Source organism: Ambystoma mexicanum, chromosome 2q (genome assembly GCF_040938575.1).
Source record: "Ambystoma mexicanum isolate Mex_15411 chromosome 2q, UKY_AmexF1_1, whole genome shotgun sequence".
In the NCBI taxonomy this organism is placed as follows: domain Eukaryota; kingdom Metazoa; phylum Chordata; class Amphibia; order Caudata; family Ambystomatidae; genus Ambystoma; species Ambystoma mexicanum.
In genome coordinates, this window is record NC_090924.1 from 97786528 (window position 1) to 97858616 (window position 72089).

Genomic DNA, 72089 nt, shown 5'->3' on the forward strand with positions numbered 1-72089 from the left:
CATTAGAAAATGAAAAAATCTTTCCAGTCCTCCTTGACATTCACCAGTTGTCCCCCTCCTCTTTTCTTGTTCCCCCCCACTGCCTTAACTTGCCCTTTACCTCCCTGGCCCTCTCTCATTACCCCTTTTTACTCCCCGGTTCACATGATGCATTTTCTTTTCCTAGTGTGCCTTGCAATATTACTGTGGGAATCTTGTGAGATTTCTGCGGGATTCCCCGATAAGTCAGACATTTTCTCCCCGATCAGGAGCCCCACACCACCCCAAATGTACTCACTACACATGTTGTCCTCTTGCCCCTCCACACCTATAGTTTGATATGAAAGCCCCCCTTTGCCTCCTCCAAATATCATTTTGAGCACTTTTCGTCTTCCCTCTGTATTACCGTGGGAATCACTCAGATTGATGAAAAATGAAAGCACTGATTTTCATTTCTGAAAAGTCTCTCTTGCTCAAAGCACCAGGGGAGATATACAATCTTTTTGAAGGCAGAGGCACCCCCTTTTCTGTCACATATTTTAAAAACTACTGGCACCTTTAGCCCAAACCATCAAAAGGCACATCTGTAATGCTTTATACCGAAGCTGTTTCTTATTCGGTGCAAATCTGTCCATCGGTTTTTGCTCCATGGGTGTTCAATCAAAAGACATTTTCTCTATAATAAAATAAATGTGACAAGGCCGAAAATATTAAGATTTTATTTTCTTAATAACTTATTAACCTTTTAACAGCTTGTCCACAAAATGTCCAGTTTGGTGGGACCCAAGACACACTTTTTCTTTGGACAATTTCCTCCAAATACGTCCAATGAATCAATAGTTATAAGCCTTAGAACTTTGGGGAAAGTCTATATAAACAGGTTTTACCTTAACTACAGAGCATACACATGCCTCCGGGCCACCAGCCAGGCACCCGAAGAAGCGCGAGAAAGGCTAGTCAGCGCATGTGCGTGAAGATTTCAACATTAAATATTCTTTTAGAAGAGCCTGCATTTCAAATTCCTTTTTAAACTCTTGAAGTATCTTGCTGTTTTTACAGGGGAAGGGGTAATGTTCCACAGTTTAGGGTTTTGCATTACCTGGGATCGCCGTCTGTGTGTCATTGTGTTGAACCTGGGTAGTGGTAAGCTCTTGATGATCGTAACATCATATTTGCTGCATATTCGTTTATGTACGAGTTCAGGTACTTCAGAGGGTTGTTTTTGAGGATTCAGAAAGTGATGCCTTTGAGTATATGTCTGATTTGTTTGATAACGGATAATGTATTTAGGACTTTCAGAGCTGGTGAGATATCCCAGGGTTTGAGTCACAGAATAAGTCTTGCTGCTTAGTTTTGAATATGTTTAAGTTGACTTATTTTAAATTTATTTAGCCCTAGACTGAGGCTGTTACAATAACATAGGCATGGGATTATGGGCACTCTGGTGACGTTGGTTTTTGTGGCCTTCCCAAGCAGAGGCTAATTCTTGTAAATATGTTGGAGCTGGAAATGTGATTTTTGGGACAATGAGTACATGTTGATCTGACAGGATATGAGCTGTGCCCATACAGACATGCAATCCTAGCGGCAGAGTTGCAGGGGAAATGTTCTCAAAAAAGATCATCTCTGTGTTAGAGATGTTAAGGAATAAGTCAATGGTCAAATGCCAGATTTCCTGGAGGAGTTCATTGGCGTGAGAGTAGTTGTTATCAGGTACCACTCTGAATAGTACTGGTGAGTCATCAGCATACATTTGGTATGCTGTCGAGAAATGCTCAATGATATCTGATAGGGGCTTGCTTAATATAAATATTATAAAGACATGGGGACAAAATGGAGCCTTGGGGAAAACCACTCTTCAGGTGGAAGTTGGATGAGATTAAGTCCCGCACTTTGAACCTCACGGTGTGATCGTAGTTAATTCCTACTTTTGATTTTCTTTAGTATGTGATTTTTTTGTCTGACGATAACAACCAACACATTTATATGGTATTTATACACATTGTTTTATGGGCATTGTTGGCAAATGTCACCAAAGTGGTTGTATACGTTTTTTGCAGCTTTTTATTTTTACCTTCCCATCTGGATTTTCTACATGTTGAACTATCAATACCATAATATATGTAGTATGTAAATTGGTGTTTTGGGAGGCAGATGTCACAAGCGCCATCCTCACTATTTTGTTATTCCTGTTTTTATTCGCTCAGTGGCTGTCCTAGTTTGCCCTGTCACTATGTTTTTTTTTTCTTTTTGGAATGCTTTCTTAAGTTGAAGGTGGTTGGTTTGTTAGATTTTACTTGTGGAAATGGGTATTTTAGGGAATGTGTGTGTCTAGTGTTTGTGTCCGTAAAGTAGTTGTTTGGTTAGTTGTATGTTGTACATGCAATGGTGCTTCTAATTCTATATGGTGTGTTTTGCATGTGGTGGATGTTGTGTGTTTATGACGGCTGAAATGGAGATTGTAGTAGTCATTTGCTCAGGGAATTTCCCTTTTTGGTGGTCTTGAGGCTGATGTTACACCTTGCAGCTATAGCTGCATGGGTGAGACATTAAAATAGTCACACCCCCTTGAACATGTGTTGGCTAATTGATCTATCCTCCTGGGTGTGTGCCGTGTGCTTGTGAGAGGTTGCCATTTGTTGGGATATAGTGACAGTAGGGTTGTGTTTATTGGAAAAAGAGTAAAAGGGCCATGTCTGTCCCAATTATTGTGGATCATGGTACTGTATGAAGTTTCTTTTGGACCTCCTTACAAGTATGGTTAGGCAGTAAAATAGTGGTGTTGATTCAACAACAGTAAATTGTTTGATGTAATGGAATTACTGCTGTTTTACCGCACCACCAAATTCTGAGTTTGCAAGGAAATAGAGGTAAAACCTTCACTTTTCCACCAAAAATTGGCAGATTTATAGTGGGAGAAATATTGCTTGTGGTAAATCCACTAAAATCCCATGGAGTCCTATGGATCCAGAAAGCAGGAATTACAGCACCATCCCAACTCGTAATCCTGTGGTAAGCCCACAGGACCTAGTGGCGGTAACAGTAAATGGTTTTGGTGGTTGTTCGGCAGATTTACTGCTTAATTACAGCTAAACTCATAATGAGGCAGTTTGACTTGTGAATCTGTGAGATAGGCCCAAATGTACCATTAAAAGAAAAAACTCAAATACGGAATAACTCAAAGTCCACTAGAAAACCCAGCTTTATTCCAATACAACCAGCCGCTGGGAGAGTGTACAAGAGACAATCTCAAAATGGCATTAAGAACAACAGGTTTTGGAACAAATAATTATTATAACTGATGTCATAGTTTGTTTAATCATTAAAAAAAAACTCTACTCTCGCACTTGATTTGTTGGTAGTGTATAAAACATATAGTTATCTATAAGTGAACCTTTTAATATTGGTTCTTCTACTAACTCCTCCTAGGTCCAACCAACTAAAAATTATACATTTCAATCTAACGTGCTGATGGTTGGCATTCACCTACACTGGATGATAAAGACAGGGTTTGATTGGCCAGTTATTTATTTATTTAATATACATAAAGCCACAGTGGCTTTGTATATACAACATTTCACAACAATACGAATCCATCAAATACGTATGTCTTAAAGCGAATATTCCAGTACAGTGTACAAGGTAAAAGAATTAAATCACAATTAAGTCAACAGCAATTTAAAAACAATTAATTTAAAAACTTTCATAAGATTAGTTCTGACACAAATCTTCTAAAATGTTAATATTTTTGATATACAATTTCACCATAAAATAAATAAAATTACTATCATGTCCGTCCATCCATCTTTTCCAGATGGTACCTATATCTGCCTCATCAATAGCATTGTTATAGGATTTAATATATCTGTATCTAATCATATGGAGACTCTGACAATGTAACAGAATGTGCGCCACAGATTGAATTACATCATTGCCATACAATCATCACAACTGGTCAATTCTATCCACACCGATTTTAGCACTATTCATTTCCAATACCTGACTTACATTAAACTTCAATAGCAGGTATTCTCTTATAATTAATCCATCAGAATATGCAAACACATAGCCCGGGATAGACGTATGCATCATACGATGCTCAATATATGGACCACTATTTACATTGGTGGATACTTTCACCAAATTTGTCTCAAAGCTATAGTTTTGTAGCTTACATTTTAGACAGTATTTGAGTGAGGTCAATGAAGTTCTATTGACTTGTTCAGTAAGCTCTTTAAACCATGCTTTATGGATAGTATACATCCACCCAAGGCCACCCATTTGTTCAAATTGGTCAAGCTTCATATACTCATGTGTGTAATCAGGTATGATTGTGCCATTCGGTAGATACAACATCTTCTCATATATAATCACAACTTTACGGATAAAGATCGCAGATGTGCCATTTAAATTAAATTCAAGTCTCAGAAACTCAACTGACAATGACTTAGGCATACGAAGCAACATCCTGAGGATTTTTGCCTTAAATTTAATTAGTTCATAGGACAATTTGTGTCCCCATACTTCAACTCCATATAGCAATACTGGTTCCATTTTTGCGGTATAGAGCAGCAGTATGGTTTTCAGAGAGCAACCTCCATTTCTGCCAATGAATACACTAATTGTATGCATAATAAACATGCATTTCTTTTTAGTGTCTTCCCAATGATCCTTCCAGTTATGTTTATCGTCCACTGTGACTCCCAGGTATTTATAGGCAGTAGCACGTTCTACTACAGTGTTATTAATCTTCCACTTATATCTCATCTCATTCCGTTTGTTCTTATTGGTAAATGTCATGATCTTTGTTTTAGTGACATTAACACGTAGTCTATTAAGTTCGGCATAAGCAGTAAGCACCTCGAGCATGATTTGTAAACCCTTTGGAGTATGATCTAGTAGTAAAAGATCATCAGCATATCCAAGCCAATTGATCATTTCCTTTCCTACTTTAATTGGAAGGACATTGAGATTGTCGAACACAGAAGCCAAGTCAGAAAGATAAAAGTTAAATAGGGTTGCAGTGACTATGCAGCCTTACTTAACACCTCTACCTGTCGGAAAGGTGTTGGACAACGTGCCCTTACCATCAAGACGCACACTTACGCTAGTTCCTTTATGCAATACATCAACATAGATAGAAGACCACGTGGGATATCCCATTCTATGAGTTTGAGCCACAATCTATTCCTCATCACAGTATCGAATGCAGAATTAAAGTCGATAAATGCAACATATACTGCCACCATGTGTCTCTTCCGCGCATATTCGATTGCCGTTGTGAGGAGAAGAATATTGTGGGTTGTTTCCACATTTTTTCTGAATCCAATTTGCTTTGGTGACAATACACCTTTCTCTGCTATCCATTCATTCAATTCAACAAGGAGGACTTTAGCAAAGAATTTGGCTGGTATGTCCACCATAGCCAGCATACAATAGTGGGCAGGATTAGTCCAGTAACCTTTCTTATGCAGCGGGAGAATTTGACTCTCTGTCCAAGTCTTAGGCATTACTCCACACTGCCCAATATGAGTAAACAGGAGGTGCAGCGCTTGTGCCCACAGCTTTGGAGACAATTTTATCAAGTTGTTGCAGGTGCCATCTGGGCTAGCCACACAGGAGTTGCGCAGCTGCTCAATTATCGTTGTAAGGTTGGCAACAGATGTGTTACATATCCATATGACAGTAGGAAGGGTTACTTTGGGGTCCACAGGAAGGGCAGACCCCAAGGTAGCCCCAATGTGTGTTGCCCAGTCCACTTCCCATACACTTTTAATTGGCAGACTCTTTGCTGTAGCTCCCTTGATCACCTTCCATATCCCTTTTATTACCATTTTGTGCATAGCTAGCAATTTGGTTCAATTTTTCCTGCTCACACTACCTCTTGTGTTGTCTTACCCATCAACGATGGATCTCTATTTCTTCTTTAATTGCCTCCGAGGTCTCTGTCCCAATATACTGGCCAGGTGGAGACTGGAGTATCCGAGTAATACTAGCTCACAGTAATTCTTTGGCATCATTAATTCTTTTGGTGTAGTCCGGCTTTTTTTTTCTTGGTCTCCCTATTCCATCATTCATCAAAATTACAGCAGTTTCTCTGTTTTTGGACTGCCTCCTTAATATTAATTGTTAGCGATAGAAAATCTGCAATCATAGTCATTTTTACCTGTTCAGGATAATTGGCATGTTTACTAATAAATATTGGAAATGAGCTAGCAGCGATATGCTTTGCTTTTTTCAATATTAGTTACATTCCATAAAATACGGTTCTGTTGCTCATTCAAATAGATATCCCCTTTAAGATCATAAGAGTCGACAGTGCCTCTACTCGTTACAGTATTTAATAGAACACACAATGGAAGATGATCACTCTCATCACGTTCTAAGATGGCCATATCATTGACCAATTCTAGAGCTGCTGAGTTGGCAAAAACAAAATTAATTGTAGAGGCACTGCGGCCACTCACGTGAGTGAATGCCTTATGTGACTCAACTGAACAATGCCCATTCAATACAATCAACTGATGAGATTGTAGCAATAGACCCCAATCACGGCCCTGTGTGGTACGTGCTACATGCTTCACTGGGGCAGATGAATACAGGTTAAACAGATCTTCGTCTCCTATTTCAATTTGGGAATTAAAATCACCCGCAATCCACAAGGGTAGGTCAGCGTCAAGAGATGTAAAAAAGGATGCCTCTGTCCCTATATTTTGTTTGGTTGCTACCGTGTTTAGGGGATCATATATATTGATAAGAAACATGGTTTTATCTACAGTCTTCATTTTAACTTCTTGGACCATTTGGGTTGACCCGGACCGGTTACAGCCAGGGATGGCGCACTGTCACAAGAAGGCCACTCTTAGGGCGTCCAATCAGACCCTTAGTGGCAGCTACCTGTGTAGTGCTTCTGTTGTCGAATTCACAATTGTCAATCATCCAGGTTTCTTGTAATACTATGATAGTAAACATGTCTATGTACTCAATTAGGCCATCTTCTGCCGATAGGTTTGAGAATCCTCCAGTGTTCCAGGAGAGAATAATATCTGGTCAGTGATTATATGTGACAAAGTGGTTTTTAAAGAATTTCAACAACCACTGCCAGTAATCATCACCTGTATCAATTGGGGCTTGGTTAATTTGCGGCCTACTGCTGTCATCTTGCAGATATTGTGATTGGGCAACAGTATGCTTTTTCAGCAAGGGCATGTTGCATACATTGGAGGAAACAATTAGAGCCTTAGTAGATTTTTGCATATTTGGTGTTAGAGGGTATTTATGGGGTGCCATCTTGGCAAGGTTACGTGAATAGCCCAATCTTAGAAGCCAGTTATGTGATCAATTGGCCTCATCACTTTTATGTGGTGCCAAGTTACATGGTGAGGACGGAAAGATGAGTGAACCGCTATGATCCAGTTTAGAAAAAGCTGCTCCCCTCTCTTCCCATGCGTGAGGCCTTACCTGCCAGCTTGCTCGTGGCTTTCGTGTCTCGTCTCTATGTCTCGATGTACTAAGAAAAAAGCAGGTGTACTAACTAATTGGGCCTGGAATAAATTACCATTGTTCTTGTCACGTGGTAGGGGACCACTGTTCAGAGCTCAATTTAATCTATTTATTTAATTTTCTGCTATCCTGACATGTGTGTGCTTTCCTTTGGCAGCCACTCGCGGCGCTATGCATTCATACATTATGGGATCAGTTGTCAGTTAGCATCTTGCACTCAGCATTCAAGCATATATCTATTTCTCACTGCTACCAATTGCAAGTAATTAACTTAAATAATTGTATACTGTATGCCCTGAGAAACATTATCTGGTGTGGTTTCAGCCTGCTGAGTAGAACTGCCCTCAGTGCACTGACCTTGGTGTTTGGGGCTTGTCTGAGCATCATCAGGCCTGGAATCTTGTTTTAAGCAATTTTATGTCAGACTGCAGTATTTCAGAATTGATGCCTAGCAGTGCTTTTTCTGTTTGCTCTGAGTAATGGTGATACGTCTGTTAATTCTCCACCATGTTAGTGTTCATTGTGGCTTGCATGATGCCACCATTCACTGTTCCCTGCCTATGTATGCTGCAACCTGCACCCTCCCCTACTTACTAATGTGTATCCTACTTGTGTAACCATGCCTGAGTATTCTGCTAACTCCTACTTATGTGATTGCAAACTACTTTGCGTCCTACTTGTGTCGCACAACCTATTCTACTCTTAATAGTGGCTGCCACTAGTGTTTTGCTAACAGTTTACTGAACCTTTCACAGCTTATACTTTTGCTCATTATTGGGAACAGGTTGGGCCTTAGCCATGACTTGTGCAGCTCTCATCTCCATTATAACACTCCCCCCTCTGGTCAATTTATTGACCACACCTTCATTTTCCTTCATCCTGTCATATCCATATTTGGGTATCCATATGTTAACGCCCCCACTTCATGCTGCCTCCTCTTTCTACATACTCATCTGGCCCACATGTCATGAAGCAGCACTCCCCATCACCTTCACAATCGATCCAGTGCTCGGTATAATTTTCTGGATTAAAAGGGGCCTCAAACATAGAGCTTGGGGGTCCTATCGGTCTTTCAATGCCATGCATTTAAGGGGGTTCATCTGTATGTGTGGTGTTGCACCACATTATCTTTATTGCGCCTTGAAACACTTGTGTATAGGTGCGTTATAAATGCTATATCATATCATATCCAATATTACTGTCATTATGTACTGTTCTACAACCTTTTTCCCAATTTTCCTGCACTATGCTAATATTATTTGCAGGATGCAGAGACCACCTGTTAGTACAAATACCAGGACTGCTGTTAGTATTTTTAATGCATTAGCTAACCGGTTAGGCACCCATGAGAACAGAGAGTAAACCAGTCCTCATCTTCAGCTTCAATAGTTTCCTGGACCATTTTTGTGTGCAAATCTTGCAAGAAAGATATTGCTTCCATCATGCTCCCATTCTGCTGATCATGTGCAGGTTTCAATGTTCAACAACCAATTTGTGTACAAACACCTCCCTCCATAGCAGTGAGGCAGTCGAGGACATAACTGTTCCTGCGAGTCATCAATCTGATAGCTCTCAGATCCTCCTTAATTGCATTGAGCCCTTTTTCGGTGTCATTTATGACCTGCTGTAACTCCCATCTTGTTATCTGCAACCATTTGGCATCTACTGCCTTTAGAAAGCCAGGGGCAAGGAGAGACGCAAAGAACATCAATGCCTTGCTAAAAAGCCTGTGTTCAGATGGGATAATGTCCAGTGCATCACTTTATTTCTTTGATAAATAGTTGTCTAGTTTAGTGCTTTTGTGACCTTTGATATCCTTTCTCTTTCTGGGCACTTTTTACCATAGGGTGGTGTACTATTTGCAACACATCGCTTTAGTGGACCACCAGTGCCGGTGCATGTAACACTGCTAGTGAGCAGAAGCCACCCAATTTGGTGGGAGCTTCATATAAACCAGTGACCACATGCCCAATAGTGGTCCATTAGTACCGCTGTGCCTACTTTTGTGCCTGGCAGATCCATGATGCATTTTCATCCGACATTGTTCCCTACTAGCACTGTCCCATTATTTCTGATACACAGCGATGGATTTTCGAACCTTGTTATGTGTACTGGCCCTTCTTTATCCTCCACCCATCTCAACAGTCTGGCATATTGTTTTCATTCTTCTATGCATTTTGTGTTAGTATTTTCTACAGGATGCCATGAGAATCCTGTATGCGCCTCTGATCTACATCCATTATCCCTTCTACTCAATCCCGAGGGGTAAACACCTCTCCAACTATGTGTAACTGTGGTCTGTCCCAGCAAAACAGTATCTCATTTGCTTGATGGTCAGTATGTTTCAATAGTGGATGTTCACTTACTGTTACTTCACCCCTATGTGGCCCTAACAGTGTATATTTATTCACTTTATTCATTATTTTCTTTTCTTTGATAAAGTTATCTTCGTAAAAAGAATCTGCTTTTGTCACCCATTTTAAGGAAGCCGAACTTCCTTGGAATTGTCCGCTTGTTTTGTATAATGCGAACAATGTGGCCTGTTTACTGATATTTCCTTGGCCACAAACAATCTGGAGACACTCAAGGCGTGCAGAATGAGTGAGCACAGAAAGCAATTTTCATCTGATTTCTCCCTTCCCACCTTAGTCATATCCCTGTACCAAGGTAGAACTTTGGAAATTGTGTCTTAAAAGATATTCGTCATTATCCACTGCTTGCCTAACTTGTGTCATTCCTTCACTCATGTTGGCAGCTATGTTGGTGGCATTACCACTAAAAAATGTTACTTGTCTTCTGTAAGCAAACCAAAAACAACAAAAGTAAAAGTAAAGAGTGCCAATCATGATAGTATTGGAGTTCATCTCCTCCAAATATCTCTTCCTTTTCACATTTTGAGATAGGAAAGCGACAAAGTCTTTTGCTCTTGAGAAACACATCCTCAGTAGTGCAGCGTCACATGTAATGTTGCTGCTCAGCTCTCACTCTTGCCGTCGTCTGGAATCTGTTCACCTCTTCTTTTCCTTATGACTCCTCTTTGTCTGACAGGGGGGTCGTACCTACACATCTTTTGACATCACCTATATGCAACCATGCTTTCTTGACGCACACATTTACTACAGTGGGGGTTGCATACTGGACAGTAAATGGGCCTTTAAAACATGCCGCTTGTGGATACAGTTTCTCACATAGATCAGATCTCCTGGAAACAAAGACAAAGGGGGTAAACCAGCATTCACATCTACAATTCCCTTTCTGTTGTTGTTGGTTGCTTCTTGGCCCCTCTGCCACACCTTTATCTGTTGAGAAATACATTTCAAACACTTAGTCATGGCAGTTAAATAATCATGCATCTCATCACTTAGTACATTAGCAGAACTCTCTGGATCCAATCGAGCATGCATGGGAGGAGCAATGGGGATGTGCATCCTTCTGCCTGTCACTATTTCATGTGATGTGAGGTGGTGGTCTGAGCCTGGCTGATTTTGTAGTGCAAAAAGGACCGGGGGAAGGCAGCGCTACACGTATCTTTCAATTTTGCAATGTGTTCCTTTAGCAGGCCATTTAGGTTTTCCACAACACCTTCGGCCTGTGGGTGGTGACAAGAACAAAGTGTATGCTTGATACAAAGCATGGCTGAAAGTTCATAAAATAGCTATTGTATAAATTGTGGTCCGTTATCTGACCGCAGCACTTTGCCCACTCCCCATTCGGGAAACACCTCAAGTACAAGGAATTTAACTTTAACAGCTAATTTGGGGTCTGCGTGGATACATGGTCCTGCTTCTAACCAGCGTGACAAGGGACATACCACCATGATCATATATTGGTATCCATTACATCTTTGGAGCATATAAACATAGTGGATGTGAAAATGGCAAAATGGGCCGTAGGGTGAGGTATTGCTCCTCTCACTGTTCTCTGGGTATGTCCAGCAGTATATTGCTGACACGTGGCAGAATTGACACTAACATTCAGAATGTTTTCATGCAGGTTTGGGACAAACCAGTGTTCTGAAACATCTGTTGCTACATACGATCTTGTGGTGTGTGCTGGTTAGTGCAGCTGTTCTAACACTACTGTAAGTAACTGTCATGATCACATGGAACATACAGAACAGGAACACAGTGGAAGGCTGGACCACCTTGGTGAATGACTGGCGTAGGCGTACCACAGAGGCATGGGACCAGCCATCTCCAAGAAGCACCGACTCCAAGATGCACCATGGAAGCCACCTCTAAGATTGCCACCAGTGATGGACACAAGTCGGAAACCAACATGGCTGCAGGATTCCCACTCATTCATCAACCTAAGGAGTCTATACACATCAGGAGTGGCCCAATGCAATATATTATATCAAGTATTAAGGTAGATAGACTCTGACAGTTCAAAGATCCAGTCAATCTTTAGACAAAATACATTATTTCTTTAATATCATTAAACATAGTAAAAACACAATAAAACTGTCATAAGTATAGTTAATAATACTATATATAAAAGACTATTATTTCAGTAGTGTGACCAATAAATAGTATATGGTAATCTCTTGACAATAGAGTTTGTTAGTTGAGGGATTGAAATATATTTCTAATTCCTTTGTAGGTTTAAGCCCATAGCTACTACCCTTCCTATATAATTGTAGGGAGTACATTCTCAATATGTTTCTGTTCAGACTTTTATTAGGGAAAATTCATCAGGAGATGTCAGTATTGTAGTCACTTCTCTGTTGCGGGTTACAATAGATCCTCCCCGTTTTAATCTATGGTACGGCTGGTATTCTTTGAGCTGCCAATTAAAAACAAATATCAGTATTAGCTTAATATGCTAATATTCTGAATAGGTCAATATAGACCAATGACCTGTAACTCTTGATTAAATTACCTGAGTCGGTCTGTGAGGCTGTGTCTTTTCTTTGGTGTCGACTTCTAGATAATCAATTTCTCCATATGCATCTATATAAAAGCAAAATAAATGTGCTTTAGCCACTATGCCACTGTGTGTCTCCATTTTCTCTCACATTAAGATATGAATTTTGTAATGATAGTAAATTAGCAGTACGTATTTACTGTTAATCCACTTGTATTTGCAGATTCTGTAGCCAAAATATGGACTTTTCTGTTTGATATTCTTTATTTCCTAGGCCTCTGAGATAAGTGCGCCAAGCATCTGTGTGTAAGGTGTATCTTGAGTTTGTATATTCCCCGAGGATGCCTGCCGATACACAGATACAAAAGGACTCCATGATGTAATTGTAAAGGAGCTTTCTATTTAACATTGTTCATTTTCATTGGCTTTTGATTTTCTAGTAAGGGCTGTAATTTGTCAGAATTACCAACATTAAGTACTCTGGTATTATTACTAACACTTGCAGAGGATGTGCATAGTGTTATCACTTCCTTCTCATTTTGACTCGAGTGCATTAAATCAAAAAGCGTTTTGATCTATGGCTTTAGTAACTCCTCAATTTACCTTTATTTTTAGCTGTGGTGCTATCTAAATCTGTTGGAGTAACCTCCCGTGGTTCACAGTTCGAGCCTTACACTTTTGACTGTCAATCTACAAATGAGAAATGAAAAGTACTCCATGAGTCATCTGTTTAGGAGCTTTCCATTTGTCATAGCTCTTCATTTTGGAAATTCTATTTACTTTATGATGACTATGATTTCTAGAAAGCATTCATAATAGATACTACCTATTTGTTTTCATACCACAAACTAAAGAGGTGATTCACATCTTAGTATAGCTCAAATGCATGATATAAAGCTAGCCTAGTGAGGGCTAATGGTAACTACTTTTTTTACCTTTGTTTTCGGCAGTAGCGCTGTCTGAATCCTGTTGTTTTTGCTTTGAGATATTCGTCAGGCTTAATCATCCCGTTAAACTCTGCACGCCATCCGTGTATGGTTATATTGGAAATAGGCGCGCAAGTGCATTCTACAATATCTAAGGTGGCCCTGGAGGGACCGTTTGCATTTTTACAGTGATGCTCATTCCACGGAGCGCGCCATGTTGGAATGGTTTTATACTGTTCAGAACAGTCATTTATCTACCTATACATGACGCATCCTATTGAATGCAAAAAGCTGCATAGCTGGTCCCTTTCCATTGGTTGAGACTAATATGCCACCTATTGTCTATTAAGCCTTAGTTGGGAAATTGAGACATGAGTTATGTTACTCCAAATATTAATAATACATTTCTCGGTCTAGTTTAAAATTACTACTCATCTTTTTTCTTTTTTCTTTTATGGGAGACCTTGCACCATGATATAAGTGGTATATCTATGGTCTCTCTCTTAGGCATGATTAGTTTGCCACTACTTGTTTTGGAGTGTCTTCCTAAAGGTGAATATAGATTAGATGGCTATATAGTCATGCTTTGGATTTAGAATCCCTTTCCTTCTTATTACTTGTCTGTGATTGCCATATGCAATTCACCCTCAGATCTTACTAGTCATCTATACTGTGGATTACTTTATCATATAGACATTATTAGTACCAGTATTTCCCAGAATGACCGCTCTACACATTATGATGTAGTCAGAAGTGTGTAGTTAGTCAGGGCTAGAGAGGTGTAATGTTCCAATTGTACAAATCCTCTTGTTTCTCCCTCATCTGTGATCTAGAAGGCCGTTTAGTTTAGAGTGTGTCATTTTTTCCTTTGGTTGTTATGGACATTGAGCTGATGTAGGTGCTATAATTTCGGTAGGATGTTACCCTAACCTTTAATTGTATGCCATTCAATTGCTTCATTAAGCCCTAGTGTGTCACTTTGTGTCTGGTATATAAGTTCCTGTTCTCTTTTGAACAGTTTTTCATCTCTTGCTTGTTGGTTTTTCCCTTTTACTACTTATAATACCGTCCACTGAAATTCTTCATATCCATGGTTCTTAATCATGAAGTGTTTCACCATTGGGGCTTGTTGTATCTGTTTTTTCAAACAACTTCTGTGTTCTATAATTCGTGTTTTTATTTCTCTGTTAGTTTTACTGATATATTGTAGTTGGCATGGGCATCTGATCAGATATACAACATGGTTAGTGATACAATTTAAAAAACTGTTTTGTTGCCACCTTTTGGTTGTACCTATATCAATTTCTTTGGTTTTGCTTGTCAATTTGCAGACACCACATTTACCACATGGGTAATGTCCTGTCATGGGGACCATCCCCCATAATGATGTAATACTTTCCATCTGGGGGTTCATGATCTTCAATTTGCTTTTACTTACTCAGTTGCCTATAGAGGTGCTCTTATTGTAGGCAAAAATAGGTGGTGGGAAGTTGGATTTGGATGAGGTAATTATTTTCCAGTGTTTTTGTATAATGGTACGTATAGTTGAAATATGATTAGTGAATGTGTTTACACATGCAATTCTGTCATCTTTTTGTTTTGGGGTTTTCTCTTCTAACAGGGCTTCCATGCTGCCATTGAAAGCTCTTTTAGCTGCTCTTTTTCTAATTCTTTGGGGTATCCCCTCTTTCTGAGTTTAACCATGAGATTGGATGCTTCTTCCTCATATGCTACGTTTTTTCTGTTGTTTCTTTTGAGCCATAAAAGGGTAAATTGTCCTTTACATGTTTAATGTGATGACTTTTGTAGTCTAGTAAAGAGTTTCGATCAGTGATCTTATGGTATGGTTTTACCAATAGTTTGCCATTCTCATGAAATATAGTGAGTTCTAGAAAGTTTGTTGATTCATTATTTATGGTCATAGTAAATTTCAAATGACAATTTTGATTATGAAGCCAATTGAAAAATTAATTGGCTTTTTCTGATGTACCTTGCCAGATGATTAGTATGTCGTCTATAAATCTAAACCATATCTTAATGTGTTTCCTGTATGGGTTACTAGAGGTGTATATAGTGCTTTTTTCGAACATCTCAACATAGAGATTAGCTGGACTGGGGGCCATAATTGCCCCCATGGCAGTCCCTTCTATGTGGTGATAGCACTTCCCTTGGAATTCAAAGTAATACACACCACATAATGACAGATGTTGGGACATGGTCATTATCAGTCCTGTTAAGAAGAATGACTTCCACAGTCAATAGAGAAGCCTGTTGTGGAATGTTTGTGCATAGGGATATAATATCCAAACCAATTAGATAGTTTGTTTCAGGGTTGAATTGTTGGTGCTCAAACTTTTTGATAGCATGTGTGGTCTCTTTTAAATAGGATGTCAGTGTTTTCACAAGTCCTCTTAGGTCGTGATTGGCACATTTTGAGAAGGGTTCTCACACTGAGTTTATACCAGCCACGATAGGTCTTTCTGGTGGTCTATCTAGAGTATTAAGTATTTTAGGTAAACAATAAACTGTGGGTATATTAGAATTAGCATTAATTCAATATTGGTCTTCTTGTTTACATATCCAGCCTCTATGTTCAGCTTTGGTTTCTTTAGATTCTATATGTTTAAGTAGGTCTTGTGTAGGATCCTCTGGTAATGTTTTGTAACCCACTGTGTTTTGGTGCTGACTTAGACATTCATTTATATAGTCCATCCTATTCAGTAAGACTATCCCTCCTCCTTTATCCGCTCTTTTGATTAATATCTTTTCATTATTTACCAGTGTTTTTAAGGGCTCTTTTTCCAATTTGCTAATACTTACTTAATTTGCTGTGTCTTTCTTTTCTAATTTTTCCAGATCTTTAAGTATTCTTTGTTCAAAAACTAAAGATTATGGAGAGTAAATATTAGCTGGTGTATAGAAGGTAGAGGGTGTCCTTAAGCCAGTACAGTTTATAGGTATAGTAGCCATAGTGCCTTCTTCATTTTTGAAGAATTCTTTAATGTGGACTTTCCTCATTAGCTTATGGAATTCCGTTTGGAATTCAAAAGGGTCATTTTTTTGTTAGTACAAATCCTAGACCTTTATTTAATACTTGTTGTTCAGTTTCAGAAGGTGTATATTCTGAAAGATTTACTATGAGCGATTCCCGCTTCTCGTTTGTCTCGGCTCGTCGTCCCGCTCGTAATGTGAGAGAAAATGGAGACACACAATGTCATAGTGGATAAAGCACATTCTTTTGCTTTTATATAGATGCATATGGAGAAATTGACTATCTAGAAGTTGACACCAAGTCATAGACACCGCCCCACATACTGACTCAGGTAATCTAACGAAGAGTTACAGGTCATTGTTCGATATTGAACTATTCAGAACATTGGCATATTAAGCTAATACTGATATTTGTTTTTAATTGACAGCTCAAAGAAAACCAGCCATACCATAGATTAAAACCGGGATGATCTATTGTAACCCCACAATAGAGAAGTGACTACAATCCTGACATCTCCTGATGAATGTTCGCTAGTCTGAACAGAAACATGTTGACAAAGTAACCTCTATAATTATATATGAAGGGTAGTAGCTATAGGCTTACACCTAGAAAGGAATTAGGAATAGATTTTGATCCCTCAACTCACATACTCTAATGTCAAGAGATTACCATATAGGATTTATTGGTCACACTTCTGAAAGAATAGTCTTTTATATATAGTATTATGAACTGTTCCTATAGCTATTTTTTATTGTATTTTGACTATGGTAAATGATATTAAAGAAGTAATGTATTTTGTATAAAGATTGATTGGATCTTTGAAATGACAGAGTCTATCTACCTTAATACTTGATATAATACGTTCTAACCCTGTAAAAGGTAGGGACAGCACAAACTTACAGCTAGTGTAATCTGGGATTCCCCCTTGTAGTCAAAGTTATCCACCACGACTATATATTCCACGCTCTGGGTCACACCCTTTGCTTCGCATTACTTCTGCTGGCAAGAGCTGCTTATTACTTAGTGAGCCTGTCTTCAAAGCCTCAACTCATCTGTCACCACCGCAGCAGCACTTACCTGACTCCTGGACTGCAGACCTTCTGTTTTCCGCTCAGCTCCTGCGAAAAGCAAGAGAAAGACAAAGTTTAAGAAACCGTCACGCAAGCAATAAACGCTGCGCCAAGAAATTCTGCACTCGGCCTTGTAAGGAACTCATGGTGGCAACAGTAAAGACAGACACAAGTGATCACAGTTGAGGGTGTTTATTAAACTGAATATGCAGGTTGGAAAAAAGCCTAATCTAAACCTAAAGCTAAGATAGGAGCAAACTACGACCATCAAATGAAAATTAAGGCAGTCCTATTGTCATCTTGTCAAATAAAAAGGGCCTATACTGAAAAACCTATTGCCAATCCTTACAATTAAATACCAAAAAGAGTGTGAGATAGGATTCACAAGCAAGAAAGAAGTGTTCACAAATGATAAGTCAGGATGCGGTAGTCAGGTTCTCCCTTCCCCACATTTTGAACATGGGACAAGGTGGGACTCCGAAGCACAGCACACTCTCAAGCTTTCCCAGCACGAGACTACAGTACCGCTCGCAGGTATCAGGACCTTTGGTGGTTAATTCTCTTTTGTACAAAAAGTCTCTTGCCCCTGAGGATCTGATGTGTCAAAAATAATAAACAAAAGTTCCTTTCTGCTTGCACGTTGGGTGTTGCCTTTTCACTCTTGGATCCTCCTCTTCCAGGCGCAGATTCCTTTTGATCATCAGCCTGCCTCCGTCGGGTTCACTATGGCTTTTCTTGTATTCACGAGCCTTAATATCTTTTTAAACAGTTTATTGTGGACCTACCCCTGCCGGGTTCACCTTTGTCAACACAATGTTCACCCAGACTTTAGACTTCACCCCTTCATTGGCTTCCCTCCATTGGGTTTACTCTTGCCAACTTTTGATAATCACACATTTTCTTCAAATTTATTATGATGTGGGATTCACTCCCTTTAACGTTACAATCTTCTGCCGGTCCAAGACTTTCGACTGTACAGAGGATTTTACTAAACCCGTGTATAACCACTTTGACCCCTTTCTTGTCCCGTGGTGCCAGACTCTTCTGCAGTTGGTTTTCCCCTCTCGTATTAACAGTTCTTTGAACTTTTCTTCTATTAGCTGTTTGCTACTTTTGTTCAAACACAGTTTGGTTTCTTATCAGCTCTCCCCTCGACTCACCGGCTTTGATGAACCGATTGGCTTTTATTGTCTCTGGAGTCAAAGCTGGTACTAGGGTGGCAAGCATATCCCTTCGGCTTGGTTATCAGCAGATGAGGTCCCCGTGCAGCATTTACATCTGCTGAAACACGTGCTGGCTACTGTTTGCGGTCTTACAATTCCTTCTGTGGAGGTTTCAAGGGCCTGGCTTGGAAAAGGCAAGGTCACTTCTCTCCTACTCACCCGCTTGGTTCACTCAATCTTTCTCCTCCTCTTGAACTGACGTGCTGGGTTCGTTCTCTCATCATGGGGTCTACTTTGCTAGTGTTCTGCACTTGTGCTCCACCTTTTATCCCTGTGGGGAAAGGAAAGTGCAGTCAGGTGTATGTGATTCTGGTCAATTGCCTTACTTTGCCTGGACCTTGGGTTGGGATGTCAGGTAAACCATTTTGCATTAGTCTGTTGTCTTCCATAGTGTAAGAAAGTGTTTGTATCATAAAGGGAGGGAGTTAGCATTTGGTAGGGTTATGAAATAGACAGGGGGGATTGTGGGAACAGTAGTGTTTTGTCAATGCAGATCGGGAGTTCAGGAAATAATAACCAGATGGACATGGAAAAGAATGACTGGGAATAGTCGGGTCATTCCCAACAGAAAAAACAGCATTTTGAGAGAGGTTGTTTCCTACTGTAACAGGGTTTGGGCTCTTAATAGGTTTAAAATAGGTGTAGGGGTGGTTAGAGTCTGGTAAGGGAGACTCATTGGGCGGAAGGGAGATTGAGTTGGTACAGCCTATCAAAGTCTCAAGGGCTTGGTTCTCTTTTTGTTCTTTCCCGGTATAATACCGTGTCTCGCCTGGGAGACTCCCCTGAGTGTGACCACGGGCTCCCCAATCCAGGTGATCCTGCCTCACTCATCCACCTCCAGGGTTGGGATCTGAGAGCACCAGCCCTTCCCTGGCCACTTGAATTAGTGATTCTCGAGGTCTACTCTGGAGAATATGCTCAGGTTTCTCACATACCCTTCACCTATGCTGGTTGGACTGTGGTATTTCATGTGAAAATTTCGTCATGGAACACCTAGAATGTTGGTCCAAGCCTTCCAGCATATTATCAGGATTGTTTCAGCTGGGAATTTTAACCCTTTCCAGGCTGATCGAGGTTTGCAAATGAGAGGATTTCAAAAGTTCTTTCCTCTCTCTTTCTCTATTTTCCTCCCCTTTCTTGAGTTTCCATTAATTCCTCCTCTATATTTTCAGGGCAAACCTCTGTGCTATGGCCCTACTCTCCACACAATAGGTACTGATATATTTGGGATGTCTCTGACTCATCTAGAGATACTAGCAATGCTGATCTTCTCCTATCCTTATTTAGGCGGCTTTAAAAAAAATTCAGGGCATCATTACTTACTAAGTCTTGTTCCTCTCGATCAGTATAGGACTCTCCTGACATCCTCCTGCTCGAGCTTCTCATCTCTTCTCCCATTTGTTTGCCTCTGATTATTACCTCTGAATAGTAAGAATGGTGTCCTCAGACTTTGTTTTCTGAAAAATAGGCTTTTAGACATCCTCCTGATGTTTCATGAGATTACATTTGCCCCAAGGTCCGATATATGAAGTTCTCTCTGGATAGCTCCCTCATATTTACTTCTAGCTTGGGTTCCCTAGTTGTTTTGTGTTCTAGACTTCCCAGATTGTTATCTTCCTCTGCCCTTAAAGTGTTGGAACCTGGTGTATCTTTTACACATATTATTTTCCTCCAGAATTAATTTGCAAGTAGTTTTTCTAGCAACAGGGTTTTGTGCTTCCCATTCCAAGGAAGATGGGAGGTTAGTAGGGCTTGCAATTCTGGTGTTGCAGGATTTAGGCCTTTAAGGGGAAGGAAGGGATGGTCTATCTGAGGTTTACTCAAACCGCTCAGGTTTTTAGTGGTTCCCTTAGAGGGGAACTTCTACATGTTCTCATATATAAGGGTTCCCAGTATGTTCCCTCAGTGAATACCTCTTGGAGTGAAAGAGAAATTGAGCAAAGCAAATTTTGGGTCATAACCACAAGATATAAGGGGAAAGATCTCTACACCCTGCTTTTTATGCGTTACCACATAGATGGCTGAGGTAGCAGAATAATCCACCTGTCAGTCTAGAGGGATCACAATCTTATCTCTGCCTGGAATTAGATAGTCACTTGGGCATCAGAGGTAATAGCTATTGCCATCTACTGGTATTCGTTCCGGGGGGATTGCCTGGGGCCTTAAAGGATGAAAGGTAACCCCCATTCTAAAGTTGGTGTCTCCTTCAAGTTTCTGGTCTTCATTGTGGTAGGGTTACCAATTATTTTCAATTGAGTCAAATCGCACTTCTGACACCATATGTACAGAACTCATGGTGGCAACAGTAAAGACAGACACAAGTGATCACAGTTCAAGGGTGTTTATTAAACAGAATATGCAGGCTGGAAAAACACCTAATCTAAACCTAAACCTAAAGCTAAGATGGGAGCAAGCTACGACCATCAAATGAAAATAAAGGCAGTCTCAGTGGCGTCTTGTCAAATAAAGAGGGCCTATACTAAAAAACCTATTGCCAATCCTTACAATTAAATACCAAAGAGAGTGTGGGATAGGATTCTAAAGAAAGAAAGAAGTGTTCACAAATGATAAGTCCGTATGCAGTAGTCAGGGTCTCCTTTCCGCATGTTTTGAGCACGGGATAAGGTGGGACTCCGGAGCACAGCACACACTCAAGCTTTCCCAGCATGAGACCACAGTTCCGCTCTCAGGTATGAGGACTTTTGGTGGGTAAGTCTCCTTTCTACATAAAGTCTCTTGCCTCCAAAGATCTGATGTGTTAAAAAATAATAAACTAAAGTTCCTTTCTGCTTGCACGTTGGGGAATGCCTTTTCACCCCTGGATCCCCCTCTTCCGGGCGCAGATCCCTTTTGATCATCAGCCTATGGCATTTCTTGTATTCATGAATCTTAATGTCTTTTTAAACAGTTTACTGTGGACATCCCTCTGCTTGGTTCACCTTTGTCAACACACTGTTCATCGCAACTTCAGACTTGGCACTTTCGTTGGTGTCCCTCTGTTGGGTTTACTCTTTCCAACTTTTGCTAAACACACATTTTCCTTATGATGCGGGATTCAATTCCCTTAACTTTACAATCTTCTGTCGGCCCAAGACTTTCGACTGTACAGAGGATTTTACTAGACCACTGTATGATCACTTTGACCCCTTTCTCGCCCTGTTCCCAAGGCCTTCCAGTAACGGAAGTTTCAACAATAGAGTAATCGCCCAGAGTTTCTTTATTGAGCACCCACGTGGTGCCGGACTCTTCTGCAGTTGGCTTTCCCCTCTTGTGTTAACAGTTCTTTGTACTTTTCTTCAATTAGCTGTTTGCAACTTTTGTTCAAACACAGTTTGGTTTCTTATCGGCTCCCCCATCGACTCACCGGCTGTGATGAATCGCTTGGCCTTTCTTGTCTATGGAGTCAAAGCTGGTACTATCGTTGCAAGTGTCTCCCCTCGTCTTGGTTATCAGCGGAGGGGGGCCCTGTGTACCTTTTACATATGCAGACAGCACATGCTGGCTACTGTTCACTGTCTTACAATTCCTTCTGTCGAGATTTCATGAGCCTGGCTTGGAAAGGGCAAGGTCACTTCTCTCCTTGTCACCCTTTCGGTTTGTGCTGTCTTTCTCCTCCTCTTGAACTGCTGTGCTGAGTTTACTCTCTCGTTGGGCGGTTTGCCTTGCTCTTGTTATGCTCTTGTGCTCCACCTTTTATCCCTGTGGGGAAAGGAAAGGGCCATCAGGTGTGTGTGATTCTGGTCAATTGCCTGACTTTGCATGACACTTGGGTTGGGACATGTCAGGTAAACAGTTTTTGCATTAGTCCATTGTCTTTCATTGTGTCAGAAAGTGTTCATATCAGAAAGAGAGGGTTTTACAAATTGGTAGAGTGGTAGGGGTTATGAAATATACTGCAGGGTTTGTGAGAACAGTTATGTTTTGTCAGTGTGGATTGGGAGTTCGGGAAATAATAACAAGATGGACATGTAAAAGAGTGACCGGGAGTATTTGGGTAGGCAACAGAAAAACCGTGATTCTGAGAGAGGTTGTTTACTACTTTAACAGGGTTTGGACTCTTAATAGGTTTAACAGAGGTGTAGGGGTGGTTAGATTCTGGCATGGGAGACTCATTGGGCGGATGAGAGATTGAGTTGGTACAGCCTATGAAAGCCTCAAGGACTTTGTTCTCCTTTTGCTCTTTCCTGGTATAATACTGCATCTCGCCTGGGAAACTCCCCCAAGCGTGACCCCGGGCTCCCCCATCCAGGTGATCCTCCCTTGCTCGCCACCCCAGGGTTGGGATCTGAGAGCACCAGCCCTTCCCTGACTACCTGAATAAGGGATTCTCAAGGTCTACTTGGGAGAATACCCTCAGGTTTCTCACAACCTGAAAAGCCTGTTCAGCCCACGCGCACACCTGCATATCTGCTTTTGGGCCATTTCGATCTTTTGTTGCATATTGCACCGCCACATCGCCGGACCACCATTCTGCAAAGAAATAATGAAAAAGAGTAAATATACATTTCATATCGCCGCGCTGGAGTGAATTTAAAGAAGATATAGACATTCCATATTGCAACGCTGGAGCGTAATAAAAGTCACACAAACTAGAGACTAAAAGGACACCTTTGCCCCAGCACTTGGCGAGTCGCAGCTTGTCTGGACCGTGCACACAGGTGAAGGAACTGGTCCTAGGTGCACTTCTCATTTGCACATGTGTGCCCACTACTAGAACCACAAAGTGAGTACAACCTTCTCTCAGGTCCAGTGGGAGTTAGGGGGAATAGTGGAGGATGAGCTAGAACCATGTGGTGATATGTCCCTTTGCCTATAGGTACTTCTATTCATCCCATCCATCCTTGGGAAACCAGAGTATCCTTGGGGACCAGAAAACCAATAGAACAACATTCCAGCCCCTCCTGCCACACATCACACAGAGTTTGTTTATACCGCAATATGCTGCTTTGGGGAAGGAGTTGCGTGGGAAGGGCAGACGCTTCCGCTGAGTACCAGGTAAGCATTTCAGAGAGCATTACAGGCATCCCTGTGCTATCCTGTCACCACATCAGGTCACTGGGGGATAACGAGCATCCCTGCTTTAGCCAATGATCTTGATCTGTCTGTGGTGAGTGCTTCTGCAGCTCTACTATTTGTGTCAATGATAATGCATTATAGCTCATCTTTACTTCCATGTGAAGCATCATTTTGTGTGGGGCAATTGCTAAGTCTACTATTTGTGGAAACAGGCTTCTCTCTTTGCTTCTGCATCAGCTGCTTCATTGCCAGGGGAAACTAAGTATATGACCCTTATATGGGCTGCACACTTCACCATGGCAGCCCCTGTGGGATATGCCAGTGTTTCTAACAGTCTTGCGGTACTGGTATGCCATCTGCACGCTGGAAGTCCCTCCTTTAACAAAGTGACAGTCCTGAGTGTACTATAGACATCACATAGGCGGAGTCAGAATATATTGTCACCACCTGGTCATCATGCTCTTTGAATTCTAGTATCATCGCTACTAGCTCAGCTGCCTGCATAGAAAAATGTGCTGGTAATCTGATACTTGCCACAATCTCATCATCATCACCCTTACTCCTCATTGCTGCTGCTTCTGAATGCCTGAATACCATGCTCTGATCTATCTTCGATGAACAATTAACAAAGACCACCTCTCCCCCCTCTAACTTAGTTTATTTTATTCAGGGTACATTGTCATGTATGTCTGTGTAGGTAGAACTGTCATGAATCCATTTTCCTCCCTCTACTGGTTCAGCAATAAATCTCACAGGATTCACTGTGCGACATCTAACAATGTTTTTTGATGGATTCGACAGTATAACCTTGTATCCAGATGCTCGCTGTGTAGTGAGCGTGAACTTTGGTTTTTATAAGAGTGGCAAACACAGCATGTTCCACATATAGTGTTACTGCACAGCCCATCAATATTGCAGATGATTTCTCTATTGAGAAGGCTACTGCAGCCAGTGCTTGTTCACATGGAAAATGTCCTCTTATCAATGGATCTAAGATCCCACTGTAATATGCCATGGGTTTGTGCCCCATTGGAGTTTTTTTGCGTGAGGACAGCCATCATCAAATATTCATTTGAATGTGAGGAAAAATTAAATTCTTCCTTGTAATCTGGTATTCCCAAAATGGAGGCTGTACTTATTGCTTCTTTCAGGGCCTAAAATACCTTGATCATCTTGTCTGTCCACATCAGGGGGATGTTCTCTTTTTGTGCTTCCTTCAGTCCTTCTAAAATTGGCTGAATGCATGTGCTGCAGTTAAAGATGCACACACAGCAGTAATTACATAGCTCCAGGAATTGCTCTAAGTCTTTCACTGTCACTGGAGAGGGTGATTTGCAATTGCTTCTGCTCTGTCAGGTGCCACCCTTCTCCCTTCCTTTGATATTATCTATCCCGAATATAATATGTCTTCCTGGCAATACTGCAGTTTTTCTTTGTCCACCTTGTAACCCTTCTCAGCCAATAGTGTTAATAATGTTACTGAGTTCGTCATGCACTCTTCCATTGTGGAGCTGCACAATAACACAACATCAAAATACTGTATAACTGGACCGGCTGTCTGTACGCTTCCCAAGTTCATCTGTAGCACATGGTTGAAAACACTGGGGGACTCACAGTACCCCGGTGGGGGTCTTGTGTGTTGGAGTCAGAACCCACGATAAGTAAATGCTGTGAGATATTGAGAATCTAAAAGCAATGGAATGAAAAAGAAAGAGTTGTTTTAGGTCAATCACTGTAAAATGGGTAACGGTAGGTGGTATGTTACACAAAATTGTAGCTGAGTTGAGCACAACAGTAAACTCAGCCTCCACAATGTTTTTTAAGGGGTGTAACTATTGCATGAATCTGCAAGACCCTCCATTCACTTTTTTCACTGGGTACACTGTCGTTTTGTATGGGTATTCGGATAGCACAATGATACCTTGTCACATCAAGGTGGCATTTGTTTCATAAATGCCTTTATCTGCCTCTCTTGACATGGGATACTGTTTAACACGGGGTAAAATTGCTCCCAACTTCATTTTATTCATACTGCTCCAATCCCTTTCAACAGGCCTACATCGTAAAGGCCACTAGTCCGTAGTATACTCAGTACATTTGCCAAATCTTGTTGCAGGAAAGATGGTACCTTTTTAGCCAGCAATATTATCTGAGGTATTTCCCTTTACTGTATTTGCAATTGGTATGGAATGGACATTTCCCAAATCACTTCATCATCTGTGTCGTCATCTTCAAATAACTCATCATTTGTTATGTTGCTCAACCACTGTGTTGAGTCCAGTCCTATGGCTGTGCACCAGTTGACACCTTCCTTGTCTGATCCATGCAGCACTACTCTGTCCTCTCGCACCACTGCTGCTTCTAAATGTATCATTATGATCTCCCCTTCTGCTACATCTGTGGGTACTTCTGCTATGAACAAACACTATGCAGGTAATCATCACAATTGAACCTGTATTCGCGGGAGCCATCCGAGCAACACCTGTACCCCATAATGAATAAATCTGAATTCAGCGGTATCCCCCACAATGCTTTCCACCTGTGAAATACTTGTAATACATGGCTGGTGTTGAAAGTATTATTCCTTCCTCAGTAAATAAAGTTGTCATGTTTAGTTTGCTTATCAGGTCTCTTCCTAATATGTTAACTGGTGTCTTTCAGGAAACCAGCAATGGTGCAACTGTTGTAGCTTGTCCCAATATTATACATAGCTCTTCTGTGAATGTAACCTTTGTCATAACCCCAGAGAACCTTTGTGCATCCATCGTTATTTGTGACAGTGGAAATCCTCCTTCCCTGACACAAGATCTCCTTGCCAGTGTCGAGCAAAAAAGAAAATGTCCTATCCCCTATTGTCACCCCCACCCGGGGTTCCTCTTCTGCGTCAGGAGATACTGATAGCACTGGACACATCAAGCTTCTCTGTGGGCTGCCTATTGTGGATAAATGTTCTTCCCTGTTTCTGTGAAGGGGATCCCTCCCACTACTGTCACACCCTCTTTTGTGAGTACTGGAGTTTGTGGTAATATATTCCTGTCCCACTGCCCGGACTGTTGTGTTTGCATTTGTGATGGATTCAGTGCTGACTGCGGCTGCTGTAACTGCAGTATCTCTGGCGTGTGCTGCTGTGGTCTCTGGTATACCTGTGACTGCATCTGTGGCTGCACTTGTGGTTTCATGTCATGTTGTGTGAATGGTTGCTGTTACATGTATTGCAATGTGCCCTGATCTTGCTGTGTCTGTGCAGAATATTGTGTGGGAACAACCGACCCCCCTCTTGGACCAGATTTCTGCCATCCTCCATTCATTTCCCTCCACTCCTACACAACACTGTGCTCCAAACCCTCCATATCTTGGTCCCATCTCATCAAAGCATCCTCTACATCCACCTCCAAAACCATACAGGTGTGGTATGGTGTGTACCCTTTTCCCCTGGGGTAATAGTTACTTTATCCTTTTCCTCCCATATATTCGACTGCTCCCTGTTGTTGATATTCCTGCTCATAATTTTCTCACCAATGTTTGTTATCATTGCCTCATCTACCATTATCTTTGACAATTTCTTTTGCACTAATTTCATATCCTCTCTTTGCCTTTCTTCTACTTTGTTCCTCTCCTTCTCTTGTTTCATTTGACAATAATGAACAATGTTCCACTGTATCTTGGGCCATGGTTTCATCTCAATCCCTACACATTTCTTTAGCTGTTTCTGCACTTTGTCAGGAAGACCCTGGCATAAAATGCAATAAAATATGAGTATATTTGAGTCCCAACCTTCTCTTGTTTCTTAACATTCTCCTCTTGTATTTCTTGTATATATACTGCTGGATCCTAGTCTAGTCTCATTTTGCGTGTCATAATCACACTTTTGTCTGATGTTTTTGGATATTACACCCTTAATGCCCTCCAAATGTATGCTCTGCAATTGTTAAACAGGGAACCGCCATGTGCATTATTTTTCACCGTCGCATTGGGATAGCCTGCTCTTTTCCATACATCATCTGATTGTTCTCCCACTGTCGAATCAAGTAAACACTTCATGTCCCCTACCTCTAATGTCATTCATGCCGTCCTTTTCTCTAGCTCATGAATCCACTTTCCTGCCCCTGCTGTCAACAATGGTAAGTTAGCCATCATATTTTTCTTTATCTGTTTGTGGTGATGGTATATACTGAGTCATTGCTCTGCCCTTTTGAAGCAATGGTAACTGCATCACCCTTATCTTGCATGCGGACGCAGCAACACCATTCGTCCCTTTAGATGTTAATGCCATGCAATTTGCTCTACGGCTTGACAAATTTCTTAACCTGTTCAACTATGGTGTTTTCATTCCTGAATTTATTGGAAGAAGCTCAGGGAGTGATGGAAATCCACTCCCTATTAGCTCATCATCCTGCAAATCTATTAGTGGATACTCTGGTGTTTCTGGTGCTCCTGTTTGAGGGGCTTGTGTTGCCTCTTCTTCTACCTCCTCTTCATCTTCCCACTCATCTTCTTGTCGCTCTACCTCTTCCAATATTTTATTGCTGATACTTCCCAAACCTTGCCTCACCTACACTCCTCTTTATTTCTCATCTATTATGTTTCTTCTGACACTGTCAGCGACTCCCCTTATATTCCCATTTCCTTCTCTGTCCTCCATGACCCTTCTACAGATGGAGGCATTCACCCCTGTAATGGTGCATATAAATGTGCCAGCACCAACTTCTGCCCCCTCCTCATCCTTGTCACTCTGAAGGTGGGAGAGTGTTCAAAAAAGACCCTACCACTGCATGAGCCTAGGGGTGAGCAACGATAAAAGCTGAGGCAGAGTTTATAAACCAGTCAAACCATTAATGTGCATACATCTGTCATGATATGATATGATATGGCATTTATAACATGCCTATACACAAGTCTTTCTAGGCGCAACGCGGCAAGGGAGGGGGAACAGAGAGAAGACAGAGACAGCGATCCTACTAGGCTGAGTGTCATTCAGTTCACGCAAGTGCAGGGGAAGGTGGAAGGGGGAAGAGGAAAAGTGTGGAGTGGTAGGGGGTGTGGACAGTGCAGTACAAAGGATAATAGAATAAATAAACAATAAGAGAAGTGGGGCCAGTTGTTGGCAAGTGAAAGGGTAAGTGCAGACATCAGGTGTCAAGTGCTGGTGGGGGACTGTAGGGATACAGAACAAAATTCCCAAGTGTGGGGGCTGCCAGGGAGTCAGTGCAGGTGTGTAACTGGTGGGGGAGGGGACCTGGGCCTGAGGTCAGAGGGTCGCCAGTTAACCAGTAGAGTTTCAGCCAGAAACTCAGCAAGGGAGAGGAGGAGAGAAAGCAGAAGCAAAGAGGAAGGTATTGAGGTGCTTCCAGAACCGGAGATGGTTCTCCTCAAGTTTCAGGGAGGCAGGGAGGCTGTTCCAGAGGGAGGCCCCAGCCGAGGAAAGAGATCTACCACCAACTCGTTGCTTGGAGAAGCGACTGACCTTGAGGGAGTTGGAGGCAGATGAGCAAAGAGCTTGAGAAGGAAGATATTTAGGAAGAGAGTTGAAGGTATTGAGGACCCAGAAGTACTTGTGGACAATGCAGAGGGTTTTGATATTAATACTTGCAGCCAGTGCAGAGATTTCAGTCCTGGAGAGATACAATCCCTGGGCTTGAGGCCAAGGACAAGTATCGCAGTCCTGTTCTGGATGAGTTGCAAAAGGTGGAGAGTAGAAGCAGGCAGATTTAGAAAGAGGCGGATGCAATAGTCCAGCCTAGAGAGAACCAGAACTCTGGAGACAGGGAGCTTCTGGGGGAATGAGAAGGAAAGGAAGAATACCTCTGAGGGGGTGCAGCTGGTAGTGATACTTTTTAGAGACGTCAGAGATGTGAAGAGAGAAGAAGAGTGTGGAGTTGGAGATGACCCTGAGGTTTTTAGCCTCGCAGGTGGGAGCAGGAAGAATTAGTTAGGTTGAGCGACACTAGGAGGGATTGACAGTAGGATGTAGAATGTACAAGTTGTGTGCTGTCAATAGCATAGAAGCAAGGCAGGTTCCAGCATACCAAGAAAGGAACTCACTACACTGACAGGGCATCAGAAATTATAGGTAGACAAAGATGCAGAATACGCAGACAGGGAAACCAACATATGGCAGATGTACAAAACAAATGTAATACAAACAAACACAAATATAAGTCACTAACATAGAGGCAAGAGTGAAGTAAGTACAGCCATTATTTTAACATGGATGATGCAGCAGGCCCAAGAATGAACAAAACATTAGAATCTAAGATGATTAATTCACAAAAACACAACTATTTTAGAAGCTTTTGAAGCTGCATAGACAGTAGTTGACAATGAGTGCCAAAGTCAGGATGCTAGGAAGTGAGTAGTATGTGCAGAACCCAGAGCAAATATAACAATTCCCAGGATGTGAAGCAGTAGCCTCCCAAGTTAATTCAATGAATGAGAACACAGCTATTGATTGCCAGGTGCATGATATCTGCATGCCAAAGACTGCTTAGAGAATTGATGGAGGGGGTCTCAGGTGCTCACAAACAATGCAACGTGCACGTTAGAATTAGATAAATGTTAAATAAATAGGAAGAAATTAGTTCTCATAAGCAGTCCCCAAGCACGTGATCAAGATGCTGAGAACACTGGCTATTCATTTTGAGCCAAACACAGATAAGACACCAACTGAACTCCATAGTACACAGACAGACAGTAGATGATATAAAAGGGCAAGTACAAAGGAAAAGATAGGCCTCATTTTTAATTGGAATGATTCCAAACCATGGACTTCGCTCCCCACCATATGTTTCACTCCTATCTTGACGCCACGTCAAAGTGTCCAAGGTTGGTGAACAAATGCCAACCAATAGAAATACCTTGTATCAAACCACCTATAATGCACAGCGCCAACCAATTAGGTCTCAATGTGATGATATATTGAAAATATTATCTAAATTAGGATAGGCCCAGGAGGAACCCTCAGATGTGCTTAACCCAATCATAGAGCTAACACCTACATACTCTACATGTAGTTTACGATGCTAACCAATCAAATATATTCATACGTTTTGTAATTGATACTGTACTATGATGACATGGCTGATGTATCTCTTGCTTAAAAACTGCTCATATCTGTTGTAATGTTGAGAGCTGCTTGTGTGCTGTCCCGGACGAGTGACAATGCTTTGAATAAAGCTGGGTTTTACTGTGCACACTGAGTACTCCATTATCGAGTATTGTTTTTACTAGTGTGGCAAATTGGGCCCTTCTCTACATTTGGCAGCAGAGGATGGTGCCCTAGGAGTTTTGCAGATTTTGGAAGATTCCTCTCTGCTTTCCCCCTTGGACGGTGAGGGTGGCCTGTGTAGAGGGCAATAACAAGCGCCTGCGAATGGAAGGTCGGCAGTGGCCTACATTGATGCAAAGCCCTGCCCAGTTTTTTAGGCCACCCGCTGTGTGCAGATGGTGGAGTAGCCAGATAGAGGAGGCCTGGTGCCGAACACCCTTAGGGTATCCTTGGATGTGAGTATGAACTGTGCACAGCAAAAACTGGGGTTTTGGTGATCTGTGTACTATTAATTTGTAGGATATTTGTGATATTGAGAGATTGAACACTTTTAAATTTGTCTACACGAGGGCTAAAACAATTAAGTACTATGAATACTGTGCAGCAATATATTTTATGAAGCCATTGATTATATGACAATGTTTTTGCTTTGCGTTTTCCCGCTTCATCAAATGCCTCTTTCGCATGGCAATTAATCTGGGATATGTAATCTGTTTTCTGACATATTTTGTTTTTATATATTATTTACTTGAAAAAATATTTTTCCGGTACTTTATCTTATGTGCAACATTATTCCACACTGTATTGAATATGTAACATGTTAAATCTTTTGTTGATGATTTGATGTTTATTTGACAAACAGCTATGACGACGACCTAGTGTGGGTCGAAACACGTGTCGGCTGTGACTGACCATACTACATGGAATCATTAAAACTCCTTTGAATAGTTGTGCAATCATTTTCTACACTCAATGGAATTTTGCATCTAATTTATCGGAATTATGAAATTGTGCTTAAACTATAACAGGGCAGAGCGCTGAAACCTCAGGAGCCAATAACTATTTTGTTTTCTTTACAAAGCTAATAGAAGCAGAGGAAGATGGCCAAAGAGTGAGAGGTATACAGGATGAAAGGGAAGAGACAGCAATTCTGTCAGATAAATGGCTAGGAGGACAAATAATACACAAAACCTGATGGCACGGTTACGGATGATCCTAAAGAGAAGACCTTAGAAGATGGAAACAGAAAAGAAGCAGAGAAGGCGAAAAGGTTGGAGGAAGAGAGAAAAGAAGAAACAAACAGAGAAGAAGAGAGATAAAGTGGCAGGAAATGAGAGGATGATAGAGAGGGATGGATGCTGAAAGGAAGTTGATGACATAGTTAGCAGAAACACATTGACTGACAGGGAAAGGGAACATGTTACAGGAAGGAACAGCAACAGCTTAAATAGGAGCAGAAGAGAGAGAATAAGTAGAGAGTCTGAGTAGAGAGAGTGGGGAAAGTCTACGCAAAGTATGGGTAGGCTTGTATTAGAGGAGATAGTGAGTGGGACATTTGTGAGAGAGCCCCTCAGAAAACTAGAGTTTGAGGACATGAATGAGGATGGAGACGAGGAGAAAAGACAGAATGGGTAGATGACGATGAGAACAGGGAAGTGGATGCCTCACAAGTGCCTTCTACTGATGCAGCGCAGGGAGAGAGATGGATTTGATAGACTTGGAAGGAAGAGCCCATTAGATACTCATTACTCCCAGAGAGAAGTCCAATGAGTCTAAAAAGGAATACACCATATATGAATAGATTAAGAGATCTAACAGTTCATAATAAGGTTTGCATGACAGCATTGTCAAAGAGAACAAAGGGTGAGGCTGTACCCGCATGCAGAAGTGGACTGACGCAAATCTCTTTATTACCGAAAGGTAGAGGACTAGCACAACATATGCTTTGGTCACAGATAGACAAAAATAATGTAATATATAAATTGTTGTCACTTACAGCAGGCACAGGGAAGTGGATCTATGAGTTGGAAAGAGAAGGTTGGGGCAAAGATATACCCATTTTTGATCATATCCTATGTCAGGTACTCTCAGAAGAGGAGACACCAAGAGCCTGTTTGCTGCCATACTGAGGGAGTAATTAGAGGACATTTGTAAATGATCAGTGTACCCTGCAGTGACAGCACAAAACACCAGACATGATGGTGCACCTTTTATTAATTGTCAAGCAGAGGTTTGGAAGGTACTCAGAATATCATTCCCTGATAGATGAGATATGAGTGTGATAATGACACGACAAATGGAGTCAGATGAGGACCCAGCTGCTTACATACAAGAACTTAAAGAGAGATGGTGGTTAGAAATGGGGAAGGTTGGGACAAAAATATACCCATTTATTTTTAATCATATCCTATGTCAGGTACTCCCAGAAGAGGTACAAAGACAATTGAGGTAAATTGTGGAGATTGAGGTAAAACCATGCCCTAAGATCCATTTGAATATTGTCCATCCTTGTCAATTAAAACAAAAGACAGATAAAAAGTAAGTTGAGGAAAGAAAGGTGGAGGAAGCAAAATTGGTACAGAACCAATTGTCAGAATTGGCAGTACAGGGAGTTATAATAAAAAGTGATGGGGAAGACAATAGTGCACAGGAATAACAGCAAATACAGCAAGGGTCTAACAGAAATTTTATGGGGAGAGGTGAAAACAATTATTAGCCCCAAAGGAGAGGGTTTGTCCCAAGAGGAAGAGGTTTTGGATTCCAAGCACCAGAGGCAGTGGGGTGTAATGGAGGGCAACCACAATTTGGGTGACCTGGACCACAGTGTTGTACTTCTGGAAAACCCAGACACATTTCACAGGTTTGCAGAAGTATGGGAGGAATACAACAAAACTGGCAGCAATTTGGCCCAAGAAGGGGATTTAGGTATCCAACGCCACAGAGTGACTATAATGCCCAAGATAACACACAGTATCAACCAGCCCAGACCCCAGCACCACAAAATACAGTGGCTCAATGGGGCACAAACATATTGCCGCAGGCACCAGCACCTAGAATTGGGGGTGTGGCAGAAGTGGGAGGGAATCCATACACTGTAACAGAACAGAATATGTACCCACTATAGGACAGCCCACAGAGTGACTTGATGTGCCCAATTCTATTGATTACCCTAGGCACGCTAGAGGAACCGAGGGTGGGGGTGACCATAGGTGACAAGGCATTTTTCTTCTTAGGGTATGACAATGGTTCCTTTTACAGATAAATTGCCCATTACAATAGGAAAACATGAGATGGCTTCTTGGAAAACACCAGTTAATATTTCGGGGAGATTTGATGAGGAAGCTGAACATGACGATTTATTTTAACAGAATGTGGGCCTCATCACAAGTTGGGCGGTAACCCCTAAATGCAGTGATAGCGCTATTACAGCCACATTTAAGAGTCTGCCAGATCATGGCCTTGGCGGATTTCCTCCGCAGCTCTAAGCTGGGGGGAAATCGCTGCAAATTTGTCGATCTTTGGCACTATTACCGCCGGATGGGAATCCGTCAGCGGTAATAGCGTGACATTTCCCCATTGGGCCCAATGGGGAATGAGGAATTCCCGAATGGGCCCAATGGGGAATGGGCACTAACCGTTCTGGCAAACCCATGATTCGGCGCTAATAGCACCGGGGGTTTGGCAGTAGGCCTAATAGCGCCAGCGGTAATAGCGCCGGCGTTACCACCCAACTTGTGATGAGGCCCTGTGTATGTCATTGTTTTTCTTGCTTCATCTAACTAAGTAAGCTTCGCTGTAAAAGCGCCACAATGCCCCAGGGCCGACTTGCACGCTTTATAAATGTAAAAAAATAAAAATAAAATGACAAAGGTACTCATTTATCAACCTCAGCAGGATGAAAGACTGAGTTCATTGTGGGCCAGTAATACATATGATGTCGACAAATTGAAAGCGGTAGGAGCAGTCAAGATAAAACTGAATAAAGGTGCAATTTTACTTTGAGTACTGTGAGTAAAACAGTATCTCATATCCAGAGCAGCTGACGAGGGTCTATAATACTATTGCTGCTTTGGTGTGACAGGGTATATTGGTGCCTTCCTAATCACCATATAATACGGCAGTGTACCCAAAAAAAAGGCAAAGGGATGGTCTTGGAGATTCATACAAGATTTCCACCCTTTTAACAATATTGTTCAGGCAGAGTTCCCTTTGGTGCCAAAGCCAACAACAATATTATGCAACATACCACCTACAGCCCAATATGTCACAGTGATGGTTTTGAAAAATGCTTTATTTGTCCATTCCTCAGCATGAAGATTCACAATTCTTTTACCGCATTTACGTATCGCTGAATTAGATTGCAACACAGTCACCTCCCACAAGGTACTGTGAGTGCCCTAGTGTATTCAACAGGATGTTGCAGACAGACTTGGTAAACATACACATTGACAGCAAAATCATACAGTATGTTGATGAGTTGCTAGTTTGTAGTGCCACAAAAGAAGAGTGTAGGAAAGGGGTACAAAGTGGACAAAGAGAAGCTATAATATTGTCAGGAAGAAGAATTATACTTGGGTCAGATAATGTCAAAGGAGGGGAGGAAGGTGACACCGGAAAGAGAACAAGATATTACCATTACACCACAGGCAAATACAGTAAAAGAGCTTCAGCAGTTTTTAGGACTCTGCAATTATTGTCAAATATGGGTTTTGACTGCAGCACATATATTCGGCACCTCTTAGTGGGACTGAAAGTAGTGCAGATAGAAAATAGTGATAGTGTATGGACAGGCATGATGACAGATGTCTTTGATGAATTAAAACATGCAATAAGCATAGTTCCCATGCTAGGGATCCCAGATCATAGTGAATATGTTATCCTGTTCTCCCATGCAAATGGAGCTGTAATGATAACTGTCCTCACACCGAAAACATCAATGGGGCACAAACCTCTGGCATTGAATAGCAGGATCTTGGATCCAGTAATTACCCATGTGAGCAAGCATTAGCTGCCGTAGCTTTTGCCATTGATGAAATGTCAAATATAACAAGGGGCTGTCAGTTACATTATATGTTGAACATGCTCTTGTTTGCCATTCTTGAAAAGCCCAACAGCACATTGACTACCCACAGCAAGTTTGGTTATGAGGTCATAATATCAAATCCATTGATCAAGATTGTTAGGTATCGCATATTGAATCCTGCAGTACAGAAGGGAGACACTTGATTGTTCTACTTACACTGATTATTATGATGTGCTCCATGTAAAGGAAAATGCCCTAGGAGGGGCTATAATTCTCTTTGTTGATAGTTCTTCGACAATAGATCAAATGACTGGATTAAGACATAATGAGATGGCATTAGAAAAAGGAAAAGGAGGATGGAGAGTTTGAGGTAGTGGAAAGTGCTATATTGCCAGCTAATTTTTCAGCACAAATGGCAGAATTGGTCTCCATGATTATAGAGCTTGCAGTGCATAAGGAAGAGGTGGTGTATTCCGTTTGTGCCTACGTGACGACAACAGTACACTCAGGTCTGTCATGTTGGAAAATGAGGGGCTTTCAGCACGCAGACGGCATGCCAGTACAGCATGCATCATTGTTAGAGAGACTGGTAGAGGCACTTGAGTGTCCCTCTGCGATAGCAATGGTGAAGTGTGCAGTGCATACAAGAGGTGCAGATATGATTTCCAGGGGCAACAAAGCTTTAGGTGTAGAAGCTAAAAAAGCAGCATATTTTCTCGAGGTATTCAACATTACATATATCCCAAACAAATACACAAGTAACATGGTGATGAAAGAATGCTTTAATACTCTGGCAGTAACACAAATTGGAGAGCTACAGGGACATGCAGCACACGAGGAGCAGGTCCTGTGGAAGAAAAGAGGATGGTCATAATCCCTGCAGAGTTCATTTGGTGACATATTAATTTATTTATTTATTTATTTATTTAAAGCGCACGTCAGCCCGGGGGCATCGCAATAGCACGGGGAAACCTGTTATGCCTATCGAGTTGCTCTGGACCAATTACATCAACCAGCACATACAACAAGGGAGTGTCTTGCAGCAAATATTTCGGATGATTGCTTCATCCCAAATTTAAATAAGCATGTGGGCAATTTCATTATTAATTGTATGGTTTGCCAAATGTTTACAACCCGTCATACATTAAAAATGGTGAGAGGAGCAATACCCCACCCTACTGGACCATTTCAGCATTTGAATATTGATTATGTGGATATTCTCCAAATTTTCCCACTGGATAGAGGTCGGGCCATGCACAAATCCAGACGCCATATCAGCTGCAAACATCCTTGTAAGAGAGGTATTTCCTAGATGGGGATTATCAAAGTGCTACGTTCTGACAATGTACCCCATTTTTTAAATGAAGTATTTGAGGAGATTACATCTTTATTGGGAATAAGACACAAATTTATATCTGCATATCATCTCCACTCGAATGGGATTTTGGAGCGCTTAAACAGCCTCTTGATGAAACTCATTGCAAAAATAAAAGAGACTTTACATAATAATCAGTTGCATTGCCTTACCTTGGCTCTTTTTGCCTTAGCAATCAGCCAGCTCTGACCACCACCTGACACATCATGAATTGGTGACAGGATGAAGAATGAACGTCCCAATTGCTCCTCCCACATGTGTTCAAACAGATGCTGAGAGTTCAGCAACAGTGCTTGGTAACAAGATGCATTAATATAGGTAACAAGATGTATTAATAAGTTAGATGACTATGACTAAATCTTTTAAATTAATCTCCCGACATGTGCAGACAAGACAGGGGAGCTCAGCAAATATCATTGAAGATTTAAATGGACATTTTGACCTAGTTAGTTTACTACAAGCTCCAGATCCGGATCCTGGGGGTCAGGCCCATTGTAGAAATGTTACTAGAAAATGGCACACACAGAGGTTTGAAGGACCCTTTACAGTAGAAGTGGTAATGCCCTTGGCCATGAGGATTAGGGGAAAACGTGCTTGGCTATACCTTAGTGATGTGTAAAAATATTGTGGTGAGGCCCCCCTGTCAGAAGATATGGAGTCCGAAAAAGAAGCAGAAGTATGAAGATCCCAGACGAGGCTGGTCACCAGAACGAACAGGCAATATGAGCAGCAACAGAAATAAAGACACTGCTCTGTTTTTTCTGTTCCAAGAAGGGCATTGAACATTCCACAAAGACACTTTTTGAACACCCATTCTTCTTCTAGGAGGTTGTGAAAAGAATTGATGACAGTGCTTTTTGAAAAGCATTTCTTTTTTATTACAATACATTTATATTGTGGACACTTTTCTGTGTGGAAGAAAGGAGCAATTTTTTAAATAATACCAAATATTTTCTTTTGTTTCCTAAGCAGGCTTATAGATTGAGATATTTACAAAGGTAGATTATTTGGCTATTATGATTTTAGCCTTTTTTTTTGCATTCTGTTGTTCATTATTCGTGTATTGGACAGGGATGTCATTTGGGGGTCACCAGGGATCACAGCTGCAACCCCTTAGGTCTCCCTTGCTACCTCTGTGGTCTCCCTTTCTATCCCTAAAAGAAATTGAGAAATAAAATGTATTTTATTTTTTTAAGTGTAAGCTTCTGGGCTGTGGCCAGCGCCATGTGGCTCTTTGTTTCTGGAGTGGCTGGCTTTTTTGTTCAGGTCCCACAAGTGTAACACTTTGAGCAGTGGCCATAAATAAGAAAGAATAGAAATAACAAATAATTTGTCTTTCTGGAATTCTATACAATAATTGCTAGACTTTATTTCAGGCACACTTCGGGGGGGGGGGTACTATTGTAGTCTGTTCTTAAACACCTCAACTCAGTCTTTCATCCTGCTGAGGTTGATAAATGAGTACCAACACAGGTTGGGTGTATATTTGTTCTAGATAAAGCGTGGAAGCGTAAGTACTATATAATAACACAAGATTATCATTTGGCCTTGGAAGTCACAAACATTGAGTAATATGGGCCTATACACACTGATATTAACGATACGTAGGGTGATCTACTCTTGTATGAAATGTATATCACAATATAATGATATCGTAACCATATTTTTTGTAGTGTACTTAGTAACAATGCTATGTGATTCCACTTCCTGTTTTGTCAAGTGGTGAAATGTGGTGTCCCATCACTTCCTGTGATGTCACTTTGTGGTGGGGTCAAATAACATCACTTCCTGTGAAGTCAACAGAGGCCAAGGTTTGTGTGATGTCACTTCCGCTACCCCTGGGTTATTGTGTGAAATTACATCCCTGGTATTGGATTGTAGTGTAGGGGTTTAACGCTAATGTTAAAGCAAGGGCAGTATTTATCAATGAGAACACAAGTATAGTTCCTAAAATATTAGCAGTTGAAATGACACCCGAATCACGTCCTGAAGTAAGCACATCACATACAAGGCTAAAAAGAAGAGTGTGGCATTACCGAGACCACATGAAGCAGTATTTTAATTATTCCTTCCATGTCACTAATAACATGTGGTACAAACATATGACAAAGGTGGGAAGGGAAAACTCTAATGAGAGCTGTTTTGTTTGTTCTCTCATTCCATATGCCATGAGTGCCTTCAGAGTATTCATAAAGATAGAAATACCTACCCACAGAGCACACTGTTTGACACATATTGCACTACGCACAACAAGAGGACCATTCTAGGGTAGATGGGCCAATATGCGGTGGGTGACAAAAGCAGATTCTCCTTGTGAGGATATAGAGTTATAAACAAAAGCCCCTGATGACCAATGTAAAAACACAACACAAGGTAATGAAATATACATTGCCAGGTCTGAATAGGAGAGAAGTTAGAATAGAAGACCACAAACTGCTACAGTGCACTGAAGCACACAGGAAAGAAATACCTGGTTGCTGGAACAGACCCCAGCTACACATAATAGGAGATATATTTATTGCAGAACGATGAGTCAATGCAATGAAGGGCTGCAAAGCACAAGCACTCGTAACATCATCAAGAGAGGTTGTGCAGAATGCAACTAGAGTGTGCCTTAAAGAATGGACTGAGGATTCCAAATTGCTTAATTGGGAAGGAGGGCCAGTACCTATAATATAAATAAAAAGACAAACCCTGTGTTTCAGGAACAATGGTTTGGTGAAAGTAGGGATGAACGAAGGTTGCCAATGCATTATGGACCCACCAGGCATGAAGGTGGGCACAGCTGTATTAATAGACCGCTATCTGGCTTGTGGTTCAAAAGCCTATATGCAGCTGCTTCCAAATTGGGTAGGCATATACTCCATAGTAGTAATAAGTACACTGGCACTGGTGGTGCCACAAAGTGAGGTACAGCTTGATGATTTCCACCTGATGAGCATGAATGCCAGAATGAAAAGGTATCTTGCCCTAAAAAATACCCAGCAAAATCAACGGAGGCATATGATGACATACCAGATGAACATACATTGTTTGGCAGAACGGCAATGTTCTTTACATCCTACCTTGCCCCTGGTCTGCAAGCACCAACAAAAGCCAAATGGTTGCAAATCACTGGATGGGAGATGCTGCAGATGATAAATGCAACAGTGAAGGGGTTTCACACAATCAAGGAAGAGTTGAGATCCAAAAGATTACTGACTCTCCAAAATAGGTATGTCCCTGACCATTTAATGGTCATGAAAGGGGGCATTTGTGCTATGGTATGATCATCTTGCTGTACATTCACAGCAGTAAACTATGTGAGCAGAATGGTTCCTTTACTGTGGACATAAGCAATTTACAGGGGCTACACAACAAGATGGCGTTAGAGGTCTAGGACATTGAAAATGATGACTGGTTTGATTAACTGTTCTCATGGGTACCCACCTGGTTGGCAAACACATTAATAATACTATTAGCTATGCTGGTACTGGTTCTGACAGTTATTTGTGTCCTTAAAATAGCAGTGAGCCAATATAAAAAGGCTTGAAAAGAAAGCAATGAAATGACAATAATAGTAAATGTGGGTGATAAAATACGTAAGTGCACTCAAACAGATGAATAACCCTACATGTGCGCTGTAGACCATCCTGTTCGACCACCTGGGACATTGTTCGAATGTCCTGAGGACCCTCACAGCTACACATAACGCTGGGTAGATTGTGAAGGGGAGGGTGATTGTTGTTGCATGACATGTGGGCCAGAGGAATACGTAGCACAAGGAGGTATCTTGAGGGGGTGGGGTCACAAGAATATGGCTACCCACGGATGGCTTTAATGTACATGGTAGAAGTAAGGGGGGACCGTAAAGTTGCAGATAAATGTACCAGCAACAACATCAACCACTCCTTGTTGTCACTCTAAATGTGGGAGAGAGTACAAACAAGCCTTGTCGTCCCATGAGCCTAGAGGTGAGAAATGATACAATCTGAGGCAGAGTCTATAAGCCAGTCAAATCATTAATGCACAAACATCTGCCATAAAGAATTAGTTAAGTTGAGCAACACTAGCCGGGTTTGATATTAGGGTGTACAATGCACTGGTTGTGTGCAGTCAAGAGCATAGAAGCAAGGCAAGCTTCAGCGTACCAAGAGAAGGACTCACTACACTGATAGGGCAGAGGAAATTATCGGTAGACAATAATGCAGAATACGCAGGCAGGGAAACCAACATATGGAAGATGTACAAGATGAATGTAATATGAACAAACACCAATATAAGCCGCTAACAGGGAGGCGACAGTGCAGAGGTACCGTTATTTTCTTATTATGGAGGCCGTAGCAGGCACAAGAATTAACAAAGCATTAGAATCTAAGATGCAGAATTTACAAATACACATCCATTTTAGAAGCTTTTGAAGCTGCCCAGACAGTAGTTCCCAATGAGTGTCAAGGTCAGGACGCTCGGAAGGGAGTCATGGGTGAGCAGAACCCATAGGAAAGATAACAATTCCCAGGACATGAAACAGTAGTATCCCAAGTTAAATAAATGAATGAGAACAAAGACAGCTATTGATGTCCAGGTGCAGGAGATCAGCATGCCAAAGACTCCATAAAGAATACATGAAGGGCGTCTCAAGTGGTCACAAAGAATGCAACCTGCAACTTAGAATTAGCTTAAAGTTAAATAAATAGGAAGAAATTAATTCTCCAACACGGTCCCTAGCACATGATCAAGATGTTGAGAACACTGGCTATTCATTATGAGCCAAACACAGATAAAACACCTCCTGAACTCCCTAGTACACAGACACTAAATGATATACAAGGCCAAGTACAAAGGAAAGGAAAGGCCTCATCACTTCGGAATGACAAGGAGTTACTTTTAATCGGAATTATTACAGACCATGGACTTCTCTCCCCCCACCATATGCCTCACTCACATCTTGACACTTTGTCATTGTGTCTGATGGTTGGTGAGCACATTGCCAACCATTAGAAATACCTTCTGTCACACTTCCTATAATGAACAGTGCCAACCAATTTATTATCAGTGTGATGGTGTATTAAAAATATTATCTAAAGTAGGATGGGCCCAGGAGGAGCCCTCAAATATGCTTAATCCAATCATAGAGCTAAGGCCTATATTCTCTACATGTAGCTCACGGTGCTAAGCAATCAAATATATTCATATGTTTTGTAAATGATACCGTACTATGACGACACGACTGACGTGCCTCTTGCTTAAAGAATGTTCACATCTAATGTTGAGAGCTGAATGTATGCTGTCCAGCCGAGTTTTTGAATAAAGCTAGGTTTTAAGGTACACTCTGAGGACTCAATTATCGTGTATTGTTTTTACAAGTGCAGCATATTGGGCCCATCTCTACACCCCTCTCCTGTACTCTTTTCTCCTTCTCTCCTGCTCATCCCCTCTTCTGAGAGCCTTCACCTTGTCATTGTCAGTTTTCTGTCCGTCTATTTTGAATAGGGTCAGTCCTCCCATACATTTATCTGAATGACTACTGTTTCCTGTTCCCCTCCCTTTATGCTTTTCACCCTTTTCAACTCTTCTTTCACTGCCTTTAGCTGTGCTTCTAAACTGTGATGTTTATCACCTTCTACTAATGTTGCTTATTTGGTTTTGTGCCACTTTCTTTTTACTTTTCCTTATTATTACCTTCCACCTCTCGGGCACATATCAGGGATTACTGTAACCTGCAGCAGCTTGCAACGAATATAATCCTGGCACAGTCGAGTACGGAGCACATGGTTGAGGGGAAGGAAGCGCTGTGAGCTGCACATATCCTTCATCATCTCCTCTACTTGTACAAAAATCTTCCATAAGTTGAGTATGCTTAGTCTGCTCTGTAATTTATTTCCCTTATGTGTGGTATGTAAAAATGTGTGAATTTTTTGCAGCAGATGCTTCAAGTGTGTCCTTCTTGATGCCATGGCTGGACCATTTTGACAGCCATGTCTTTGACCCATTGTACATGATAATTAAGAATCTTTTGTTTATATTGGGGAAGTGATTTACACAAGTGAGCAGTGGGGGTGTCTGCAATTCTAATAATATAAAACTCAATGCACCAATAAAATTCAACAATCACTGTTTCAACGCGCTCCTACTGTTCCTTCCCTTTTCTCACCCCCCTCTCTCATAATTTCTCCCACTATCAACACAAATTGGGCCTCATCACGTGTTGGGAGGTATCCCGGTGGTAAATCCGAGGGAATACTGCCCAGTGCAATTCCGTTACTGCTGCTTGGTCTGGTGGTATTACAGCTGGATTACAAGTGGCAGTGGCGGTGTAAATCCCCATTTGTTTCTAGTTAATAAGACTCAATGGGGCATTTTCTGTGCAATTACTGAGGTGGTAATTGTACCACGGTTATTGCACTGAAAATGGGTGGAAAAACAGCGGATTTAACTCCATCTCAGAGCTAGAGGTGAATACTCCAACTTTCCCCCAAACTTGTAATTGGGCGGCGCAGTAATGCAGCCATAACGCTATTACTGCCGCATTTTTACACAAAGCCCAACTCGTGATGAAGCCCATACCCTCTTAACTCACACCAACAATACGCAATCTCAATGTATTCCATACTTACCTACCAAAATGCTAACTGCTACTTTATCAACACACAAAAACACCTCAACCATCCTATTATATACCAAAGCAATATCAACACAATCAACATCAAATAAAATCTATTTTACACAGCAATCTTTGCTTTACATGGGGTTTGTCCTCTTTTATCTCTTACTACCCCCGAAAGAAGCTAGGCTTTATGCCCTGATGCGCATCCTTTCCCAACTACTGCCGGAAGTATCTATTACTCTCTCTCTTCAATACCTTTTACAACTTAACCAAGAACAGCACAACAATACCAGCCCCCACAGGTATTTCTGTGCATGGATATACTCTCTCCTGCGATCCCCAATGTTTGTCTGCTTTGAGTCTCCTCTATCTGCCTCCTTCCACCCTCTGCACCCAGCATGCCACCTGTGAGACCGGGCAGGACTTTTGCTGAAAATGGGTTTCTGACAAACACATCTTTAGGTGTGCACTATAACCGCTCCCTGCAGGCGGATTCTGCTGTCCGAGGGAGCCACACCCAGGAGTCCTCGACCCACTTCCAGACAAAGGGGTATCTCAGCAGTGCCCCCAAATGTTAAGATAGGTCCAGATGTACCATGAAGAGAAAAATCTCAATAACAGAGTAACTTCAAGTCCACAAGAAAACCCTGCATTATTCTCATACAAACTGCTGCTGGGAGAGCGTTCTAAAGACAATCTGAAAATGGCTTTAGGAAAAACAAGTTTTTGTATAAAGAAATCATCATAGCTGACGTCATAGTTAGTTTAATCAGAAAAAAAATGTCTACTCTCGCACTTTATTGGTTGGTAGAATATAGAACATGTAGTTATCTATAAGTGAACCTTTTACTATTATTCTTCTACAACTAATAACTCCTCCTAGGTTCAGCCTTCTACAAATGATACACTTCATTAAGCTGTTGGTTGGCATTCTACTACACTAGTCGATAGGAAGGACAGGGTTTGATTGGCCAGTTATGTGATCATGTGCCCTCTGAATTTTTATGCAGTGAAAAGTCATGTGGTAAGGAAGGAGAGATGGGAGAACCACCATGATCCAGTTTAAAGAAGCTACTCCCCTCTCTTCCCATGGCCTTTTGTGCTAATTCGCTTGTGATCTTGGTGTCTCATCTCTATGTCTGGATGTACTAAGAAAATAGCAGTTGCACTATCTAATTGGACCTGGAATAAATTACCATTGTTTGGGTCAGATGGTAGAGGACTACTGTTCAGAGATCAATTTCATCTATTTATTGGATTTTCTGCTATTCAAACCTGGCAGCCACTTGGGGCGCTGTGTATTCATTCACTATTGGTATTGTTGGCATGGTAGCTACTTGCCCCTGGCATCCAAGGTATTTCTATTTCACACTGCTACCAATTGAAAGTAATTAACTTTAATAATTGTATTCTGTAGGATCTGGGAAACGTTTTCTGGTGTGGTTTCAGTTTGCTAAGCAGAACTTCACTCAGCACACTGAACTTGGTGTTTAGAGCTCGTCTGAGAATTATGAGGCCTGGAATCTTGTTTTAAGCAATTTTATGCCGGGCAGCTATATTTCAGAATTAAGGTCTGGCAGTATTTGGTCTGAGTAATGGCCGTACATCCGTTCATTCTCCACCATGTTAGTGTTCTTCATGTCTTGCATGCATGCCACCATTCACTGTTCCCTGCCCGCGGATGCTGCAACCTGCAAGCTCCCCCACCTACTCATGTCTATCCCACTTGTATAACCCTGTCTGAATATTCTGCAACCTCCTACTTATGTGACTACAGACTACTTTGCGTCCTACTTGTGTCGCACAACCTATTCTACTCTTAATGACAGCTGCCATTAGTGTTTTGCTAACAGTTTACTGAACCTTTCTCAGCTTATACCTTTGTTCATGATTGGGAACAGGTGTGGCCATAGCCATTACCAGTGCAATTCTCATCTCCATTATTACAAATGGTGTGGTATAGTTTATGTTTCATTTCTATGGTCCTCATTTCTTTTTATTTTATCGAGAGTTGTCAGTTCCTAGAAAAACGAATTTAACAATCTCTGTTGTTCAATGTGTGTGTTTGTGTATAGTGGACAGTGTGTACGTTTGTTGTTGTAGGTAGTTTCATTAATATTGTTATAAGCTTATAGTTTCCTGTGTTTGTCCTGTACTGCAGCATTTCTATATCTGGGTAGACTTGCCCACAATAACAATGTACTTGACTAAAGAAAACCTTTTGCATTCCGAAGATCAATGATGCAATATTTGAAATTGACTAATTCAAAATAGTCACAAGTAGTGCAAATATAATGCCATTTTACAGTGATATTTTGATCGTCTGTCCACCTGTCTTTCTTTCTATCTACCATCATTCCTGTTTCTTAACGTTTTATTTATTTCTTTTAATTCCTCTTTTGTTCTTTCATTAATTGTTTTCTTTCTTTCATTTTTTCTTTCTTTGTTTCTTTCTTCCTTTCTTTCTTCAATATTTCCATTGGTATTTCCTTCATTCCATCCTTCTTTCCTTCTCTAGTTGATTTTTTATTTGCACCTTTCATCTGATAAACATAAGGTCCACCACGTTTAGCTTTGTTTCAGTTTTTGCCATCTGGCCAATTTTCTTGTGGATAATGAATTATCAAATCTGACAAATTGAACTGAAACCTAGGCCACATTTTTTACACTAATTGAAGAACAATCTTACGTTCTGTCACTAGAAATCATGCTTAGAGCAATGCCGTATCATCCCAATCTATGGATGGCAGCATAGTTGTTGCATTCATAAAAGCAAGATGTTTACCTTTGAATGAAGCCTACACATTGGGAAGCAGTTCACACTGTAACAAATTATTTTGTATTATTTATTACTCACCATCTATTAGTTTCCCTCTTTCTTTTATTTACATACCAAACAATATTCAGTTTGCTGTATGTGTTAGGGAGAGTTGTTCCATTGGGTCTATTTAGAGCCTTCACATGTGATAGAGAAGGGGCTTTGAGTGAAGAACTCTGGCGTTAAACAACTTTATAAGCTCATTATCCATTTATTCAAATAAACACACAAAGGTCAATGTTGAGCTTTATGTTTTACAAATGCCCATCAGTGCAGTTCCAAACTTGATCAATGTAGTGCATATGTCCACTTACTGAGGATGCATACAAAGAGGTATGATAACTAAAAGGAAAGGGTTTTGTTACAGGGTGATCTATTAGGCTCCTTTTGGATATTATTGTTTCATGCTTCATCTTATTCCAGATTGGAAGAGTGTGAATATGTTGCTACTAATTGTAGGAAGGGCCAATACATTATTGCTCTGATCATAATGTTTAGAGAAGGGAAGGTTGGATCTTCTATTCACAAAAAAACTTTGGCAAAGATTTGCGTTCGATTTATCAGATTCTCTAATGCATCATCCTCTCAGGCACGTCATTTCACCGAAATGCCAGGGGTAGCGGAAGTGACATCACACGACCCTTGACCTCTGATGACATCACATGAAGTGATGACATTTGACCCCACCCCAAAGTGACATCACGGGAAGCTATGGAACATGACCTTTCACCTCTTGACAAAACAGGAAGTGGCATCACATAGCATTGTTCCTAAGTACACTACCAAAAATATAGTTATGATATCACTGTAATGTGATATACATTTTTTACAAGAATGGCTCACCATATGTATCGTTAATATCAGTGTGTGTATAGGGCCATATTACCAAATTACTGTGAATGCAAGCAGATGTCCAAGACCAAATGATAATGACTTATTATTATCTAGCACTTACCCTTACGCACTTTATATAGAACAAATATACATACAATATGACCCAACCTGTGTTGGTACTCATTTATCAACCTCAAAAGCATGAAAGGCATAGTTGGCCTTGTCGGGATTTGAACCTGCAACCTGCTGATCACTCACACATTGCTGCAGCAAGCGATCAACCCACTCAGCTGTCTTACCAGCGATCTTACCGGCTCTAATAAAATGAGCAATTACATGTCTGAATGTCAGAAAGCAAATTACACTATGTAGTGGATACCATTAAACTAGTGACAGATTTAACAGCAGGCCAGTCATCTGCAGGTCTGGTTTAACGTTGGCCACATGTAAAGCCTGCGTGGATCTACTTTTCAGAATTCAGAGGTTTGCCTCACATGGCATCCTGTACTCTGGGTACTCGTTACCTCATACATGCAAACAAACCTCCTAAATAGAATGCCAAAAGATAGACACACTACAACAGGGCATTCATTGTGGCACATTGAAATTAAGGGCCAGTTCATGTGCTATGGTCAAACATGTATGCACTGTACACAAGCTTTTAGGCACAAGGATTTTGTCAAGTGACCGTGGACACCGAGATGGAATGTCTTGTGATGATCATAACTGAGACAACAGCAGAAAAAACATGCTATAACTGCAACTTGCAAAAAACAAAATACATAGTCTGAAATAAATGCTTAGTCTACTCTAAATGTTTTTTGGAAGTTTTTGTCTGCATTGTGAATTTTAGATGTTTAAGAACAGTGACTCACCCCCTAAGTGACCCTGAAATAAACCTTAAATGAGTCTAGCAATTATTGTATAGAATTTCAGAAAGACAAATTATTTGTTATTACCATTCTTTCTTATTTAGGGTTACGGCTCAAAGTAATACACTTGTGGACCCCCCTGTTTATTTAAAGGGGCAGGAATAAGATCAACAGCCAATCCAGAAACAAAGAGCCACATGGTGCTGTCCCCAGCCCAGGAGCTTCCATTTAAAAAAAAAAAAAATGAATTCATTTTTTCAAAATAATTTTTAGGGGTAGGAAGGGAGACCACAGCGGTAGCAAGGGAGACGTCAGGTGTCACAGGTGCAACCCCTAAATGATGTCCCTGCATCCACTAGATTATTGCAATGATGAGAATAACTGGAAGAATGGAATGTGCTGGAGCTAGTGTGGTTTATCAGTAGAAAGAAAATCGAAAGCAACAAAGAGATAGGGAAAGAAAGAAGGGAATGGAGAAAATGAATGAAAGAAAGAGACAGAGGAAAAGAGGAAGAACAAATTCAGAGAAAGAAAGAGAGTGAGAATTAAATATAGCAAGGAAAAGAAAGTGGGAGAAAGAAAGCGGAAAAACTTGGATGTATGAAACCAAAGAAAGTAAAAGAAAATGGGAAGAAAGAATCATATGCCCAGATGAAAGGGGGAAGCAATAACAAACAATTATTGACACAGTGAATGAAACAAAGAAAGATAAAAAGAGTGAAAGGCAAGGAATTAAATAAATAAGTAATGAAAAAAGCAATCGTAATGGAGAGAAGGGGCAACGGAACAATAGAATGAATATTGGAAAGAAGGAAAGAAGCAAAGATGAAATGAATGAATGAAAGGAATACACTAGATAGTAAAGGAAGTAACAGTTGAAAGAATAAACAAAAAAATAAGGAACAGGAAAGACATAGAATGAAGAAAATACTTAAAGAAGGAAAGGTAGAAAGAAGACAAAAATGATGAAAAGAAAACAAGGAAGAAACAGAGAAATAGGTGAAATAAAGAAAGGAAGTGCCTCAAGGTTTGCAGTTATGTGGGCAAGTAAACATGAACCGAAAAGGGGTCTACCTATCTCAATGGTGTAACATTTTAGGAGGTTAAATGCTATGATTATTTATGCTTGCATTTAGTGGATAACCGTTCTTGGAATATACATAGGAAGATATTAATAGAAAAGCACAAAGAGATTGATTTGCATATCCATAATCCATTGCTCATGTGGCTCTGAACTAGAGGTGAACTTCCAGTGATGGCTAATGGGTGGTGTTGTGGCATTTGAGACTTAGCTGAAATGGCTTATTCTACTTTCATACTTCAGGGGGACTTTTTTTGTTAAAGCCTTTATAAACCCACAATAGCTCTGCTAGTTCTGCCCCGCCCCGTCACACACCCCTTCACTTCTTCTTCACCTCCCCTGAAATGCTCCTCACCCACTCACCTTCCCTCTACTTCCCCTCCCACCTTAGATCCCTGCCCCCCCTTGCCGCTCCACCTCTCTCTCCTCTCCTTCCCCCTTCCATACTCCCCCTCTCCCCAGGGACGTCATTTCACCAAAATGCCAGGGGTAGCGGAAATGACATCACACGCCCCTTGACCCCCTGATGACATCACAGGAAGTGATGTAATTTGACCCTGCCCCGAAGTGATATCGCCGGAAGCGATGGAACATGACCTTTCACCCGTTGACAAAACGGGAAATGCATCACATAGCATTGTACACTACGGAAAATATGGTTACGATATCACTATAATGTGATGTACATTTCATACAAGAATGGATCGCCATATGTATCATTAAGATTCGTGTATATAGGCCCATATTACTAAATTACTGTGAATGCAAGCAGACGTCCATGACCAAATGATAATGATGTGTTATTATATAGCACTTACGCTTAAGCGATTTATATAGAAAAAATGTACACCCAATATCACCCAACCTGTGTTGGTACTCATTTATCGACCTTAGAAGGATGAAAGGCTGAGTTGAGGCATTTAAGAACAGACTAAATCAGTGACGCACCCCCTGAAGTGTGCCTGAAATAAACCTTTGATGAGTCTAGCAATTATTGTATAGAATTCCAGAAAGACACATTATTTGGTATTCCTATTCTTTCTTATTTAGGGTCAGTGCTGAAAGTGTTAGACTTGTGGCACTCCTGTTCTTATTTTTCTTTTTTTTTTAGAGGGGCCTGAACAAGAAAGCCAGCCACTCCAGAAGTAAAAAGCCACATGGCGCTGGCCACACCCAGGATCTTGCATTACCAAAAGAAAAAAGAAAAAAGTTTTTTAAAATTTTTTTTTAAGATAGAGGTCACAAGGGAGGCCACAGAGGTCGCAAGGGAGACCTCAGAGGTCACAGTTGCAACCTCTGGTGACCCTTGACTTACCTGCCTCTCCTAAAAGTCATCAGTGTACTCATGTTCTGCAGAATGGAGGGTCAGAGTCGTGTAGATTGCAACATTTGCTGCATTTCAAAGGTTTTATTATGCAAAACATCACCTTAATGTCAAATCAACTAAAGGTTATTCATTCAATTTCAAGGGTTTTGTTGGGTTGCCATTTTTCAACTTAACCTTCTCTTAACTAAAGTTTATTCACTGAATTTCAAGGGTTTTGTTATGCTATATTTCACACCGGCTGTAGTACTAACATTTTCTGTTTTCGTATCATAACAGATTCATAATTATTATTGGGTACTTGTTTCACACAATGAAAATGCACCACAAATGTTAGGTTTTCAAACATACTTGTATTTGCAAATTATATACTCATGTGGTTGCCCTAAAACATTGTTGACACGTGTTTCGCCTTTAGATTCAGCCTTTTTCAACAAAAGGGCATGTATTACTTCATTCCCATGTCTCTAAAAAATGTTTTACCATTTCAACATATACAAGATATTAGATGATTCATCAGTTATGTAATAGACACATATTTTTGAGACAGAGAAATAAGGGCAGGGAAAGGGTTGAATCAGATGGGTTATAAAGAAAAGAAAAAAGAAAAAAAAATTGTTTAGAAAAATTCAAAATGTTAAAACGGGGAATAGAGATAGGACATTTAAAACAAAGATTACCGTAATATTGGTGTTAAGTTACTCAAACAATTGTCAAGTAATTCATAGTCCCCCCTGGATATACTTAATTATGGTCCTGTGTTCAGTATTGTGCATTGCTTAATACCTACTGGTTCTATGTAATCATTTAGATCCAGATACCATGTGCGCTTATGTTAGAAAAATAACACCTCGTTTACATTTCTTTACATATTGGTGGACCCCCTGTATTATCCTTCAGGACTCCTTACCAGATAGCATTATGTTCATTTCTTAGCCGTGATCTTGTCTTGTCTAAGATAGTTTCATTTAGGGGACTGCACAGGTTGTGGGTTAACTCCCTCCTGCAATATATTAATTACGAGTTTGCGATGTGTTTGCTTTTTATACATATATACACCAATCTCACATTCGTATCGTGCACATCCCATAGGTTTCATTATCGTGTAATTACTCCCCTCTCATACAGTTTTGAATTGGCAGCTTTGTTGTGCGTAATTTCATTAAAATTTCATCTTCTTATCATTAAAACATCCAGCTTACACTGCTGATGCCATAAATCTAGACTATGACTCAAGCGATTATTGCTTTCGAAAAACTCATGGTTTTGTTTTTAGTACATTGCATATATATAGTCTACATTTCAGTTGTTTTTCATCAGTGACTCGGCTGTCTCGTTTTAGCCGTATACGTCTCGTTATGTCCTATTCTGCATATATTAGAGCATATCTTAATTGGTTTGGTACAGCGTGCTACCAAGCGCAAGGGACTCTGAAAATGTGTTGACCTCACCTCGATCCATAGCTCTAATGGAGTCACACGTGTCGGCCTCGCTTCTTCACTAACTGGGAATGCGAGGCAAGGCTTCAGTGTATACTCTTGTGTTACTGTGGTAACACATATAGTCCTTTCTCTATTACCTACTTCCTACAAGTGGATTAGCAGCTCGCCATCTTGGAAAGGTGCATTTATATGTATTTATAATTGTCATTTCAAAGCGCTCAATTCTAATATTGGTATTCCACAGTTCATAATATATATCAAATAAATGTAATGCCAATGTTAGCAAATCTTGAGTATACAGTGGTATATTTGCCAGCATTCTCCTCTTATAGTACATGTGTTGCTTTATTTTATACGTTGTACATGTTACCGTCCTTTCTCCCATTAGCGCACATTTCTATGCTATTACTAGCCTTCGTCTCTACTATATTCTATCTCTTGATGACAAATCCATCATAGTGATAATAGGTGCATTAAGACTTGCTGGCCCATACTTCCCAAAGCCTAAGTACTTTGCATTTAAAAATATATCGAGTCGTTATTTTATGCTTCCTTTTCCTTTGAGGCTTTGATAATATTAGTGTAAGCTAATTCATACTCTCCTTTTTTAACAATGCACCTCTAAGCATTCCAACATCAAGTGGTTCCTTGCACAAATAGTGCTACAGGTGAAATGTTGCCTTAACTGGTTTACACAATTACAATAGTGCCGCATATATAATTTTTGCTGCTAATTTAAAAGATTCAAGATGCATACACCAACATGTTAACATCTCATATGTGATTGTTCCATAACTGGTCTAACTTGATATTACAGGCATGCTGTATACAGGTAAGTGTTTAGCAGTTTTAAAGTTAAAGTACATAGTTTGTGCTACTGATTCAGATGATTTGTGATGCATGCACACATTTGTTCGCATCTCTTATGTAATTGTTACATTATTAGTGCAAGTTGATTCACAAACATGCAATATACTTAGTTCTCCCTTGTATACATATATTGGTCTATTGTTTACAAGAAATGGACCATCTTGTTATCTTTGTTTAAACCATATTCAATGCTTCGAAACTTGCAAATAAGTCTTGCTTCTGCTTGCCGTATTAAACGTTCCAAGTTTCCTGCTCTTCTTCCCAATGTATGCTACTTCCAATATACAGACGCTTGCAGGTACAGATGATGGCATATACAACATATTTCGATCTACAATTAATATTTTTACTGATCTTTATTCTTGTACCTTTGTCATCTTGGAAGATTTTTGTACTCGTGTGTGCATATTGACAAAGCGTGCATGTCCCACATTTCCTGAATCCCACAGTTTGTTGATCAAGCCATGTCCTTGTTTTCTCTTGCAGATTTTCTGAAAGCAATGAAGGGCTAAGCTGAATTTGTAATGTTTAACTTTCTTATAGATGATTTTTGGTTGCTTATACATGTATTTATTGAGATGTGGGTCTATTTGAAGGAGGTGCCAGTTTTTTCTAAGGCTCTTCCTCAAGTCAGCATTGTAGGTACAGTATGTAGTAATGAAGTTCACCTTTGCATCTACCTCTTTTCTTTTTTTTTTTAGTTCTTTGGATCCAGGGTTTGTTCCCTGATTTGTTTTACTGCCTTCCCTTTTGCAGCACTTATGCATGATTGTGAGCAACCTCTTTGCTTAAATCTTTTCTCCAGGAGATGACATTCTGCTGTAAATGTCGTGTTGTCTGACAGTTACGTCTGGCTCTTATAAATTCTCCCGTTGGAACATTCCACTTCACCGGTCTATGGTGACAGCTGGATGCGTGCAGGGTGGAAGTCACTTCAGTTTCTTTCTTATAGGTTTTGGTCATAATTTTCCCATTTTGTATGTATATGGTTAAGTCCCAAAAATGTATTGATGATTTGCTAGCTAGTCCAGTAAATGCTATGCCTTGTTTGTTGTTGTTCATCCGTATTCTGAATTGTATGCCCTTTTGTTTTAAAAAAGACTGAATCTAAAGCCGAAACACGTGTTAACAATGTTTTGGGGGACACCACATGAGTATATAATTTACAAATACAAGTTTGTTTGAAAGCCTAACATTTGTGGCGCATTTTCATTGTGTGAAACAAGTACCCAGTTTTGAAACCACGGAGGTAGGGATTGTTTGGTTCCTCCGATCATATCACACATTTTTTGCGACACATGGATAACGGAATGAAAAGGTCGCTGAGCACAATAAATTGCATCACAATACACAACAAGTATCTTAAAAACTAGATCATAATTATTATTACCAGTTTTATTTCTCTGCTGCAAAGAATGTGATTCTCCGCTATCCCCGGGCAAACGTTTACCAAAGTGATCTACTAAGTTCTGTGACTCACCTGCTGAGATTTGGGTAGGTTTGCAGGATTCCTGCAGACTTTTCTTCTGTCCCGAATTTGCCTGAATCTCCTCTCAGAGCCACACATCTTCAGAAATGTTTGGGAGAAATTAGGGGATTTTCTGGCTGAATCATGATACAACACATTCTCCAAATAACTTACAAGGCCTCAGAAAAGGAGAGAACGTTTAGGGGAAGTTGAGTGTGGGGCGTTAGCAAGAGGAAAAGGAGTCCTCCACCCCTTTAAATGTTATCCAATTAGGAGTGAACATTAAACTCTGCAGTAAGATATCTCAGTATATTAATGCACCTCCTGTAGAGATCTTTGTGTAACCTGCAGGTCCCAGGTTTCAATCTGGTTAAGAAGAAATCAGCCTTTCATCCTTCTGTAGGGGGAACTGTAAGACTGCATGTCAGACCACCAGAGTCAGTTGCATGTCAGGCATTCCTGGGTCTGCTTTTCTTTATTCAGATGGTGACACATTGTATATGTTTTAGGTTTATAACCTTTATGTTACAATATGAAGAATCTATAACAGACATGGACCTCTGGAAATTATAGGGCTGAAGGGTTGGCCATGCTTTAGGAATACATGAAGTTTCATGCTGCTCAGTGTGCTTTTATGAGGAATACTGGGGTTACGTATTTAATAATAGGCGGCGTCCATGACTACAGGTCAATGACCTCAGAAACACGAGTGGGACTGAGGAGTTGTCAATCACATGTCATGATGGAGGAATACCATTCAGTAAGAGTGGATTGCAATGTTATGAGCACTGTGTCTGGGACAAAACACATAACATATCCACAAAAGGCTTATGGTTGCAGGGAGCACCATGCATGGTCCCAACATTAATGTATGCAAAGGGGCGATCCAGTGCATCAATTGCGCTGCAGCACCCCACCCCCCCACCAAACTCCCCAACTGGAAATGGACAGATCACCTTTACGAATAAGGTGATCTGCACTTTCACAAAGTATTGCAAATCAAAAATCATTCTCTGCACCTTTTGTATTAGCTTTACTTTTTTATGAATTTTAAAAAGATTATAATTTTAAGTCAGCTGCGAACAAAGATTTAATTTTGGTTTCTATGTTAAAGAAATGGCCAGGTGCAAACCCCCAGTCATCCAGATGCTGTTCTTTCTTTGAGCATCTCTGGCAAGAAAGATTTTGAACTCCAGATCGATACCATTATCTGTATCCTTTGTTTACTTTGAAGACAAGCTGTCAGGAAAAGGTGTGATCCCTTCAACCCTATGTTTAAAGCACCATTTCATCAGCATGAATCGCCATAACCTTAACCCGCAACCTGCCACTTTAATTCTTTAAGGGTTCAGCTGAACTCTCGCCTGAATATAGTGACATTTCTGGTGATTAGGGGGTTCAGCTGAATTTCTTTGTCCAGGTCTAGTCTGTGGCCCACTGGCTATTGCCCATGGCCACTTTGAAATAATTAAGAATTGGTAAGTGAATGTGTATGATGTTTGGGCACTACTGTGTAGTGAAAAAAGTAAGTATTAAAAAGCAATATTCTAGCCTTACACGCCCTAGGTTTTGCACTGCAGGGCATTCTAGTGCCATTTGCAGGAAGGGAAGGAGCGTGAGATGGAATTAGCATTTCTGCCATGCTTTCTTTTTCCGACTTGAAAGAGTTGCATCAGTGGATTCTTCTGGACATGCCTGTTTTTAGCACCTGACACAAGCTTGCTGTACCATAGGAATCCGGTGTGCATGCTGTCTGTGAACCTTAATTTGCAGACAGCCTTTACATTTTGTAGAAAATGAAGAATACAAGTTAAGAGTAAAAATGATTTTGCCTGGTTTAACTCTGCATTTTCAAACTGTGTTTTATAAGTGTTTAAAATTGCAGGCACGGATGCATCAGCAGGCAAGTACTAATGCTGAGGACCTCGTGATTGCAATGATATTTTTGTATAGAATAGCTCACTTGGTGTTTTAGTTTTTATTTTAAAAGGTGTTTGAGACACTCCATATGTTTCTGCGTGAAATTTTCAGACTTTGTTTGCAAAATTCCCATTAAAGTCCCACAAAACCAGCTTGTAGAGATGAAAAAAAGATGTCAGGTTTTCAGTTTTGAAAAAAAGCCTCAATTTCTGCAATGCACCATGAAAGATATTTATACGTCTTTTGAGATAGTTTACCCCCCTTCTCTGTCAAATTTTAAAAAAGAAATACCGGATGGATTTACACCAAAACACTAAAAGGCAGAACTGCACCATTGTGTGTCCAATTTGTTTCTTATTTGGCACAGAACCGTCCAGAGGTTTTTGCTGTACATTTGTCTAAACAATGTACCTTTTTGCATGTGGCAAAATGAATAGCCTTTGAGCAAAAGCAACTTTTTGTCAACATTTAATAACTTTTGAAACGTTGGACCTAATTGGCCCACATTTTACAAACGAAGGAGGGGATAGGTCCAAGCCAGCGAATGTGTTATGGACATCAGCCACAGGGGTGAAGGCAGCTTTGAATGCTGATAGGGAGTGGGGCCATTGAGGCCATTGCACTGTTGACCTGCCCATCCCCTTTTTCTGTGCCCAGAAGACTGAACAGTTAGACACATTAAATGCATCTTTCACCCCAGTCAGAGAACGTCTAGTTCTGCAAGAGAGATGCTAATCTTTGTGGGTGGGGGACATCAAAAAGCTGAGCTCATCATAGGAGGTCTGTTGATATAACATGGCCAGGCTTTTGTCCTCTGTCACTGTACGTTTGCTGCTTCTGCTACCATCACGTTAAGTGCTAAGGATGAGTAAGCTCATCCTATTTGCATAGACTTACATAGAGCTCAGCATTTAAGGGGTTAAATAGAAGTAATTACACTGCTCTCCAAGGGGGGACATTTGACAGGCTATTTCCTTCAGAGGGATGGGCGTCACATTACAGTCACGTGTAGCCCTCCGTAGCACTAGGCTGGTAGCTTCCATGTGAGTCAAAAAGTATTAGAAAGAGAATGTTCATAAAAATGAATGGTTCAAAGTTTTCCCCTCAACTGAAGGGCGGCAAACGCATCCGCAACTCTATTGTTAAACCAATAAAAGTACATGACACTTTACATCTGAAAATGAAAAATGGTTTATGTGTTGTGAAAAAAAGTTTCATGCTCGAGGCTCAGAATGGGGCTAGAGTGAAGAGTGACCTTGGGGACTGGGGACCAGGTACATCTGCTCTGTGATATAGGCTTAAGAAATGGTATAAAAAAAGATTCTGCAGACTCCACAGCCTGTCCCTAGCCTCCAGTGCCCAACCTACCACGGTGTCCTTGAAACCCTCTAGCAACCTGAGAGAATGTCATCCCATGGAAACTAAAGTAAGAGTTTTCCCCTGGCTGGTTACAGATGGCCACTCTGGGAATCAGCAGCTGGCCGCTTTCACTGGTTTCATAGATGACAAGAACTCACTAGGGCTGCTCCTTCCCCAACCGGTTCCATCCTGCATTCATCAAACACTTGACATCTTGAACAGTTTTGTATTGACAAAGAAACTCTTCCTCCCAGGTAGAGACAGCACAAGCGATACGCAAAATAAATTCAAGATAGCAGTTGCAGCTGAAGTAACATTGCTTAGGGGAGCCCTGGGATAAACCCCTATTCTATTGTTAACACCTGTAGACCGTGTAGATCACAAAGTCAGCGCCAAACCACAAGAAACACAGAAATGCCACACACAACTGTACTATGATGCACTGATCTCACTGTCATCAGCACATGTGGCTCCTGATACTATTCCTAGAGACAAGTGTAAATTCCAGGCAAAGTCACCAAGCCCAGTTCAGAAACGTACATTTTGAAAAACATGGATACACCTCTTGGTTGGATGAAACATATTGACCGGATCTTGAAGAGACAACCACGGATTCAGGATGGCGAGGCTACAGACAAAACCAGTCTAGGTCTTTAAAGGCAGAGCGAATGATGGAAGCGATGTCCCAAATCCAAATTGTGTTGGAACTAACTGGTAAATCACATGGACTGTGACTCCCACCATCCATCTTTACTAAGAAGGGAAAACACAGACATGACCAGAAGAAAATGTCCGCTAGCTTTGGCCGATGTGGCCCAAAATTCATGCCATGAGCATTTTCTAATCCCCACACAGGACCATCATGAGAAGCCTGCACCCCTCCCTCAGTTATTACTCAGAAGAGTAGCAGGAAGTTCGACCCCTTCCCTCAGTGAAATCAATGAGATAAACATTTCCACTGACCCACAGGCAGGAGGCATCATATTCAAGTCTCCCCTCTACTTAAGGGGAAAGTTCAGCACACAAAATAACCTAAAGTCTAAAAGAGGTAGTCCTGTTGAACCTCTAGGAGGACGACCATTCCAAAAGCAACTCAGGAGAGAGAGAGCAGCATCTGTCACCCATCCAGTGAAAAGAACGTCCTGGAATGTGCTCCAAGATGGTAGCTACATTCTACAAGAACTGGAGGGGAAAGTCGACACAGTGACTGTCACTGAGCATGGCCATAACTGTCTTATGACTGTGCTAGACAATCGGCTACAGGCTTTCAGTCCCAGTCCTTTTTTGATGGCTACCACTTAGCACAACAGTGGAAGTGAGTTTTGGAGCTATGAAGAGCGAGTTTGGAGATGGAGAAGAAGTGTTGGAAGAGGATGTGGATAGAGCAGAAGGAGCAGGAAGAGGGTGGTTGTGGGAGGTTGCTAGACAGCAGGACAGGAAGTTGTATATAACGGAGATGAAGGAGGTGCTGGACAGTAATGATGAGTTGTGCGTGAACAACAGAAGGATTCATGAGGTTGGATCATGAGCACAAGGAGAGGAGAAAGGAGGAAAGAGTTTTAAGGATATAAACCTTTGTAGCTCATTGAGGAGGAAGACAAGGTTGGGATGTTGGGGACTAGAGCCAGAACCATAAGTTGGGATTTAGAAAGTAGAAGCAGGCTCAGACTTCAGAGAAGCTCTGGTGGCCACCCCCTTATTTAAGATGCTGTTACAATGCTTGCTCTTGCCAAGGCCTAATGTACAGATGATTACAAATAGCTGGATGAAGGAAGCAGAGGTACAAGAGTGAGAAAGATGAGCAGAGTTGAAGAAGAGTGAAAGAAGAGAAAAGATGGGATAGAGAAAATCAAGAGTGGAGGTGGGAGTGAGAGAAAGAGGAGTAGAGGTAGGAGCAGTGGAGTGTAGACAACAAAGAGTGAAGGAGGTGGAAGAATATTGCGCAAAAGCATCAGAGAACATTAAGGTGAAAGTCGAGAGCGGATGAGAGAGGACGAAGAAACAGAGAGACAGTCGATGAAGAGCGAAAATAGAGAGAGTGGGAGAATGGAAAGGGTTAGAACATAATAGAGAAGGTGAATGGAGGAGGGGTTAGGAAAAGAAAGAGAAGAAATGAAGAAAAAGATAGAAAGAAAGAGTGTAATATGTTGTAATATGGTGTGGACATCAGCCAAGCAGGAAGAAAGAGATCCTAAAACGAGAAGAGGAGAAAAGGTGAAATCGAAAGCAGAGAGGAGGAGAAGGGAGGAGAGAGAAAGAACAGTGGGGAGCTGGAGACCGAGAGGGAGACCATAGACCTTTCATCCTGTCCGAAATAAAGCAGTGCTAAAAAGGACTCATGACCATCTTCAAGACTCGGACGACCAAGCATAATAACCCACCAAGGAGAAAGGGGGTAATTAAACCTGACAATGTCTGTGTCCTACATTTGCAAGACAGTTTTGACACCTGTCCTAAGAATAATGTGATGAAGCTGTACTCGGCCTATTACTCTATGCCTAATTCAGAAATAACCTAAAAACCTGGCTCACTCGGAATGAAGACTAACAACTAGCACCTAGCCCTGGCACTTTCCCTTGAAAGATGATTCCCCACCGTGTTCATTACTCTACTCTCTGCAATGTTGAAATGTTAACTACAATATGGACCATGCTTACTCAATGTCATATGTAAATATTGTTATATGTAATTGTAAATATAGATACTATGTAAATGTAATCATCTATGATATGTAACTGTAAGAAATGTTCCCAGATGGCCCAGGAGTTGGCGTGCTATGTAAATAAACACAATACAATACAATATTTCCCAGCTCCTCTTAAATCATGGTTTCACTGAGAATGCCCTACTTTGTGTCACCAACTCTCTTCTTTCTGCTCACCACCACATCCTCTATACTTATTGTTTTGGCTCTGTCTGCTGCTTTTTTCAGTATTAATCTTTCTCTCTTACTATCTTTGCTGGCATTTTCTGGCTGTTCTGGTTCCTTCAACAACTGGCTGGCCAATCTTATTCTGTTTCATGGTCTGGTACTACTTCAACCTCTCTGCCCTCTACTTCATGCAGCCCCCCTATGTTCTGTTCTTGGTCCCATATGTTTCTAGCTGTATAATATTCCCCTAGCTGAACTCCTCACTTCCTATAATTAATCGTGTAACACAGTTCAGTGGCCCAGAGGCAAGGGAAAAAGACTGGCGGGGGAGCCTGGGACCTGTACGCTCTGGAGGTGAACCAGGCAACCAGTCAGCAAAAACTGAACAGAGTTAGGGAGGAGAAGATGGGTGGAGAGAAAAGAAAGGAGGTTAGGAGAGGAGAGGGAGAGAGAAGTAGGAAGAGAAAAGGAAGGTCTTGAGGAGTTTGCGGAACTTAAGGTGCTCCAGCTCAAGACAGAGAGAGGCAGGGAGGCTGTTCCAGAGGGAAGCATATACAGAGGGTAACAATCTACCCCCAAATCTCTGTTTTTGAAAGCAGCTCACCCGCAGAGAGTTGGAGGAGGACAAACGGAGGACTCTAGAGGGGGAGTATTTAGGAAGAGGGTGTTGTAGATAGTGCTCCCCCCGGCCCAAGAAAGCCTTGTGGAATATGCAGAGGATCTTGAACTTGATCCTTGCAGCCATGGGGAGCCAGTGGAGGTATTTCAGCGCCACACAGATGCGGTGCCAGGGCTTGAGGCCAAGGATAAGTCTTGCGGTTCTATACTGGATGAGTTGTAGAGGACAGAGAGTAGAAGTAGGAAGATTGAGAAAGAGGCTGTTGCAATAGTCCAGCCTAGAGAGAACCAGCACTTTCGAGGTAATTGAGCCTCTGGGGAAAAGTGAGAAAGGGTAAAATACCTCTGAGGAGGTGCAGTTGGTAGTTGGACTTTTTGGAGATGTCTGAGATGTGAGAAGAGAAGGAGAGAGTGGAGTCAAAGATGCCCTCAAGATTTTTTGCCTCATTGGTAGGTGAGGGTGCAGGGACAAGGGAAGCAGGCCAGTGAGAAAGTGGGAAAGCAGGAGCAGGGGTCCCAATGGGGGTGATCGCTGTCTTACTGGCATTCAGGCATAGATCGTTAGCAGCAAACCAAGTCTGAATTGCGGATAGACGGTCAGGGATGAGCGAGGAGGAAGAGGAGGGTAGCCTGAAAGAGAGCTGCGTGTCATCCAAATAGCACTGAAAGTTAGAAGTAAAGGTAGAGATCCTGTGGGCCAAGTGGGCCATGTAGATATTGAAGAACCGGGGGAAAGGTTAGATCCTTGGGGGACGCCACAAGTAGAGAGAGTGGTAGAGGAAAGAAAGGGCCGAGTTCTACCTGGGAAGGCCAGTCAGACAGAAAGGCGCCAAACCACACCAGGGACTGATCTGTGATGCCCAGGGTATCACAGAGAAAGGTGAGCAGGAAGTTGTGGTTTACAGTATCGAAAGCAGAAGAGAGGTTAAGAAAAATGAGGACAGATGGAGAGTTGGAGTCAAGATTTGAGAACAGGTCTTCATGGGCGTTCAGAAGAGCAGTTTCTGTACCTAGGGATGCTCCAAAGCCAGACTAATTGTCATGGAGACAACCAACAGATTAAGTATGGAGGGTAAGTTCTCGAGATACCCAGCTTCTCGAGGTTTACCAGGAAAAGGGTGATGGAGATCGAGCGATAGTTTTTCCGGAATGGATGGCTCCTCTGAGGGTTTTTTGAGTAGAAGAAGCACAAAAGAGTGCTTGAGAGGAGAGGGGAAAACTTCATTGGTAAAGGTGAAATTGCAGAGGTCGGCCAAGGCTGGAGCAAGAGTGTCAATATTGTCCTTGTTGGTTTTGGAGGGGCAGGGGTCCACCTGTTTGGAGGAGGCTTTCATAGAACAGACCTGTGTAGAGACCTCATCGAGAGGTGGGAGTGGCTGAGGGGGGCCCAAGAGATGTTGGTGCAGGGGGGAGCAGAAGAGAGAGAGGACAGCATGTCCTGTGTTTTGGTGGTGAAGTGTGTGGCCAGGGCCGAGCAAAGGGCCTGAGTATGTGTAGTAGAGGATGCCGCTGCGGTTGGGTTGGCCAGTTCCCTGCAGACTTTGAAGAGTTCAGCCATGTTGTTAGACACCACACAGATGTGGGCTTGACTGTAGACGTTTTACTTGTAGCGGATGCAGAGTCTATATTGCCTTTGAAGGAGCCTTGGTGAAAGCTTTATATGAATTCCAATGCAAATACAAATGGGATCAGTTAAACGTAATCCCCTGCCTATTTGTAAATTATAATGAAACAGTAATCTAAAGTTTTAGCTTCAAGTAGTCTGTCAGCCCCTCTGCCATGACATATTGTCTCAGAAGAGGATTGCAGACCTTGACCGAATAAACGTTGGCTGAGCATCTCTACACTCACCTTGGGTTTAGCCCACTGGCTCACGATCCACATGTTTGTGTTCTTTTTTGCTAATCTACTGAGGCAAAATAAAGGTCAGTTCAGAGACAGGAATGTTCTGTTTTAAACTGTAAAGTAGCCAGACCCAGATGCCTGTTCACAGCCTAGTGTCCATCAGCCACCTCTTTCTCAGATGAGGCATAGGTCCTCGTTCTTGCTGGTAACAACAAGGTGAAGTCTACCCAAGAAAGGTCAAGGGGAAACCTGAATAGGAAGATCAGAAGCTCAAAACTCCACCAGCCATACAGATATTCGACCTGGGTAAAGCCCTTCATACCAACCCAGAGCATTCAACCGCATGCCTAAGCCAGATGATTCCTGCACAGAGAGCCTACCAGTGTGAAAAGGATCCAGAACTCCTGATAACCTGGACACCATTCTGCTCCAATGCAATCACGCATGGAGAGCCAGGAGGAATCCTGGATACACTTCAACCCAGAGCTCAGCATGTTGCCAGAAAGACATCAAGGAGCTGTTCATAGCCTGCTGAAAGCTATTAGTGAGATGAAGGAGTCTGTCGCTCACCCCACTAAGCCAACATACACCACTTTTAAAAAATATTGTGAAGAAAAAGATCACATTGTCTTTTTTTATCATTTTTGAGTGGTTCACACAGACAACATATGGGAAAAGAACACTGTTTTTTACATTGCTTCCCTGCAACAGTTTGAAAGGGAATTTGGGGCCACTAGTCGACTAGGCCACAACCCAGAATGCGAACATCAATGGCTACCTGACCTATGACTATACCTAATAGACACACCATGGTAGATGTTATACAGGATCCAAAGTGCCCTAACCAAACGGATAGACAGCATGATGTTGGAGGAGATGAGACACGTTCACAGTTGAGCAGTTTTGTAAGTTGCACTTGCCCTAACTCCAACATGCACTCTAACAGATGCACAAACCATTGTGTATCTGGTGGTACCGACAGCCTCAGGACACCTACTGGCATACCAGTCCTGGCCTATTGGAACCAAACTACAACTGAAAAGGGGAGCCAGTTTGGGGCTGTAGAAAGGTAGTGTACTGACACTATGCCAACCCTGCATTCTTGCCATGATTGGATGGAAGGGGATAAGAGACAGCTTGCAGAACCATCTCACACATCGCACCAGAAGTATAATAATCCATGGCCAATGACTTCTAGCCAGAAGCATGGAGAGATCCATTGTTAAGTGTTAAGCATGTGGGAATATGGGACATATTTGCAGCGCTTGCCCAAACAAGATTCAGGAAGAGCCCATGGATACAAGTTATTTTTATCCAAGCCAGTGGCGAGTCAACCAGGATAAATGGTGGCCTGAAGAGTAGGAGCTAGATGAAGGTCCAAAGTACATCTGGATATCGTTGCACTGGGGGCAGGAGGCAAGGACTGCTAACTTCCAGTCCCAGAAGAAGTGGATGGCCAGAAGGTAGCAGCCGTTTGAGCGGTATTAGGGAAGACACAGTCCTTGCCAGCAGCTATTGAAGAATGTTTATGCAGCTAACCAAAGGCCTACTCAAAAGCAGAGATACATTTGCTGATAGAAGGCGAGAGCCTCCCTGTGGAGAAGCTCCAAAGCCAGACCTGCCAGAAAAACTTATTTTGGGAACTGACCTTCCTATTTGTTCTGAAGTGAATGGACTGGCATGAAGGAAGGGGTCCACCACTGACCCTGTCAAAGCAAATTCCAGCTCAAACATGACAATCTTAATGGTGGGCTGCAGAGGCACAGCCACGATTGTCTAACAAGTGGGTACTGATGCTAATGTAGTTGGGCTGACTGCAATGGCATTAACATCTATAAAGGGCCGCATAGCGCTGCTGAATGGGCGTTTACAGATTTTTGGTGGGCCTTGCCTATTCAGGCCCTACCCTGTCTACGCCTCTGGTGGGCTGGTCTGACTGGTCGATGGCTGAAAGTTGGTACAACAGGGAGTGGCCCCAGAACTTTTTACAAAGGTCCAGAAAAATGTCCCTGAATAGAACTAACAGGAAGTAACAACTTAGGAATTGGCCCACAGCCCATCAACATGGGGGGCCTCTGCTGAAGGAGAAGGTATGGGATGAAGTCCCATGCTTGAGGCTAGAGGAAATAACTGAGACGACCCTGTGTGATGAGAAACACCACCCAATCCATAATGTAGGCCCTGGAGGCATACAGCAGAGACCTCTGCTTACCACGGCCATCCCTCGCAAGTAGTGACAGCTCAAGATACCTGTAAAAGAGGTCCAGGTTTTTGGACACAGTTAAGGTAGCATAGGCATGTGGAGCAGCACGGGGCCCTCTTGCAAAATGGTCACACCTGAAGAACCTCTGGTTCACATATCAAGCACCCAACCGAATGACAGGGGGACACTCCATACACACCTGTATGCACTCAACCAAGTGTATGGTTTATACATCTTCTCACAGGAGAATGAAAACAAGAGGAGGGGTTGATTTGGAGTCAGGAGTTCTGAGAATGAAGTGGGATTGAATTTGGAGATGCTGAAAGCAGCGAAGAAAGAAAAAGATAAAAGAAGGGGTAAAACAGAGAAGGAGAGTTGAAGGATGGGGATAGAAGCGCTGAGGTGGGAGAGAGAATCAAGAGAAAAGATTGGAGAAAGAGAAAGAAGAGTAGAGGTGAGATACAAAAGAATCAATAGTGCAGGCATGGGAGATGGAACCCATGTGAGAGTGAGAGCAGAGTTAACTGAGTGAGAATTAAGGACAGAGCAAGAGGAGGCAGGAGAAGCAGAAATGTGAAAGAGAAGAGTCAATGGGCTAGTAGAGGAGAGATCAAGAGGATTGGAGGGGTTCAAGAAGAAAGACAAGTACTTGGAAGAGACAGAAAGTAGAAACAAAGAGGCAATGGAGAAAAAGAGAAAAGAGTGATGTAGTAGAAAAGATGACAACAAAGTAGAAGAGGCCAGTGAAATAGCAGTGGAAGGAAAATAAAGAGAAGTATCATAGGAGAAGAAAGGAACAGAATGGGGCAATGCAGCGAGGAAATCAAGTGGTGAAAATGAACCAAAGAGAGGAGTAGAAGATAAAAAAGACTGAATAGGCTGCTTTTTGTGCATGTATGTGTGGAGTGCTGTGCAGGTTTTTGTAGGAGTAGGAAGATAAATACAAAAATACTATACTGCAAACTGCACAAAAAACATTCAGCCCCAATACATACAAACACAAACAGCACCCTATTCAGTTAAGGGCAGGAACAACCTAAAATTAAAACAGACAGGGCAATGAACAATAGCAAGAAAGTGAAACATATTTTTATGCAACGGACAAGAAGTAGGGCTGGCGTACATATTCAGTAGCTTTAGGGGAACAAAATGAAATGAAAAATATATTGCAAAATCAAAAATATTCTGCTAAACACAAAAGATGTCCTGCTTCTGCCAACAAGCTGCACACCCTCCATACATGCCTAAATGGTTGGAATGAACAAAATGAAGTTAAAAATATTCTACAAAAATAAAGACACTTTTTTGTCGGGCCTCATCAGTAAGGTGAAGCTGGGCCTCTCTAAGACACAGTGAGCAAGGAGTCCACGTCTGGATTACCCTGGGTGCTTAGGGTGAAACCCCAAGTTTTATAAAGTCACAAAGGAGTGTGGGAGTCCCTCTACTGAGAATGAACATGGGTCAAATACCCTGTTCTATGGAATTTCTCCCACTCAAGAGGGTTTACAACCACGCTTTATCTCCCTGCACCCTTCACAGAAGAGAAATATCCATTTGCATATCAGTCTTTGTCCCAACAACAAGGGCAGTCCAGCACTGAAATGCCAGGCAAATCTCCTCTGAACATGAGTACCACCAGCAACCCCAGACACGTGTTTCGGCCTAGTCGGGCTTCATCAGTGAGGTGAAGCTGAGCCTCTTAACAGTGAGCAAGGGGTCCACGTCTGGATTACCCTGGGCTACCCAGGGTGAAACCCCAAGTTTTACAAAGTTACAAAGGAGTGAGGGAGAATTAAGAACACAGCAAGAGGCGGCAGGAAAGAGGCGGAAGAGAGCGGCAGAGACAGAGATGAAAAAGAGAAGAGTGGATGAGCTAGTAGAACATACATCAAGAGGATTGGAGAGGATCCAGGATAAACACGTGTAATTTGAAGAGTCCGAAAGTAGAAACAGAGAGGCAATGGAGAAAGAGAGAAAATAGAGATGGTCAGAGAAAAGATGAGAACAAAGAAGCAGAGGCAAGTGAAATAGAGGTGGTAGCAAAATGAAGGGAAGTAACAAAGGAGTAGAAAGGAAAAGAATGTGGCAGTGCAGCGAGGAAGAACGAGTGGTGAAAATGTGCCAAAGAGAGGAGTAGAATACAAAAAAGACTGAATAGGCTGTTGTTTGTGTGTGTATGTGCTGGGGGATGGGCATGTTTTCGTAGGAGTAGGGAGACAACACAGAAACACTATACAATAAACTGCACAAAAACATGCAGCCCTCAATAACTACATACACAAACAGCACTCTACTCAGTAATGTGCAGGAAAAACCTCAAAATGTAAATATACAGGGCAGTGAAAAATAGCAAGAAAACGAAACATTATTTTATGCAATGCACTAGAAGTAGGGTTGGCATACATATTCAGTAGCTTTGGGTGAACAAAATGAAATGAAAAATATATTGCTAAATCAAAAGTATTCTGCTTAACACACAAGATGACCCGCTTCAGCCAACAAGCTGTACGACCACGATACATGCGTCATGTAGTCGGAAAGAACAAAATGAAGTGAAAAGTATTCTACAAAAATGAAGACATCTTCAAGCAAAATTGCGAAAGTGCACATTCCGCATGAGGGAGGAAGAATGCTTGGGCTATCTGATCATTCCCAACAGAGGAATGACAGATCAGAGAAAGGTGCAAGTTGTTCTGGAGTGTTTCACACCTAACAACTTCACAAGCCTACTGCGGATTCTTGTGATTTGCCAACTTTTATCTGCGATTTGTCCAGGATTTGTCTTAGCTGGAGCAATCTCTTGATCAGCTGACTCAGATGTCTGATCCCTTCATTTGAAATGGAATACCATCAGTCAGCAGTCCCTCAGCTCAAAGAAGCTTTCTGCTCGCCCCTGGTCTTGACCCAATCTTCCATTTCTTACCAATCTGTACTAGAACCATGTGTCACCCGCAGGACTGTGTGAGTAGTGCTGCCTCAGACAGGAAAGAATGGATAGAATGCAATTACACCATCTACGAACACAAACTTCTAGCCATCAAAGACGTATTCACGCACTAGCGTCATCTGATGAGGGAGCTTTGCATCCATGTAAATGCTTACACATCACAAAAGCCTTACAATCCTGAGGGGGCCCGATGCCTCAGCCCATGGGATTCCAGTTGGATGCTCTTTTTTTGCGTGCTTCATCTACACTTTGGGCCTCATTATACGGTGTCCAGTGTGGTTATAACGTGCCGGTAATAATGTTTCCCAGCTGGTTACCGCACCGACCAACTATAAGTTTGCCGGGGGCACCTAATTTACCACCGCCAGTGGCTGGAGGTAAGTCAGCCACCTTGCAGGCAAAAATAGCCTGTATTAAGGGCACCAGTATTACCTTTGCTGGTAATACAGGCACATCCCCCTATGGAGTCCATTAGGACTCAATGGCATGAGGATTTACCTCCCTTATCGCCACTTGTCATCCACGGTAATTCCGTCTGGAAAAGTCGCAGTGACAGTAAATCCGTTTGTCGACATCCTAGCAGATTTTCCGGCTGGATACCGGCAAACTTAGAATTGTCTTGTCCCGTACCAGCCCCAACTCCATGGATCTGGTGAACGCTCTAAGTCAGGATGCACAACTGATTTTGACAGAGGGCCGAAAGAACCATACATGATGGCTATAGTGGGCCGAAAAGTAAATGTGGGTGAGGCGGTAGGCACAGTGGGGCGTGGCGTGGCAGGAGGCTTTTTCAACCTCCAATTTTTATTTAACACATGGAAAAAGAATACGTTTTTGAGGTGTAAGGATTTTTATTTGTATTTCAAACTTCTATTTTTAAACTTCTATTTTGTACTAAACATGTTCCATTGTTATTTATTTCTATTTAGTTATTGCATATCGTCTGTTTAATTAAATTATATATATTATATTGACACTTGATTTGACATTCCATTATTTTGGACTGCTATAATTTGCTGTTTGGATTGCCCAAGAGGAGTATGGCCTTCGTTGAGTCAGGTTTCCACAAAAAGAAAAGGATACACATCTCCTACTGTGCCTGTTTTAGCTTTCTTTTTGGGTTCACCCCTCAACCAAACACTATGCCCCATGGCTCCCACCCCTCAACCAAACACTATGCCCCATGACACCCACCCCTCATGCAAACACTATGCCCCAAGACACCCACCCCTCATGCAAACACAATGCCCCAAGACACCCACCCCTCAAGCAAACACTATGCCCCAAGACACCCACACCTCAAGCAAACCCACCCCTCAAGCAAACACTATGCCCCAAGACACCCACCCCTCAAGCAAACACTATGCCCCAAGACACCCACCCCTCATGCAAACACTATGCTCCAAGACACCCACCCCTTAAGCAAACACTATGCCCCATGCCCCCACTCCCTGACCAAACACTATGCCCCATGACACCCACCCCTCCTGCAAACACTATGCCCCATGGCCCCCACCCCCCCAACCAAACACTATGACCCATGCCACCAAGCATGCACCATACATACTCATACAGACCCAACCCCCCCACCCCTGCATACAGACTAACAAGCATACACCATGCACCCATACAGACCCGAACCCCCACCCACAACTCAGCACACAAACTCACAAGCATACACCATGCACCCATACAGACCTGAACCCCCAACTCAGCACACAAACCCACAAGCATACACCATGTACTCATACAGACCCTAACCCCCCACCCCCAACTCAGCACACAAACCCACAAGCATACACTGTGCACCCATACAGACCCCACCCCCAACTCACCATACAAACTCACAAGCATACACCATACATCCATACAGACCTCAACCCCCCCACCCCCCAACTCACCAAACAAACTCACAAGCATGCACGCGTACAGACCCGGATCTCCCACCCCCGCATCTCAACATACACTGAACTTGCACACAAACACATTCAGGTGGACCTGACACACACCCCACCCCTGCATCTCAACATACACTGAGCTTGCACACAAACACATTCAGGCAGACCCGACACACACCCCACCCCCACATCTCAACATACACTGAACTTGCACACAAACACATTCAGGCAGAACCGACACCCCCCCGCATCTCAACGCACACTGAACTTGCACACAAACACATTCAGGCAGACCCGACACACACACACCCCCCGCATCTCAACACACACTGAACTTGCACACAAACACATTCAGGCAGACCCGACACACACCCCCCTCTGCATCTCAACACACACTGCACTTGCACACAAACACATTCAGGCAGAACCGACACCCCCCCCCCCGCATCTCAACGCACACTGCACTTGCACACAAACACATTCAAGCAGACCTGACACCCCCCCACCCCTGCATCTCAACATACACTGCAGACATACAAATACAAACACCCATACACACCTGACACACCCTCCCACCCCCGCATCTCAACATACATACAAAAACAAAAAACACAGTCAGGACGGACCCGAGACAGACAGACACACACACACACAAACATACAGCCCCCCCACCATGTACTTAGCCAGACGTGCTGGAACGCTGGCGAGGCTTCTGGCACTAGGGCTGGCATGGGCGTGACAAGGCTGAAATGCATTCCGGCAACACGCCTTACTGGCCACGCCAGCCGTAGTGCTGGCACTCCATTGGTGCAGCACACCTGCATTACATGGCTCATAGGAGCTGCGTGGTTCGTGTGCACTGAACCAATGAGGGCCAGTGTTTTGTCCGGCCCGGAAGACAACAAAGACTTTCCTAATGGAGGGCGGACGATGCTGCTTGCGGGCCGCCTTCCATTAGGAAAGTCTTTGTAGCAGCGGGCTGGACAAAACGGCATGGCGGGCCGCAACTGGCCCGCGGGCCGTATGTTGTGCACCCATGCTCTAAGTATTATGAAGCTTGTTCTAGCTACCACTATTGGGGCTGTGTCAGGGTTGGCAGAGCCACTCAAAGTATCATTTCAAGCCTCCAAGATAATCAAGATTGCGAACCAACTCCCCAAGTTGCACCTGACATCTGAAGCCAAATAATGTTTGCAAGATCATCTATGGTGAACTTACTGCAAATTCTTTATATTGTACCATTCTTGCAAGCTCTGTGGACACGCAGGATAAAACAAGATGAAGGAGATGCCATAATGATTGCCCCACATGGTAACAGATATAGGAGCCTATGTACAAGTATGAACGGCCTGACCACGACAGAAACAAACTTGAGAAGTACCTGACAGCTTCTTGCAAACATTGGAAGTACGTGACATACCCTAGAGGGTAATAATCATGAGTTATATCCATGACTTACCCCATCACACGAGCACACTGTTATTTGGACAGTGATGGGCACCTACTCTAAAATGGGGCATTTCATCCCACTAACAGTGCTTCCATACAGGGTGAACCTGTCTTGCCTGTTCATACACCATATTGTCTAACTGCATGGGTTACCTGACATGAGGGTACTAAACTAGGGGCTCCAGTTCACACCTACGTTTTGGCATGCTTTGGCCAACCCACTGTATGTTCAAGTTCACCATTTCAAAGCTTTTCACCCCTAAACGGATAGCCAAATGTAATGAGTTAATCAGGTCACAGAACAGAATTGTTGCTGTTTCAAAAATCATGTCCAAGCCATGCGAGAGAACTCCTTCCGCTAGTTGAATTTGCCTACAACTGCCATCATCTGTTGATATGTCCCATCTCTACTGCTTGACAGGGTGATCCGTGTCCTGCTGCCCAGAACCAGCCAGTGCCCAAAGCCCAAGAGCCAAGGAGATGGTCTCTGTACACCAAACAGTCCAAAACACAAGGCAACAGACCACATACACCTACACATGTTTGGCCAATCGCAAACAAAGACCAGCTTCTGCCTGCAGAGTTCACAGTTACATTTAGCTTTGGACAAAGAACATTCAGATCCATCAATGCCACTGCAAACTCAATCCCTGCTTTGTTATTTC